The sequence below is a fragment of the Leucopleurus acutus genome, assembly GCF_964270905.1.
Source record: "Leucopleurus acutus genome assembly, chromosome: 3".
Classification (NCBI taxonomy): Eukaryota; Metazoa; Chordata; class Mammalia; order Artiodactyla; family Delphinidae; genus Leucopleurus; species Leucopleurus acutus.
Genome location: NC_139145.1, coordinates 148,886,394 through 148,958,482, shown reverse-complemented (window position 1 = coordinate 148,958,482; position 72,089 = coordinate 148,886,394). Strand labels below are relative to the sequence as shown.

The following is a 72,089-nucleotide window of genomic DNA, read 5'->3' as shown; positions in this document are numbered from 1 at the left end:
AAAAATCAATGGACAAAGGATTAATCCCCAAAATATATAAACAACTCATGTAGTTCAATATCAAAAAAACAACCCAATCAAAAAATGGTTGGAAGACCTCAATAGATAGTTCTCCAAAGAAGACATACAGATGGCCAAGAGGCACATGCAAAGCTGCTGACATCACTAATTATTAGGGAAATGCAAATCAAAACTAGAGTGAGGTAGCACCTCACACCAGTTAGAATAGGCATCATCAGAAAATCTACAAACTGTAAATGCTGGAGAGGGTGTGGAGAGAAGGGAACCTTCTTGCTCTGTGGGTGGGAATGTAAATTGCTACAGCCACTATGGAGAACAGTATGGAGGTTCCTTAAAAAACTAAAAATAGAATTACCATATGACCCAGTAATCCCACTACTGGGCATATATACAGAGAAAACCATAGTTCAAAAAGACACATGGGGGAGGAGATTCAAGATGGCGGAAGAGTGAGACGTGGAGATCACATTCCTCCCCACAAATACATCAGAAATACATCTACATGTGAAACAACTCCTACAGAACACCTACTGAATGCTGGCAGAAGACCTCAGACCTCCCAAAAGGCAAGAAACTCCCCACATACCTGGGTAGGGCAAAAGAAAAAAGAAAAAACAGAGACAAAAGAATAGGAATGGGACCTGCACCAGTGGGAGGGAGTTGTGAAAGAGGAAAGGTTTCCACACACTAAGAAGCCCCTTTGCAGGTGGAGACTGCGGGTGGTGGATGGGGGAAGCCTCGGAGCCATGGAGGAGAGCACAGCAACACGGGTGCGGAGGGCAAAGTGGAGAGATTCTCTCACAGAGGATCAGAGCCGACCAGCACTCACCAGCCCGAAAAGCTTCTCTGCTCACCTGCCGGGACTGGAGGGGGGCTGGGAACTGAGGCTCTGGATTCAGAGGTTGGATCCCAGGGAGAGGACTGGGGTTGGCTGCATGAACAGAGCCTGAAGGGGCTAGTGTGCCACAGTGAGCTGGGAGGGAGTCCAGGAAAAAGTCTGGAGCTGCCGAACAGACAAGAGACTTTTTCTTTGTTTCCTGGTGTGTGAGGAGAGGATTTAAGAGCGCTGCTTAAAGGAGCTCCAGAGATGGGCGTGAGCCGCAGCTATCAGCACAGACCCCAGACGCATGCATGAGATGCTAAGGCTGCTGCCGCCGCCACCAAGAAGCCCAAGTGCAAGCACAGGTCACTATCCACACCTCCCCTCCTGGAAGCCTGTGCAGCCCGCCACTGCCAGGGGCCCGGGATCCAGGGACAACCTCCCCAGGAGAACACACGGCGTGCCTCAGGCCGGTGCAATGTCACGCTGGCCTCTGCCGCCGCAGGCTTGCCTCGCATCCGTGCCCTGCACAACCCCCGTCCCCGCCTGAGTGAGCCAGAGCCCCCGAATCAGCTGCTCCTTTAAGCCCATCCTGTCTGAGCAAAGAACAGACGCCATCAGGTGACCTGCTCGCAGAGGCAGGGCCAAATCCAAAGCTAAACCCCAGGAGCTGTGCGGACAAAGAAGAGAAAGGAAATTTCTCCCAGCAGCCTCAGGAGCAGAGGATTAAATCTCTACAAACAACTTGATGTAACCTGCATCTGTGGAATACCTGAATAGACAATGAATCATCCCAAACTGAGGAGGTGGACTTTGGGAGAAAAGATATATATATTTTTTCCTCTTTTTCTCTTTTTGTGAGTGTGTATGTGTATGCTTCTGTGTGTGCTTTTGTCTGTACAGCTGTGCTTTTACAATTTGCCCTAGGGTTCTGTCTGTCCATTTTTTTTTGTTTTTGTTTTTTGTATAGTTTTTAGCACTTGTTATCATTGGTGGATTTGTTTTTGGTTTGGTTGTGCTCTTCTTTCTTTCCTTTTTTTTTTCTTTAATTACTTAAAAAAATTTTTAATAATTATTTTTTATTTTAATAACTTTATTTTACTTTATTATATTTTATCTTCTTCATTGTTTCTTTCTTTTTTTGCTCCCTTTTATTCTGAGCTGTGTGGAGGACAGGCTCTCGGTGCTCCATCCAGGCGTCAGGGTAGTGCCTCTCAGGTGGGAGAGCCATGCACGTTCAGGACACTGGTCCACAAGAGACATCCCAGCTCCATGTAATATCAAACAGCAAAAATCTCCCAGAGATCTCCATCTCAAAGCTAAGACCTAGCTCCACTCAACGACCAGCAAGCTACAGTGCTGGACACCCTATGCCAAACAACTAGCAAGACAGGAACACAACCGTATCCACTAGCAGACAGGCTGCCTAAAATCATAAAAGGTGAAAGACACCCCAAAACACAACACCACATGTGGACCTGACACCAGAAAGACAAGATCCAGCCTCAGCCACCAGAACAAAGGCACTAGTCCCCTCCACCAGGAAGCCTACACACCTACTGAATCAACCTTAGCCACCGGGGACAGACACCAAAAACAAAGGTAACTACGAACCTGCAGCCTGCAAAAAAGAGACTCCAAACACAGTAAGTTAACCAAAATGAGAAGACAGAGAAACACAGCAGATGAAGGAGCAAGGCAAAAACCCACTAGATCTAACAAATGAAGAGGAAATAGGTAGTCTACCTGAAAAAGAATTCAGAATAATGAGAGTAAAGATGATCCAAAACCTTGAAAATAGAATCGAGAAAATACAACAAACGTTTAACAAGGACTTAGAAGAACTAAAGAACAAGCAAACAGTGATGGTCAACACAATAAATGAAATTAAAAATTCTCTAGAAGGGAGCAAGAACAGAATAACTGAGGTAGAAGAACGGATAAGTGACCTGGGAGATAAAATAGTGGAAATAACTACTGCAGAGCAGAATAAAGAAAAAAGAATGAAAAGAATTGAGGACAGTATCAGAGACCTTTGGGACAACATTGCACAAAACAACATTCGAATTATAGGGTTCCCAAAAGAAAAAGAGAAAAAGAAAGGGACTGAGAAAATATTTGAAGAGATTATAGTTGAAAACTTCCTTAATAAGGGAAAGGAAATAGTTAATCAAATACAGGAAGCACAGAGAGTCCTATACAGGATAAATTTAAGGGGAAACATGCCAAGACACATATTAATTAAACTATCAAAAATTAAACACAAAGAAAAAACATTAAATGTAGCAAGGGAAAAACAACAAATAACATAAAAGTGAATCCCCATAAGGTAAACAGCTGATCTTTCAGCAGAAACTCTGCAAGCCAGAAGGGAGTGCCAGAATATATTTAAAGTAATGAAGGAAAAAACCTACAACCAAGATTACTCTAGCCAGCAAGGATCTCATTCATATTCGACAGAGAAATTAAAATCTTACAGACAAACAAAAGCTAAGATAACTCAGCACAACCAAACCAGCTTTACAACAAATGCTAAAGGAACTTCTCTAGGCAGGAAACACAACAGAAGGAAAAGACCTACAATAACAAACACAAAACAATTAAGAAAATGGTAATAGGAACATATATATCGATAATTACCTTAAATGTAAATGGATTAAATGCTCCCACGAAAAGACACAGACTGGCTGAATGGATACAAAAACAAGACCCATATATATACTGTCTACAAGAGACCCCCTTCAGACACATAGGGACACATAGAGACTGAAAATGAGAGGATGAAAAAAGATATTCCATGCAAATGGAAATCAAAAGAAAGCTGGAGTAGCAATTCTCATATCAGACAAAATAGACTTTAAATAAAGACTATTACAAGAGATAAAGAAGGACACTACAATGATCAAGGGATCAGTTCAAGAAGAAGATATAACAACTGTAAATATTTATGCACCCAACACAGGAGCACCTCAATACATAAGGCAAATACTAACTGCCATAAAAGGGGAAATTGAGAGCAACACATTCATAGTAGGGGAATTTAACACCCCACTTTCACCAATGGACAGATCATCCAAAATGAAAATAAATAAGGAAACACAAGCTTTAAATGATACATTAAAAAAGATGGACTTAATTAATATTTATAGGACATTCCATCCAAAAACAACAGAATACACATTCTTCTCAAGTGCTCATGGAACATTCTCCAGTATAGATCATATCTTGGGTTACAAATCAAGCCTTAGTAAATTTAAGAAAATTGAAATCGTATCAAGTATCTTTTCCAACCACAATGCTATGAGACTGGATATCAATTACAGGAAAAAACCTGTAAAAAATACAAACACATAGAGGCTAAACAATACACTACTTAATAACCAAGAGATCACTGAAGAAATCAAAGAGGAAATAATAAAACACCTAGAAATAAATGACAATGAAAACACAACAACCCAAAACATATGGGGTGCAGCAAAAGAAGTTCTAAGAGAGAAATTTATAGCAATAAAATCCTACCTTAAGAAACAAGAAACCTGTCAAATAAACAACCTAAATTTACACCTAAAGCAATTAGAGAAAGAAGAACAAAAAAACCCTCAAAGTTAACAGAAGGAAAGAAATCATAAAGAGCAGATCAGAAATAAATAAAAAAGAAATGAAGGAAATGATAGCAAAGATCAATAAAACTAAAAGCTGGTTCTTTGAGAAGATAAACAAAATTGATAAACCATTAGCCAGACTCATCAGGAAAAAAAAGGAGAAGACTCAAGTCAATAGAATTAGAATGAAAAAGGAGAAGTAACAACTGACACTACAGAAATACAAAAGATCATGAGAGATTACTACAAGCAACTCTATGCCAATAAAATGGACAACCTGGAAGAAATGGACAAATTCTTAGAAATGCACAATCTTCCGAGACTGAACCAGGAAGAAATAGAAAATATGAACAGACCAATCACAAGAACTGAAATTAAAACTGTGGTAAAAATCTTCCAACAAACAAAAGTCCAGGACCAGATGGCTTCACAGGTGAATTCTATCAAACATTTAGAGAAGAGCTAACACCTATCCTTCTCAAATTCTTCCAAAATATAGCAGAGGGAGGAAAACTCCCAAACTCATTCTAAAAGGCCACCATCACCCTGATACCAAAATCAGACAAAGATGTCAGAAAAACATAAAACTACAGGTCAATACCACTGATGAACATAGATGCAAAAATCCTCAACAAAATTCTAGCAAACACAATCCAACAGCACATTAAACGGATCATACACCATGATCAATTGGCGTTTATCCCAGAAATGCAAGGATTCTGCAATATACGTAAATCAGTCAATGTGATACACCATATTAACAAATTGAAGGAGAAAAACCATGTGATCAACTCAATAGATGCAGAGAAAGCTTTTGACAAAATTCAACACCCATTTATGATAAAAACCCTCCAGAAAGTAGGAATAGAGGGAACTTTCCTCAACATAATAAAGGCCACATATGACAAACCCACAGCCAACATCGTCCTCAATGGTGAAAAACTGAAATGATTTCCACTAAGATCAGGAAAAAGACAAGGTTGCCCAATCTCACCACTATTATTCAACAGAGTTATGCAAGTTTTAGCCACAGCAATAAGAGAAGAAAAAGAAATAAAAGGAACCCAAACCAGAAAAGAAGTAAAACTCTCACTGTTTGCAGATGACATGATACTATAGATAGAGAATCCTAAAGATGATACCAGAAAACTATTAGAGCTAATCAATGAATTTAGTAATGTAGCAAGATACAAAATTAATGTACAGAAATCTCTTGCATTGTTGTATACTAATGATGAAAAATCTGAAAGTGAAATTAAGAAAACACTACCATTTACAACTGCAACAAAAAGAATAAAATATCTAGGAATAAACCTACCTAAGGAGACAAAAGTCTTGTATGCAGAAATTATAAGACACTGATGAAAGAAATTAAAGATGATAACAAATAGGTGGAGAGATATACCATGTTCTTGGATTGGAAGAATCAACATTGTGAAAATGACTCTACCACCCAGAGCAATCTACAGATTCAATGCAATCCCTATCAAACTACCACTGGCATTTTTCAGAGAACTAGAATAAAAAATTTCACAATTTGTATGGAAACACAAAAGACCCCGAATACCCAAAGCAATCTTGAGAAAGAAAAACGGAGCTGGAGGAATCAGGATCCCTGACTTCAAACTATACTACGAAGCTACAGTAATCAAGACAGTATGGTACTGGCACAAAAACAGAAATATAGATCAATGGAGCAGGATAGAAAGCCCCGAGATAAACCCACGCACATATGGTCACCTTATCTTTGATAAAGGAGGCAAGAATATACAGTGGAGAAAGACGGCCTCTTCAATAAGTGGTGCTGGGAAAACTGGACATGTAAAAGAATGAAATTAGAACACTCCCTAACACCATACACAAAAATAAACCCAAAATGGATTAAAGACCTAAATGTAAGGGCTGACACTATCAAACTCTTAGAGGAGAACATAGGAAGAATACTCTATGACATAAATCACAGCAAGATCCTTTTTGACCCACCTCCTAGAGAAATGGAAACAAAAATAAACAAATTGGACCTAATGAAACTTCAAAGCTTTTGCACAGCAAAGGAAACCATAAACAAGATGAAAAGCAACCCTCCGAATGGGAGAAAATATTTGCAAATGAAGCAACTGACAAAGGATTAATCTCCAAAATTTATAAGCAGCTCATGCAGCTCAATATGAAAAAAACAAACAACCCAATCCAAAAATGAGCAGAAGACCTAAATAGACATTTCTCTAAAGAAGATATACAGATTGCCAGCAAACACATGAAAGAATGGTTAACATCATTAATCATCAAGGAAATGCAAATCAAAACTACAATGAGATATCATCTCATACTGGTCAGATTGGCTATCATCAAAAAATCTACAAACAGTAAATGCTGGAGAGGGTGTGGAGAAAGGGAACCCTCTTGGACTGTTGGTGGGAATGTAAATTCGTGCAGCCAGTATGGAGAACAGTATGGAGGTTCCTTAATAAACTAAAAATAGAACTACCATATGACCCAGCAATCCCACTACTGGGCATATACCCTGAGAAAACCGTAACTCAAAAAGAGTGATGTACCAAAATGTTCATTGCAGCTCTATTTACAACCGCCAGGACATGGAAGCAACCTAAGTGTCCATTGACAGCTGAATGGATAAAGAAGATGTGGCACATATATACAGTGGAATATTACTCACCATAAAAAAGAAATGAAACTGAGTTATCTGTAATCAGGTGGATGGACCCAGAGTCTGTCATACAGAGTGAAGTAAGTCAGAAAGAGAAAAAGAAATACCATATGTTAACGCATATATACGGAATCATTAAAAAAAAATGGTCATGAAGAACCTAGGGGCAAGACAGAAATAAAGACGCAGACCTACTAGAGAATGGACTTGAGGACACGGGGAGGGGGAACGGTAAGCTGGGACAAAGTGAGAGAGTAGTAGTGTATTTATGGATATATATATACTACCAAATGTAAAATTGATAGCTAGTGGGAAGCAGTCGCATAGCACAGGGATATCAGCTCTGTGCTTTGTGACCAGCTAGAAGGGTGGGATAGGGAGGGTGGGAGGGAGGGAGACGCAAGAGGCAAGAGGTATGGGGATATATGTATATGTATAACTGATTCACTTTGTTATAAAGCAGAAACTAACACACCATTGTAAAGCCATTATGCTCCAGTAAAAATGTAAATAAAAGAAAACAAAAAAGAAAAAATAATTCACTATAATATGTCATCAAAGAGAAAACTATGACCTCATCTTGGAAGGAGGCACAGAAGGTGAATTAAAAAAAAAAAGACCAATATCAGTATCAATTGGAAGCAATGCTTATTGTTAACAGTTTGGGTTTTTTAAAGTAACTTTACCAAACTTTCAACATATATTCTTAGACAACTGATCAGACACTTGTGGCTCTGCCCTTTAAAAGCCTTTTCTGAGAATGACTGATGTGGAATAAATTGCAGATATTTAAAGTAGACAATCTTGTGAGTTTCAATGTATGTGGACATCTATAAAACCATCATCATAATCAAGCTAAGAACATATCCTTCAGTCTCTAGGGCTTCCTCAAGTCCCTTTGTAATCCATACCTCTGTTCACCCCTAAACCCATATCCACAGGGAACAACTGATATGCTTTCTTATACCATAGATTAGTTTGTTTTTTTCTAGAATTTTATATAAATGAAATCACACACTGATTTCTTTTGGGGTTCTTTCAATCAGCAATATTTTTGAAATGCTTCTATGTTGCTCGGTAGTACTCTATTAAATAAATATATCCCCATTTGTTTATTCATTCACCTATTGATAGACACTCAGGTTGTTTCTAGGTTTTGGCTATTGTAAATAAAACCACTACAAACAAGTCTTTGTGTGGACAAATGCTTTCAGTTCTTTTGGGTAAATGCATAATATTGAAATGGCTAGATGGTATGGTAGGTGTATGTGTAACTTTTAAAAAAAATGCTGGGAAGGGCTTCCCTGGTGGCGTAGTGGTTGAGGGTCCGCCTGCCGATGCAGGGGACACGGGTTCACGCCCCGGTCCGGGAGGATCCCACATGCCGCGGAGAGGCTGGGCCCGTGAGCCATGACCGCTGTGCCTGCGCATCCGGAGCCTGTGCTCCGCAATGGGAGAGGCCACAACAGTGAGAGGCCTGCGTACCGCAAAAAAAAAAAAAAAAAAAAAAAAAAAAAAAAAAAAAAAAAAGCTGGGAAAACAAATCTAAACCACATCTTCATATTGTATATGAAGATGGCATTTCATAAGCAATAGGATAGCTATAATTTAAAAATGGAAAATAAGTTTTGATGAGGCTACAGAGAAACTGGAACACTAAAGCATTGTTGGGAATGTAAAGCACTACAGCCACTGTGGAAATAGTTTGGTGGCTCATCATAATGTTAAACATAAAATTATCATATGACTCAGCAAATCTACTTCTGGGTATATTATCTAAAAGAATTGAAAACAGGTTCTCAAACAAATACTGGTTTACACATGCTCATAGTAGGACTTAACTATAGCCAAAATGTGAACACAATCCAAATGTATATCAATGGATGAATGATAAACAAAATGCGAATACATAGAATGAAATGTTACTCTGTCATAAAAAGGTTCAAGTACTGATACATTCTACAATGCGAATGAACCTCAAAAACATTAAGTGAAGAAGTTAGACACAAAAATCACATATAGTATGATTCCATTTATGTGAAATATTCAGAATAGATAAATCTATAGAGGCAGAAATCAAATGAGTGCTAGTTCCAGCAATGGTGGGAAGGATAAATAGGAAATGATTATTTAATGGGGATGAGGATTTCTTTTGGAGTGATGAAAATGTTTTGGAACTAGATAGAAGTGATAGTTGCACAACATTATAACTGTACTAAATCCCACTAAAGTGTACTCTTTGAAAGCATTAATATTATGTTATGTGAATTTCACCTCAATTTGAAAAACCTTTTGAAATATTTTCCAAAGTGCCTTTACTATTTAAAATAGATGAGAGTTCCATAGCTCCACATCTTCATCAACACTTGGTATAGTCAGTCCCTTTCATCTTAGCCATTCAATGGGAATATAATGGTAGTTCATTGTGGCTTTATTTTATATTTCCTTAATAACTAATGATGTTCAGTATCTTCTCTTGCATTCATTTACTATCTGTATATCTTCCTTACTAAAGTGTGTGTTTCAGGGACTTCCATGGCGGTCCAGGGATTAAGATTCCGCACTCCCAATGCAGGTGGCCTCATTTTGATTCCTGGTCAGGGAACTAGATGCTGAAATTAAAAAGATCCCACATGCCACAACTAAGTCCTAGAGCAGCCAAATAAATAAATAATTTTAAGTGTCTCTCAAATAGTTTGCTCAACTTTTAGTTTTTTTTTTTGTCCTCTAATTAAGTTGTGAGAGTTCTTTACATATTCTAGATATAATTCCCTTGTTGGATAAATATTTTGAAAATATTTTATCCAGTTTGTGGGTTGACTTCTAATTTTTGTAACAGTGTTTAGAAGAACCAAAGTTTTTATATTAGATGAAGTCCAATTTCTCAATTTTTTCTTGTCTATTTGTCCTTTTTGTGTTCTAATTAATAAATCTTTGCCTAATCCATGGTAACTAAACTTTTCTCCTGTATTTTCTTTTAGAATTTTGATAGTTTTAACTCTTATGCTTAGGTCACTGATCCATTGAGTTAGTTTTTATATATGGTGTGAGCTATAGGTCAAGACTCTTTTTGTTTCTTTAATACCCAATTGACCTAGCACCATTTGTTTAAAATATCACCCATTTTCCACTGAATGAATACCTTGGCAACATTTTAAAAAATCAATTGACCATATATGTGTTGGCCTATTTCTTGAATCTCAGTTCTGTTCTAATGACCCATAATGTCTATATTTATGCTGATGTCACATTTTAATAAAATACAGATAATTTTAAAACTTTTATACTTTAATAACAAATTATAGTTTGTTAGTATTTTTATTTTAAATAATTTTAGATTAACAGAAAAGTTGACAGACAGTACAGAGAACTCCCACATACTCATCTCCTAGTTTCTCCCATTGTTAACACCTTATATTACCATGATACATTTGTCAAAACTAAGAAACTAATACTAATACATTACTAGTTACTGAATTCCAGACATTTAGATTTCACAAGTTTTTCCATTAATAATGTCTTCTGTTCCAAGATACAACTGAGGGTACCGCATTGACTTTAGTTGTCATTTCTCCTCTGGACTATTATAGTTTCTCAGTCTTTCCTTGTTTGTCATAACCTTGATAGTTTTGAGGAGTACTGGCCACATATTCTATAAAATGTCCCATCCACACCCCAATTTGGACTGTGTGTTCTTTTTCTCATGATTAGACTGAAATTAATGGAGCTCTGTAAAGAGTAACACAGAAGTGAAGAGCCCATCTCAACACTTCAGATCACTTCACAAACATGTAATATCACTGGTTACGTTCATCTTCATCACTTGTGTGATGTATGCCAGGTTTCTTCACTGTAAAAGTTACTATTTTATTCCTTTTCCTACTTTGTTCTTTGGAAGCAAGTTACCAAGTCTAGCCCACCCTCAAGAGAAAGAAGGGTGAGAAGCAAGTTGCACCTCATGGAAGAAGGTATTTCTACACATATTATCTGAAATTCTGTCAGATAGTTTTTCCTCTTCTATCCTATTTAATTACTTATTTAATCACTTATTTATATCAATACGGACTCATGTATATTATTTTATATTATAAGCTATGATCCAATACTGTTACTTAATTTGTTTGCCAAATTATTCCAGCTTTGGACATTGGTATCTCATCCAGGTGATCCCTATGTCCCTTTGGTATTCTGCCATCTTTCTGTTTACTGAACATTTCCTAACTTTCTGGTACTACGAAAATGTTCCATGGTAATCTTGTATTTTCTCTGCCCAGCCTAAAACCATCCATTTCTCCAAGAAGTGCTGGCTCCTTTAACTGAGTGGTATTTAGAGACCAAGATCTTGGTGCTTGGACTATACTTTTTTTATTTCCCCTTTAACATCATTATTGGAGTATAATTGCTTTACAATGTTGTGTTAACTTCTGCTGTAAAACAAAGTGAATCAGCTATATGCATACGTATATCCCCATATCCACTCCCTCTTGCGTCTCCTTCCCACACCCTTTACCTCACCCCTCTAGATGGTCTCAAAGCACCAAGCTGGTCTCCTTGTGCTATGTGGCTGCTTCCCACTAGCTATCTATTTTACATTTGGTAGTGTATATATGTCCATGCTAATCTCTCACTTCATCCCAGCACACCATTTCCCATCCCTGTGTCTTCAGGTCCATTCCCTAGTCTGTGTCTTTATTCCTGTCATGCCCCTAGGTCCATCAGAACCTTTTTTTTCTTTTTTTAGATTCCATATATATGTGTTAGCATATGGTATTTGTTTTTCTCTTTCTGACTTACTTCACTCTGTATGACAGACTCTAGGTCCATCCACCTCAATACAAATAACTCAGTTTAGTTTCTTTTTATGGATGAGTAAGATTCCATTGTACATATGTGCCACATCTTCTTTATAAAACCATCTGTTGATGGACATCCATGTCTGGCTATTGTAAATAGTGCTGCAATGAACATTGGGGTCCATGACTCCTTTTAAATTATGGTTTTCTCAGGGTATATGCCCAGTAGTGGGATTGCTGGGTCATATGGTAGTTCTATTTTTAGTTTTTTAAGGAAGCTCCATACTGTTCTCCATAGTGGCTGTGTCAATTTACATTCCCACCAACAGTGCAAGAGGGTTCTCTTCTCTCCACACCCTCTCCAGCATTTATTGTTTGTAGATATTTTGATGATGGCCATTCTGAGCAGTGTGAGGTGTTACCTCATTGTAGTTTTGATTTGCATTTCTCTAATGATTAGTGATGTTGAGCATGTTTTCATGTGTATGTTGGCAATCTGTATATCTTCTTGGGAGAAATGTCTATTTAGGTCCTCTGCCCATGTTTGGATTGGGCTGTTTTTTTGTATTGTTTTGTTTTTGATATTGAGCTGCATGAGCTGCTTGTATATTTTGGAAATTAATGCTTTGTCAGTTGCTTCATTTGCAAATATCATCTCTCATTCTGAGGGTTGTCTTTTCACCTTGTTTATGGTTTCCTTTGCTGTGCAAAGCTTTGAAGTTTCACTAGGCCCCATTTGTTTATTTTTGTTCTTATTTCCTTTTCTCTAGGAGATGAGTCAAAAAGGATCTTGCTGTAATTTATGTCATAGAGTGTTCTGACCATGTTTTCCACTAAGAGTTTTATACTGTCTGGCTGTACATTAAGTCTTTAATCCATTTTGAGTTTATTTTTGTGTATGGTGTTAAAGAGTGTTCTAATTTCATTCTTTTACATGTAGCTGTCGAGTTTTCCCAGCACCACTTACTGAAGAGGTGGCCTTTCCTCCACTGTATACTCTTGCCTCCTTTATCAAAGATAAGTTGACCATATGTGCGTGGGTTTATCTCTGGGCTTTCTATCCTGTTCCATTGATCTATATTTCTATTTTTGTGCCAGTACCATCATGCCTTGATAACTGTAGCTTTGTAGTATAGTCTGAAGTCTGAGAGCCTGATTCCTCCAGCTCCATTTTTCTTTCTCAGGACTGCTTTGGCTATTTGGGGTCTTTTGTGTTTCCATACAAATTGTGCAATTGTTTGTTCTAGTTCTGTGAAAAATGCGATTGGTAGTTTGATAGGGATTACACTGAATCTGTAGATTGCTTTGGGTAGTAGAGTCATTTTCACAATGTTGATTCTTCCAATCCAAGAACATGGTATATCTCTCCATCTGTGTGTGTCATCTTTGATTTCTTTCATCAGTGTCTTATAGTTTTCTGCATACACATTTTTTGTCTCCGTAAGTAGTTTTCTTGCTAGGTATTTTATTCTTTTTGTTGCAATGGTAAATGAGAGTGTTTCCTTAATTTCTCTTTCAGATTTTTCATCATTACTGCATAGGAATGCAAGAGATTTCTGTGCATTAATTTTGTATCCTACTACTCTACCGAATTAATTGATTGGCTCTAGTAGATAGCAACTTTAGGATTCTCTATGTATAGTATCATGTCATCTGCAAACAGTGACAGGTTTACTTCTTGTTTTCTGATTTGGATTCCTTTTTTTTCTTATTCTTCACTAATTGCTGTGGCTAAAACTTCCAAAACTGTTGAATAATAGTGGTGAGAGTGGGCAACCTTGTCTGTTTCCTGATCTTAGTGGAAATTGTTTCAGATTTTCACCATTGAGAATGATGTTGGCTGTGGGTGTGTCATATATGACCTTTATTATGTTGAGGTAGTTTCCCTCTATGCCTACTTTCTGGAGAGTTTTTTTCATAAATGGGTGTTGAATTTTGTCAAAAGCTTTTTCTGCATCTATTGAGATTATCATATGGTTTTATCCTTCATTTTATTAGTATGGTGTATCACATTAATTGATTTGCATATATTGAAGAATCCTTGCATTCCTGGGATAAAATTCACTTGATCATAGTGTATGATCCTTTTAATGGACTGTTGGATTCTGTTTGCTAGTATTTTGTTGAGGATTTTTGCATCTATATTCATCAGTGATATTGGTCTGTTGTTTTCTTTTTTTGTGACATCTTTGTCTGGTTTTGGTATCAGGGTGATGGTGGCCTCGTAGAATGAGTTTTGGGGTGTTCCCTCCTCTGCTCTATTTTGGAAAAGTTTGAGAAGGATAGGTGTTAGCTCTTCTCTAAATGTTTGATAGAATTTGCCTGTGAAGCAATCTGGTCCTGGACTTTTGTTTGTTGGAAGATTTTTAATCACAGTTTCGATTTCAGTGCTTGTGATTGGTCGGTTTATATTTTCTATTTTTTCATGGTACAGTCTCGGAAGGTTGTGCTTTTCTAAGAATTTGTCCATTTCTTCCAGGTTGTCCATTTAATTGGCATAGAGTTGCTTGTAGTAATCTCTCATGATCCTTTGTATTTCTGCAGTGTCAGTTGTTACTTCTCCTTTTTCATTTCTAATTCTGTTGATTTCAGTCTTCTCCTTTTTTTTCTTGATGAGTCTGGCTAATGGTTTATTAATTTTATTTATCGTCTCAAAGAACCAGCTTTTAGTTTTATTGATCTATGCTATCATTTCCTTCATTCTTTTTCTTTAATTTCTGATCTGATCTTTATAATTTCTTTCCTTCTGCTAACATTTTTTTTGTTGTTGTTCTTCTTTCTCTAATTTCATTAGGCATAAGGTTAGGTTGTTTATTTGAGATTTTTTTGTTTGTTGAGTTCGGATTTTGTTGCTATAAACTTCCCACGAGAACTGCTTTTGCTGCATCCCATAGGTTTTGGGTTGTTGTGTTTTCATTGTCATTTGTTTCTAGGTATTTTTTGATTTCCTCTTTGATTTCTTCAGTGATCTCTTGGTTATTTAGCAGCATATTGTTTAGCCTCCATGTGTTTGTATTTTTTACAGTTTTTTTTCCTGTAATTGATATCTAGTCTTGTACTGTTTTGGCTGGAAAAGATACTTGATACCATTTCAATTTTCTTAAATTTACCAAGGCTTGATTTGTGACCCAAAATATGGTCTATCCTGGAGAATGTTCCATGAACACTTGAGAAGAAAATGTATTGTGTTGTTTTTGGATGGAATGTCCTATAAATATCAATTAAGTTCATCATGTTTAATGTGTCATTTAAAGCTTGTGTTTCTCTATTTATTTTCATTTTGGATGATCTTTCCATTGCTGAAAGTGGGGTGTTAAAGTCCCCTACTATGAATGTGTTACTGTCGATTTCCCCTTTCATGGCTGCTAGCATTTGCCTTATGTATTTTGAGGTGCTCCTATGTTGGGTGCATAAATATTTACAGTTGTTATATCTTCTTCTTGGATTGATCCCCTGATCATTATGTAGCGTCCTTCTTTGTCTCTTGTAAGTCTTTATTTTAAAGTCTGTTTTGTCTGATATGAGTATTGCTATTCCAGCTTTCTTTTGATTTCCATTTACATGAAATATCTTTTTCCATCCCCTCACTTTCAGTCTGTATGTGTCCCTAGGTCTGAAGTGGGTCTCTTGTAGACAGCATATGTATGGGTCTTTTATTTCTATCCATTCAGCCAGTCTACGTCTTTTGGTTGGAGCATTTATTCCACTTACATTGAAGGTAATTATCAGTATGTATGTTCCTCTTACCATTTTCTTAATTGTTTTGGGTTTGTTTTTGTAGGTCTTTTCCTTCTCTTGTGTTTCCTGCCTAGAGAAGTTTTTTAGCATTTGTTGTAATGCTGGTTTGGTGGTGCTGAATTCTCTTAGCTTTTGCTTATCTCTAAAGGTTTTAGTTTCTCTGTCGAATCTGAATGAGATCCTTGCTGGGTAGAGTAATCTTGGTTCTAGGTTTTTCCCTTTCTTCACTTTAAATATGTCCTGCCACTCCCTTCTGGCTTGCAGAGTTTCTGTTGAAAAATCAGCTGTTAACCTTATGGGGATTCCCTTGTATGTTATTTGGTGCTTTTCCCTTGCTGCTTTTAATATTTTTTCCTTGTATTTAATTTTTGATAGTTTCAATAATATGTATCTCTGTGTGTTTCTCTTTGGGTTTATCCTGTATGGTACTCTCTGTGCTTCCTGGACTTGATTGACTATTTCCTTTCCCATGTTACGGAAGTTTTCAACTATCATCTCTTCAAATTTTTTCTCAGCCCCTTTCTTTTTCTCTTCTTCTTCTGGAACCTATATAATTCGAATGTTGGTGTGTTTAATGCTGTCCCAGAGGTCTCTGAGACTGTCCTCAAGGCTTTTCATTCTTTTTTCTTTATTCTGCTCTCTGGCAGTTATTTCCACCATTTAATCTTCCAGCTCACTTATCTGTTCTTCTGGCTCAGCTCTTCTGCTATTGATTCCTTCTAGAGTATTTTTATTTTCAGGAATTGTGTTGTTCATCACTCTTTGTTTGCTCTTTAGTTCTTCTCGATATTTGTTAAATGTTTCTTGTATTTTCTCCATTCTGTTTCTGAGATTTTGGATCATCTTTACTATCATTACACTGAATTCTTTTTCGGGTAGGTTGCCTATTTCATCTTCATTTATTTCTCTTGTAGGTTTTTACCTTTTCCTTCGTTCGTAACATATTTTTTTGTTATTTCATTTTTTTTTTTTTTCTCTTTTTGATGGGTGGTGCTGTATTCCTGTCTTACTGGTTGTTTGGCCTGAGACATCCAGCACTGGAATTTTCAGGCAGTTGGATAGAGCTGGGTCTCAGTGCTGAGATGAGGACCTCCGAGGGGCCTTACTCCAATTAATATTCCCTGGGGTCTGAGGTTCTGTGTTAGTCCAGCGGTTTGGACTCAGAGCTCCCACCACAGGAGCTCAGGCCCAACCTCCAGCCTGGGAGCCTAGATCTTGCAAGCTTTGTGGTGTGGTAAAAAAAAAAAAAAAAAAAAAAAAAAAAAAAAAAGAAAAAAAGGAGCAGTACAGTATCAAAGAATAAAGAATGAAATACAATTAGAAAGATAAAAAATATATTAGGAAAAAGAAAACTGTAATTGAAAGAACTGCAACAAAGTAAAATAAAATCACAAAAGAAAAAAGAAAAAAAAGGGGGGGCAAACAAGCCAAAAGGAAAGGAGAGAACAATAACAAAGTATAAATAATAAAATAAAATTAGAAAAATAAAAGATTTATTAGGAAAAATAAAAATATGTAAGTATCAACAACAATGGATCAACAAGGTAAAACAGAACCCCAATCTCAAAAAGGAAAAAAGAAAAGAAAAAAAAAGCCTTGGCTATGTGGGCGGAGTTTAGGCAGGGGTGGAACTTAGGCAAGGGCAGGGTTTATGGTGGGGCTGGACCTAGGCGGGTGGTGGGGGTGACGTTCGAGCATGGGGCAGGGCCTAGGTGGGGCGACACTCAAGTCTGGGGCAGGGCCTCTGCTTAGGACCTGTGCAGAAGGGGAGAAGCAGCACATGGAACAGAGGGCCTCTGGAGTGTGGAGTTCTGGAGTTTCGAGGTAGGGCCCGGAGTGAGGGTGAGGGGCAGGGCTTGGGCTCTGTGCGGCAGGAGGGTGGCTCTGAGGGCAGAGAATCACTGGCTGCGTTCCCTTTTGTTCCTTCATGCCCCTCCCCCACCGTCTCCCCCATCACCACTGGACCGCTAACCATACGTGGGTCCTTCTGTGTGTAGGAACTCCTCCCCTCCCCCAACCGCCCCTCAGGGGTGCCGGTCCCGTAGGTCCAGCCTTTACTTTTGCTCCCCCTTCCCTCCCTCCCACTCACTCAGGGCCCACGGGGCTGGAGGGGGCCTCGGTGGGCAGAGGGTCAGGCCCGGGATCTCAGCAGGTTCCTGGGAGTCCAAGTGGGCAGGGGAAGCCTGGCTACACTCCCTTTTGATCCTCTGCCCTTCCAATGGTTCCCCAATTTCCCCCTTCCGGTGTGGGATCCCTTCCCCTCCCCCAGCTGCCCCTCAGGGGCGCCAGTCCTGTCCCGCCTCCACTTCTCCTCCCCCTTCACTCCCCCCACGCCACATGTCCTACCTGTCACTGGGGGTTCCTCCCTTCCCCTTAGGTGTCTGTGATCCCCCACCAGTGTATGGTAGGTGCCCTAGTTGTGAGGAGATGCGAATTCCACGTCCTCCTAGTATGCCATCTTGACTCCATTGGACTATACTTTTTAAAAAATTATTGTAGTTTTATCATATATATTATAATCAGGGAATATAAATCCTTCATTTTGGGGTCTCTATAAAAATTACTTGGGCTATTCTAGGTCCTTTGCCTTTCTACATAAATTTTAGTCTCATCTTGTCAATTTCCAATTTCTGCTTATATTTTGTTTGGAGTTGCACAGAACCTATATATAAATTTGAAGAGAACTGATATCTAAATAATATTGGGTCTTTGGATATATGAATAAGGTGTATCTTTCCATTTACTTAGGTCTTTAATTTCTCTCTACAATGTTTCATAGTTTTTAGTATGTAGGTCTTGAATGTCTCTTGTCAAAATAATCAGAGTATTACATATTTTTGATGTTACTGTAAATAGTACTTTATTAATTTCATTTTCTATGTGGCCATTATTAGTATATGAAATATGCCACATTTCTAAATTCATTTACTAGTTGTAATAGGTTTTGACTAGATTACTTAAAATTTTCTACATAGATGATCATGGATCTACGAATAAAGTCAGCTTAAATTTTTTTCTTTCCATTATATATGTCTTTAATACTTTTTTTTGTTTTATTGCACTTGCTCATATTTCCAGTAAAGTGTTCAAAAGAAGTGATGACAGTGAATATCTTTGCCTCATTCCTGATCATAGAAGGAAAGCATTCAACTTTTCATCTTTAAATATGATGTCAGTCCTAGGTTTTTCATGTATGTCTTTTATTAGGTTCATAAACTTTTTCTATTTCTAGTCTGCTGAGAGTTTTATCAGAAATGGATGTTGAAATTTGTGAAATTCATTATCTGCATCTATTTAGATGATCATATGATTTTTATTTTTAAAATATTAACATGTTAAATTATACTGATTGATTTTCAAATGCTAAACCAGTCTTTCATTTCTGGGATAAACCTCTCCTGATTATTATTTATTGATATTAGCTTTTCAATATACTTTTGGATTCCATTTGCTAAAATTAAAAAAAAAAACTTTCTCTGTGTCAGTGAGAGATATCGACCTGAAGTTTTCTTTTCTTATAAAACCTTTGATATTGCTTCACTATCTTCTGGTTCACATTGTTGTTTCCCTTATGAAATCTGTTGTCATTCTCATCTTTTTTCCTTAGTATAAAAAGTGTCCTTTTACCTCTGGCTGTTTTTAAGATTTTCTCTTTAAGCAATTTGATTATGATGTCCTACAACTTTGTTTTTATTTGGGTTTTGTTTAGCTTGTTCCTGTGGCTTCATAGTTCTCATAAAATTTGGAAATTTTCATCCAATATTTCTTCAAATATTTTTTCTGTGATCCTTCCTACTCATCTTCTAGGATTCCAATTATACACACTCAGGAAGAAGGGAAAAATGAAATTTGGGTATGACCACAAATCTCTGTCACATGGATATTCTAAATCCAACAACAGATCCTGTTCCAATTTTTGCACTGGCTTTATCTTATTTAATTCTATAGTTCACAATAGCCAAGTTAGATCTTTTCATTTTCAAATATTATGAGGTGTAAGCAAATATTTCTAAATACCTCAGAACCACAGCTCTTTCAGTATAACAGAGTGTTCAATAACTACTGTTATCTAACTGCTTGGATCTCTAATTTCAGATGGATGTTTTCCTAAGCAAATAGAACTTCTCTCCACCTGGGCAGAGTGTACTGTCACCTTCTTAGGTATTTACGTGAAACACCTGTCCCATTCCCATGTGAAGTCACAATATAGTAGGTTATGTGAAATAATAGAATTATAACTGATAAATAGAAGAAACACAAAGCAAGAAGCAATTAGCTCAGTCACAGATGAAAGAAGCTTACAGAAGGCTATCAACAGAAGGAAATCCTGAGTAGGAGTCTGAAACATGCTCACCAGGAAACTAAGAAGGGAAAGAATATATTAGACAGTTATAGATGCATAAGAGAATCTGCTGTGATGGGATCACTGAGAACCTTTCAGTACCGTGGTAGAACAAAATGGGAAGAGTAGGTAGGAGATCGAGGTTGGAAAGGAGAATGCTTTGTATGCCATGATGGGGAGTCTGAATATAACCAGGGGAGTGACATGGTTGTATTTACATTTCAGAAAAATTACTCTGGTAGCTATGCAGGGAGGAGAAATAATAGCGGATAGGAGATTTGTGGAAGAAAACCATAACCCAGAAAAAATACAATGAAATCTTAGATTAAGGAAGCAAGAAGAAATAAGATGGAACAAATTCAGGAGATAATTTTTTAAATTACTTACAGTATGCTAGGCCTAAACGCCTAAAATGTTATTAACACATTTCTTTCTACACATCATCCTTATGAACTAGGTACAACTTTACACATAAAGGATCTGAGCTCACATAAATATGTAACCAGAATTCAAATGTAGGTATTCTGACACCATGGTCCATATTTTTGACCTTAGGAAAGCACAATCAACAGAATTTGGGAACTGTTCTGTTGGATAAAGGACCAATAGATATTCTTACCAGCACCTAATAGGTATGGAGCAAAAGGTAATAAATGATTAACAAAGAAAGAAATGACAAGATACTCCACCAGAGTGCCATTCCTTGCGTTGATTTTATGTATTCCAAATATGGAATTTTCTATAGGAAAATGTCAAGTCCTGTAGAAATTATGGGTTGTATTATTTCCTCAAAAAATTTTTGAGCAGAACACAGAGCTAGAATTCCATATGCTGAACTGTAAGCTTGTTTTGGATACCCTGGAGTAAAAACCCTCCTGTGCCTCAGAACACAAGTCTGAATCCCATCCCCAAACATACATATACTCATGAACATTCCCTGAAGAAAGGGGTGACAAAAATCACCCCTCGCTTACTCTCTACTTCTCACTGTTAGCTCTGACCAACATGTGGCTTCTCAATTATTAAATAGACCTAATAGTTGGGCTGATTATCCAGGGAAGTGTGGGCTCTTCATAGACAGGGCTGAAGTTGGCTGACACCACCATCTACTGGTCCTTTAGCACAAGGTATCGTATTCATTTCTAGCCTCTAGCAGCACATTCACAAGTTGGCCCCATAATTAACTAAATGGGCCCCTTCATTTAGGAGTGCCTCAGTCCTGAAGTCTCATTCCTGTCAGAGAGTCATCTCCTCTAGCCTATTTACTGAGGAGAGAAGGACTATTTATAAAATCAAACTTACATTGATGTGAATCAGCACATTAACATGCATTTCAAATTAGCATCAATGGATCACATTCTAGCCTCTTGGCCTCCACTGGCTCTGAAAAAACAGCCAGGCCCATATAGTTTCATTTACATCCTGTCAGGCACTCCATTACTTGCTATAGGCTGGGGAACCCAGCTGCTGAGGAGAGATTCCAGCTGGCTCGCAGACTTTTTCACCAAGCAATATGCTGAGTTAGCTCTAAGATACATATCTCAAGAAAAAAGCCTAAGTATACAAGATGAGAGTTTAATTAATACAAGAATGCCTCCTTTCCCTATGTGTATCATGTTATGTTAGTGTATATATGGCTGTGTGTGTGGGGTGAGTTATCTCCCAACAAAGGAGTAGAGAACATTCTTCCATATCTTAATGCTTGTGGATTTAATTCAGTCTAGTTAATTAAATATTTGTTGATTGTCTACCAGTTAGTTTCCAAGTATTGTGCTTTGCAGTGTTATGACCAAGAGAACTAACATAACATTTCTTCCCTTAAGATGCTCACCATCTATAATCCAGCAATTCTACTTCTGGGTATATATCTAAAGGAAACAAAATCTCTATCTCAAAAAGATCTGCACTCCCATGTTCACTGCAGCATTATTAAACTAGTCAAGACATGGAAACAACCTGGATGTCTATCAGTAGATGAATGGCTAAAGAAAATGTGGTATATATATACAATGGAATATTATTTGGCCATAAAAAAGGAAATCTTGCCATTTGCAGCAACATGGATGGACCTTGAGGGCATTATGTTAGGAAACAAGTCAGACATGGAAAGACAAATACTGTATGATCTTTTTTGGGAGTCTGAAAAAACTGAACTCACAGGAATGGAACAGAGAACAGATTCATGGTTGCCAGAGATGGGGCTTGGGGGTAGGGGAAACAGGTGAACATGATCAAAAGGCACAAACTTTCAGTTACAAGATACGTAAGTTCCGGGGATGTAATGTATAGCATGATGGCTATAGTTTACAATACTGTATTGTATATTTGAAAGTTGCTGAGAGAAGATAGAAGCAGGGACAAATCCACTACAACAGGAATTAAAGCAGAGAATATTGGCACAGATTTGAATAGGTTGGTACATTTTGCTGTTGGGAATATATAGGAATTCACATCTGATTTTTTTTTTCAGTTAATAAGATATAAAGTCATCAAGCAGTAGTGAAAGGGGAGGAGTGTTGTTAAAGTATGAATTACAGTTTGCATATTTTGTGAAACCCTTTGACCAGTTTCTTTTTCTTGGTGTCCTGGAAATACCCCCTTTTCCTTAGTATGGGGACTTTCCTTGTGGAACAGTGGTTAGGAATCTGCCTGCCAAGGCAGGGGACACAGGTTCGATCCCTGGTCTGGGAAGATTCCACATGCCACGGAGCAACTAAGCCCATGTGCCACAACTACTGTGCCTGCACCCTAGCGACTGCGAGCCACAACTACTAAGCCCACATGCCACAACTACTGAACCCCGCGTGCCTAGAGCCCGTTCTCAGCAACAAGAGAAGCCACCACAATGAGAAGCCTGTGCACCACAACGAAGAGTAGCCCCTGCTCACCGCAACTAGAGAAAGTCTGCATGCAGCAACGAAGACCCAATGCAGCCAAAAATAAATAAATTAATTAATTTAAAAAAAAAAAAAAAAGTATGGCCTAGTCCAGAGAGTGCTCATAGTTAATGGAAGACTGTAAAACATCACTTTTTCTTTACTATCAACTTGAATTTATCTATATGTATTTACATAATTCTACTGTAAAATTATAAATATTGACATTTAATAAGATTGTAAAATCTTAAATATTGAATGTGTAGGAGGCATTAGAGATTTTCTACTCATGGCCCTTTGTTACAGATAAATCTGAGTCGTAATTTCAGCAATTTGCATAATATAGATATATAGTGGTAAAAAAGAACAGATCCTATATATCCTAATTGTCATTCCAATGATATTCCATGCCTCTCATGTTTCAGTAACTTATGAAATAATTTTCTAGTTGGCATTGAGATATACATTATTTTTGCAGACCAAGTGGCTGCTAATACAGTGTCCACCTTTACATCTATCATAAATCCAAGGCATTCCTTTATGAAGTATTCTCTGAGCTCTTCAAGTATTGGCTGTTTCTCATTATTCAGGTGTCACTTCAAATGTCATTCTCTCAGAAAGGTCTTTCTTGACCACACATACCCTTCTGTGACTGCCATTAGCACACCATCTTATTTTATTTCCTTCATAACAATATACCTAATGTAAGTTATGGCACTTGTTTCCTTTTATATTGTCTCTGTCCCCCATAACACACTCTCCCTTTACAAATGTAAGCACCATGAGTGCTAGGCGACTTGTCCATCTCAACTATAACTATAAGCTCAGAGTCTTGTATTGAGCAAACTGACACTTAATTTAATCAGTGACTAATTTAACTAACTTAAATAATAAACAAATACTTGAACAAACCAGAGTTTTTAAACACCTAGAGATTATATAAAAATATTACATATATTTTTAACTTACACTCTAGCAAAATGTCAAATCTCTAAAGTAGCTATTTTAATAGTGATTTTGAAAGCAAATGGTACTATTTTATTTTTATATATTTGAAACTTTTTATTTAGAAATAATTTCAGACTTACAAAAATAGTACAAAGAATTCCCACATATCCTTCACCCAGATCCCCCAATTGTAAGAATTTTACCACATGTGTTTTGTCATTTTCTCCCCTCTCCCCATCCCTACAAATGTGTTCACTCTTTACCCCTAAATACATCAATGTGTGTATATCACAAAACCAAGGACACTTCAGACACAGCTTTAGTGCAGTGATCAAAATCCAGAAACTATCACTGACACATTATTATCTAACCTATAGGCCTTATTCAAACATTACCAATTGTCTCACTAATGTCCTTTATAGAAAAATGATTTTTTTTCCTGGTCCAGATTCCAATCTAAGATCATACACTGGATTTAGTAGTCATGTCTCCTTTATTCTAGATCAGTTTCTCAGTCTTTAATGACTTTAACATTTTGTAGAATATCCCTCAATTTAGCTTCACTTGATGTTTCCTCAAGGTTAGATTCACTTTTCCACTTTTGGGAGGAATAACACAGAAGAAATTCTGTGTCTTCCAGGTACACATTTTCAGGAAGCACATGATATTCATCCCATTACCAGCAATTTGGTTGTGGTAGTTTCTGTCAGGTTTGTCCACCATAAAGTTACTATTTTTCTTTTTATAATTAATTACTATTTTATGGAGAGATGCTTTGAGATTATGTAAAAATCTCATTTCTCATCCGGAAACTTTTGTCCATTAGTTTTGTTTTATTGTGCTTCACTTATTGCCCTTTGCAGATGTTGTGTTTTTTACAAATTGAAAGTTTGTGGCAACCCTGTGTTGAGCAAGTCTATTTGTGCCATTTTCCCAAAAGGATTTGTTCACTCTATGTGTCACATTTCGGTAATTCCTGCAATATTTCAAACTTTTTCATTATTATTATATTTGTTATGGTGATCATAATCTTTGATGTTACTGTTGTAATCATTTTGGGACACCACAAACTGTGCCTATATAAGACAGCGAAGTTAATAAATGTGTGTGTTCTGAGTGCTCCATCAACTGGCCCCTGTCTCTCTCACTCTTCTTGGGCATCCCTATTTCCTGAGACACAACAATATTGAAATTGGCCAATTAATAATTGTACAATGGCCTCTTAAGTCTTCAAGTGAAAGGAAGAGTCTCATGTCTCTCACTTTAAATCAAAAGTTAGAAATGGGCGTCCCTGGTGGCGCAGTGGTTGAGAGTTCACCTGCCGATGCAGGGGACACGGGTTCGTGCCCCGGTCTGGGAAGATCCCATATGCCGTGGAGCAGCCGGGCCTGTGAGCCATGGCCGCTGAGCCTGCGCGTCCGGAGCCTGTGCTCCGCAACGGGAGAGGCCACAACAGTGAGAGGCCCACGTACCGCAAAAAAAAAAAAAAAAAAAGTTAGGTCATATGGTAGTTCTATTTGTAGTTTTTTAAGGAACCTCCATACTGTTCTCCATAGTGGCTGTACCAATTCACTTTGTTATAAAGCAGAAACTAACACACCATTGTAAAGCAATTATACTCCAATAAGGATATAAAAAATAAATAAATAAAATACTCAGTATTCTGAGAAAAAAAAAAAGTTAGAAATGATTACGCTTAGAAATGATTAAGCCAAAAGAGGCCAAAAGCTAGGCCTCTTGATCCAGGTGGCCAAGTTGTGAATGCAAAGGAAAAGTTCCTGAAGAAAATTAAAAGTGCTATTCCAGTGAACACACAAATGTTAAACTGTGAAACAACTTTATTGCTGATATGGAGAAAGTTTTAGTGGTCTGGATAGAAGATCAAACCAGCTACAACATTCCCTTAAGCCAAAGCCTAATCCAGAGCAAGGCCCTGACTCTTTAATTCTGTGAAGGCTGAGAGAGGTGAGAAAGCTGCAGAAGAAAAGTCTGAAGCTAGCAGAGGTTGGGTTCATGAGGTTTAAGGAGAGAAGTCGTCTCCACAACATGAAAGTGCAAGGTGAAGCAGCAAGTGCTAATGTATAAACTGCTGCAGGTTATCCAAAAGATCGAGGTAAGATCATTAATGAAGGTGTCTACACTACACAACAGATTTTCAATGTAGATAAAACAGCCTTCTATTGGAAGAAGGTGCCATTTAGGACTTTCATAGCTGGAGAGGAGAAGTCAATGCCTGGCTTCAAAGCTTCAAAGGACAGGCTGACTGTCTAATTAGGGGCTAATGCAGCCAGTTACAGTGCTCATTTACCATTCCCAAAATCCTAGAACCCTTAAAAATTATGCTATATCTACTTTGCCTGTGCTCTATAAATGGAACAACAAAGCCTGGACAATAGCACATCTGTTTACAACATGCTTTACTGAATGTTTTAAGCCCACTGTTGAGACCTACTGCTCAGAAAAATATTCCTTTCAAAATATCACTGCTCATTGACAATGCATCTGGTCTCGCAATAGCTCTGATGGAGATGTACGAGATAAATGTTGCTTTCATGTCTGTTAACACAACATCCATTCTGTAGCCCATGGATCAAGGAGTAATTTCAACTTCCAAGTCTTAGTATTTAAGAAATACATTTTGTAAGGCTAAAGGTTCCATAGATAGTGATTCCTCTGATGAATATTGGCAAAGTTAATTGAAAACCTTATGGAAAGGACTTACCATTCTACATGCCATTAAGAACTTCTGTGATTTATGGGAAGAGGTCGAAATATCAAACTTAACAGGAGTTGGGGTGAAGGTGATTCCAAACCTCATGGATGACTTGGAGGGTTTCAAGACTTCAGTGGAAGATGTAACTGCATGTGGTGGAAACAGCAAGGGAACTTGAATTAGAAGTGGAGCCTGAAAATATGAATGAATTGCTGCAATCTCCTGATAAAACCTTAAAGGATGAGGTGTTACTTCTTATGGATGAACAAAGGAAATGGTTTCTTGAGATGGAATTTACTGCTGATGAAAATTCTGTGGAGACTGCTGAAATGACAATGAAGGATTTAGAATATTACATAAACTTAGTTGATAAAACAGCGGCAGAGTTTGAGAAGACTGACTCCAATTTTGAAAGAAATTCTGTGAGTAAAATGCTATCAAACGGCACTGCATGCTACAGAGAAATTATTTGTGAAAGGAAGAGTCAATCAATGTGGCAAATTTCATTGTTGTCTTCTTTTTCCTTCCAGTTTTATTAAGATATATTTGACATACAGCACTGTGTAAGTTTAAGGTGTAGAGCATAATGATTTGACTTACATACATCATGAAATGGTTACCACAGTAAGTTTAGTGAATATTCACTATCTCATATACATACAAAATTAAAGAAATAGAAAAATATTTTTCCTTATGATGAGAACTCAGGATTTACTCTCTTAACAACTTTTATATATAACAGTGTTAATTATATTTATCATGTTGTGCATTACATCCTTAGTTCTTACTTATAACTGAAGTTTGTACTTTTTTTACTACCTTCGCCCAATTCTCCCTCCTCCCCAACCCCTTCCTCTGGTAACCACAAATCTGATCTCTTTTTCTATGAGTTTGTTTTTGAAGTGTAATTGACCTACAACACTATGTTAGTTTCTGGTACATAACACAGTGATTCACTATTCTATACCTTTCAAGATGATCATCATAAGTCTAGTTACCATATGTCAACATACATAGATATTACATAATTATTGACTATATTCCCCACATTATACATTTCATACCCATGACTCACTGATTTTTGTAACTGGAAAGTTTGTAGTTTAATTTTTGTAACTGGAAGTTTCTAGCTCTTAATATCCCTCATCCCTCATGCCCCACCTCTTCCCCTCTGGCAACTACCTGTTTGTTCTCTGCATCTATGACTCTGTTTCTGTTGTGTCTATTCATTTGTTTTTGTTTTTATTTTTATGTTTTGATTCCACATATAAGTGAAATCATACAGTATTTGTCTTTCTCTGTCTGACTTGTTTCACCTAGTATAATACCCTGTTGTCCCAAATGGCAAGATTTCCTTCTTTTTTATGGCTCAGAAATATTCCATTGTACATATATACTACATCTTATTTATCCATTCATCTATTGATGGGAACTTAGGTAGCTTATCTTGGCTATTGCAAATAATGCTGCAGTGAACATAGGGGTGCATGTATCTTTTTGAATTAGTGTTTGCCTTTTCTTTAGATAAATACCCAGGAGTAGAATTGTTGGGTTATATGGTAGTTCTATTTTTAATCTTTGGAGGATTCTCCATACTGTTATCCACAGTGGATGCACCAGTTAGCATCCCCACCAATAGTACTCAAGGTTCCCTTTGCTTTACATCCTTGCCAATGCTTGTTATTTGTTGTATTTTTGATAATAGCTATTCTGACAGGTGTGAGGTGATACCTCATTGTGGTTTTGATTCATAGTGCCCTGATGATTAGTGATGTTGAGCATACATTTTTTAATGAGCCTGTTGGCCATCTGTATGACTTCCTTGAAAATTGTCTATTCAGGTCCTCTGCCCATTTTTTAATTGAGTTGTTTGGTTTTTCTTGATGTTGAGTTGTATGAGATCTTTGTATATTTTGGATATTAACCCCTTGTTGGATATATTGTTTGCAAATATCTTCTCTCATTCAGTAGGTAGCCTTTTCATTTTGTTGATAGTTTCCTTTGCTGTGCAAAAGCTTTTTAGTTTGATAGATTCCCATTTTTTAATATTTGCTTTTGTTGCTAATGCCTGAGAAGACATATCCAAAAATTATTGGATACATCAAAGAGCATACGGCCTATGTTTTCTTCTAGAAGATTTATGGTTTCAGGTCTTACATTTAAGTATTTAATCCATCTTGAGTGTATTTTTGTATATGGTGTGAGAAAATAATACAGTCTGATTCTTTTGCATGTAGTGGTCCAGTTTTCCCAACACCATTTATTGAAGAAGCTGTCTTTTCCACACTGTGTATTCTAGCCTCTTTTATCATAGATTAATTGCCCATATAAGTGTGGGTTCATTTCTGGGCTCTCTATTCTGTTCCACTGATCTATGTGGCTGTTTTTGTGCCAGTACCATACTGGGTTTTTTGGTTTGTTTGTTTTTTAAAATTTATTTCTTATACAGTGGGTTTTTATTAGTTATCTACTTTATACCTATTAGTGTATATCTGTCAACCCCAATCTCCAATTCATCCCACCACCACCACCCGCCAACCCCGATTTCCCCCTTTGGTGTCTATATGTTTTTTCTCTACAACTGTGCCTCTAGTTCGGCCTTGCAAACTTGTTCATCTGTACTATTTTTCTCAATTCCACATATATGCATTAATATATGATATTTGTTTTTCTCTTTCTGACATACTTCCTTCTGCATGACAGTCTCTAGATCCATCCACTTCTCTACAAATGACCTAATTTTGTTCCTTTTTATGGCTGAGTAATATTCCACTGTATATATGTACCACATCTTCTTTATCCATTCATCTGTCAATGGGCATTTAGGTTGCTTCCATGACTTGGTTGCAATGAACACTGGAGTAGATGTAGTGCTGCAATGAACATTGGGGTGCATGTGTCTTTTTGAATTATGGTTTTCTCTCGGTATATGCCCAGCAGTGGGATTGCTGGGTCACATGGTAGTTCTATTTTTAGTTTTTAAGGAACCTCCATACTGTTCTCCATAGTGGCTGTATCAATTTACATTCCCACCAATAGTGCAAGAGGGTTTCCTTTTCTCCACACCCTCTCCAGCATTTGTTGTTTGTAGACTTTCTGATGATGCCCATTCTGACCGGTGTGAGGTGATACCTCATTGCAGTTTTGATTTGCATTTCTCTAATAATTAGTGACGTTGAGCAGCTTTTCATGGGCCTCTTGGTCATCTGTATATCTTCTTTGGAGAAATGTCTATTTAGGTCTTCTGCCCATGTTTGTATTGGGTTGTTTGTTTTCTGGATATTGAGCTGCATGAACTGTTTATATATTTTGGAGATTAATCCTTTGTCCATTAATTCGTTTGCAAATATTTTCTCCCATTCTAAGGGTTGTCTTTTTGTCTTGTTTATAGTTGCCTTCGCTATGCAGAAGTTTTTAAGTTTCATTAGGTCCCACTTGTTTATTTTTGTTTTTATTTCCATTACTCCAGGAGGTGGATCAAAAAAGATCTTGCTGTGATTTATGTCAGAGTGTTCTTCCTATGTTTTCCTCTAAGAGTTTTATAGTGTCCGGTCTTATATTTAGGTCTTTAATCCATTTTGAGTTTATTTTTGTGTATGGTGTTAGGGAGTGTTCTAATTTCATTCTTTTATATGTAGCTGTCCTGTTTTCCCAGCACCACTTATTGAAGAGGCTGTCTTTTCTCCATTGTATATCCTTACCTCCTTTGTCATAGATTAGTTGACCATAGGTGTGTGGGTTTATCTCAGGGTTTTCTATCCTGTTCCATTGATCTATATTTCTGTTTTGTGCCAGTACCATATTGTCTTGACTACTGTAGCTTTGTAGTATAGTCTGAAGTCAGGGAGTCTGATTCCTCCAGCTCCATTTTTTTCTCTCAAGATTGCTTTGGCTATTTGGGGTCTTTTGTGTCTTCATACATATTTTAAGACTTTTTGTTCTATATCTGTAAAAAATGCCATGGGTAATTTGATATGGATTGCATTGAATCTGTAGATTGCTTGGGTAGTATAGTCATTTTCACAATATTGATTCTTCCAATCCAAGAACATGGTATATGACTCCATCTGTTTGTGTTATCTTTGATTTCTTTCATCGGTGTCTTATAGTTTTCTGAGTAGAGGTCTTTTACCTCCTTAGGTGGGTTTATTCCTAGGTATTTTATTCTTTTTGTTGCAATGGTGAATGGGATTGTTTCCTTAATTTCTCTTTCTGATCTTTCATTGTTAGTGTATAGGAATGCAAGAGATTTCTGTGCATTAATTTTGTATCCTGCAACTTTACCAAATTCATTGATTAGCTCTAGTAGTTTTCTGGTGGCATCTTTAGGATTATCTAAGTATTTATTATGTCATCTGCAAACAGTGACAGTTTTACTTCTTTTTCAATCTGTATTCCTTTTATTTCTTTTTCTTCTCTGATTGCTATGGCCAGGACTTCCAAAACTATGTTGAATAACAGTGGTGAGAGTCAGTACCATACTGTTTTGATTACTGTAGCTTTGTAGTATACTTTGAAATCAGGGAGCAAGATACCCTTAGCTTTGTTCTTCTTTCTTAAAATGTTTTGGCTATTCAGGGTCTTTTGTGTTTCCATACAATTTTAGTATTATTTGTTCTAATTCTGTGAAAAATGTCATTGGTATTTTGATAGAGATTGCATTGAATCTGTAGATTGCTTTGGGGAATACGGTCATTTTAAGAATATTATCTTCCAATCCATGAACACAGTATACCTTTCCATCTCTTTGAGTCATCTTCAATTTCTTTCATCAGTGTCTTACACTTTTCTGAGTACAAGTCTTTTACCTCCTCAGTTAGATTTATTCCCAGGTATTTTATTCTTTTGATGTGACTGTAAATGGGATTGTTTTCTTAACTTCTCTCTCTAATAGCTCACTGTTAGTGTATAAAAACGAATAGATTTCCATATATTAATTTTGTATCCTGCAAACTTTACCAAATTCATTGATGAGTTCCAGTAGGTTTTGGTGACATCTTTAGGATTTTTTATGTATAATACCATGTCATTTGCAAACAGTGACAGATTTACTTCTTCCTTTCCAGTTTGGATTCCTTTTATTTCTTTTCCTTGTCTGACTGCTGTGTTAAGGACTTCCAATACTATGTTGAATAAAAGTGGTAAGAGTGGGCATTCCTGATTTTAGAGGAAATGCTAATTTTAGCTTTTCCTCATTGAGTATGATGTTAGCTGTGGGCTTTTCACAAATGGCCTTTATTATGTTGAGGTATGTTTCCTCTCTACTCACTTTGTTGAGAGTTCTTTTTGTTTGTTTTTTTCATTTTTTAAAATATATTTATTTATTTATTTTTGGCTGTGTTGGGTCTTCGTTGCTGTGCGCAGGCTTTCTCTAGTTACAGAGAGCAGGGGCTACTCTTTTGCGGTGTGTGGGCTTCTCATTGTGGTGGCTTCTCTTGTTGTGGAGCATGGGCTCTAGGCACATGGGCTTCAGTAGTTGTGGCATGTGGACTCAGTAGTTGTGGCTTGCGGGCTCTAGAGCACAGGCTCAGTAGTTGTGGTGCACAGGCTTAGTTGCTTCATGGCATGTGGGATCTTCCCAGACCAGGGCTCGAACCCGTGTCCCCTGCATTGGCAGGCAGATTCTTAACCACTGCACTACCAGGGAAGTCCCAGAGAGTTTTTATCATAAATAGATGTTGATTATCTTAAGAAATTGCCACCCCAGTCCTCAGCAACCACCATCCTGATCTGTCAGCAGCCATCAACATCAAGACAAGAACTTCTGAGGGGCTTCCCTGGTGGCACAGTGGTTGAGAGTCTGCCTGCCGATGCAGATGACACGGGTTTGTGCCCCGGTCTGGGAAGATCCCACATGCCGCAGAGCGGCTAGGCCCGTGAGCCATGGCCGCTGAGTCTGCGCATCTGGAGCCTGTGCTCCGCAACAGGAGAGGCCACAACAGTGAGAGGCCCACGTACAGCAAAAAAAAAAAAAAAAAAAAAAGACAAGAACTTCCACCAGAAAAAAGATCATGACTCACTGAAGGCTCAGATGATGGTTAGTAACAAAGTATATTCTAATTAAGGTATGTATATTGGGTTCTTTTAGACATAATGCTACTGCACAGTTAATAGACTACCATATAGTGTAAACATAACTTTTATATGCACTGGGAAACCAAAAAATCCTTGTGACTCACTTTATTGCAGTGGTGTGAAACTGAACCCACAATACCTCTAAGGTATGCCTGTATTCATATATGTATGTATATAAGTAAAAACTCATGGATTTTAATACATCAGTATTTATTTTGATGCTCATTTGCCCAAGACTTGGACAGTGGGAGCCCTTAAACTAGTTCCTCCTCCCTTTTGATATGTTTTCATCACTATTTGAGCACTTCCTTCCTTACAGGCACACATGCAAAAAAAGTGTTCTAATCTCAACTTGAACTTTAGCTACACTAGCTCCAGAACTGGTCATTTTTCTAAGGATCCCTGGTTCTTTTTAGGGAAGAATTGTATTTAGAAACTACTATCTGGGTGCTAGGGATCTAGCACATCCGTATCTATCATTATATTTAAAACCATGAGTCCATACTGACATCTCCAATCCCAATGTAACATCAGAATTTTGTTCTAGTCGTCTTCCTGAACATCTCTGTAACTTGCTTCTCTGACAATCAGAAACCTTGCTCTCATAATCCAGTGTATTTACTTATTTGCTCAGAACTAGGATGCACTTCATATATTTCAGAATTGCTTAATCTATACCCTTGTGAAAAACAAACCCACTAACTAGAATCAATATTTGTTTAAAGTTCTTTTTGTATGTAACCTGAAAGTATGTAATCAAATTACAGTGCTGGAACTAGTTTAAATTTAAAATGTGTGTGTCTTAATATACTTATTCAGTTCCTATTGATGGAAACTGAATACATATTGGCAAATTAATCCCCATAGAAATCATACATTCCCACCATGTATGTATGAAAAGGCCTATTTCCTCACAGCCTTACCCACACAGTGTATTATCTAACATATTTAACACTAATTCTTAACAATTTCACAGTGAAAAAATGGCATTACAATGTAGTTTTATTTTATACTTATGAGTGAGTTGAGCATTTTCATATGTTTAGGAACCATCGGCGTTTCCTTTTCTGTGAACTGTATTTTCATAGCCTTTACCCTGATCTGGTATATTTCCAAATAATTATTTGAGCATTGGGTTAGGGTTCTGTAATGAATACAATGCTGGCCCTTGACTATAATTATTTCAGGGGTAGAATGATTAGATGAGACCAAACATCTGACCTAGAGGAATGAAATTCATAGACAGAACTGATCCAAGTAGATTTCTTCACCTCAAAACTTGAACTGGGGGCTTCCCTGGTGGCACAGTGATTAAGAATATGCCTGCCAATGCAGGGGACACAGGTTTGATCCCTGGTCCGGGAAGATCCCACATGCCGCAGAGCAACTAAGCCTGTGTGCCACAACTACTGAGCCTGTGCGCCTAGAGCCCGTGCTCCACAAGAGAAGCCACCACAATGAGAAGCCCGCACACCACAACCAAGAGTAGCCCCCGCTGACTGCAACTAAAGAAAGCCCGCACGCAGCAATGAAGACCCAACACAGCCAAAAATAAAAATAAATAAATTTATTAAAAAAAAAATTGAACTGGACCAAGACTGAGTCACTTAGATTTTCGTAAGCCCTTAAGATAAAGTATCTTGTAGATATAGGATGTCAGTTTCTGTTGGAGCTGGTACCATGATAAGCCAAAGTGATCTGCTGACTGAAGTTATAAGTGAAAGCAGAAATAGAGAAAAATGATGGTCAAGAAGAAAAAAATGGGAAAGATACTCAGTGAGAAATGGTATGAGTCTATGGAAGATGTGAGGAAGAGGCGTAGGTTGCCTCCGTGTGATGAGAATTTTCTTTTTGTCACTGTCTTTGGGATGGCCTGTTGTATCCTTTCAAAAAAAATTCCCTTTTTTTCTTTGAACTAGTTTTTGTAGGTTTCTTTTTCTTGATTAAGATACTTTTCCTATGACGAACATTAGTTTTGTTCTCTATTGCTTCAAGGGTACAAGAACAGCCAAAGGATGAAGATACAATGAATCAGAGTAGCTCAACTGTCTGGCTTATGGAATAGACTGTCTCAGGTAGATGAGTGTTCTCTTTTATTGAAACTATTCCGGTATAGCCTGGGCAACTCCTAGGCAGGGATGCCAGAGAGAGGATACCAGCATCAAACAAGTTATTGATTGATTTAAGCTTTCTTTCATAAGAAAGAAATCTAAGATTCTATAAATACAGTCTTATTATCTATTTAATGTTTGCTTATTGAAAAAAATTAAAGACTTTAAAATAAAAATATATTTTATTACAATAAAATATATTTTACTATTGGAAGGAATAATTCTTCCAAAACATCTAGAAGCCAACTTTCTAGTTAGTGAAAAAGAAGAAACTGGGAACCAGAATCAGGGAACTGATGTCTCACATAAGGCCGGGCTTCACTGTTTTTAAAAAGCTAGCCTTGTGCTCACAGCTGGGCCACGTGTTCCCCCATTATACATAAATAATCTCACGTGATACCAACCTCAGACAAAGTCACTCTGAGACCATGATAGTGTGAGATGAAACGAGGTCACTTTATAATTTATCTAAGCATAGACAAAATCAAGGTCACTGTGCCACCCACAAAATACCAAAATTCCCTCTCTCCTGGCTAATATGAGTGTTTGCTGCTTCTTTACCAATTACAGCTTTATCCAGGGTCTTGTCTGTTCCATCTACCTACTGACATACACAGTTATGGAACTGTGCCCACTTTCTGGCAGCACCCTATCTAGACTGAATCCCTGTTTTAGATCCTCCCTCAAATAACCCAAATGCTATAAAGCCCAAATGCTATAACAGATTCTTTCTAATAGCCTTGTATTATTCTTCTCTGGCTGCCATAACAAAGTACCATAGACTGGGTGGCTTAAACAACAGAAATTAATTTTCTTATGGTTCTGGAGGCTAGAAGTCTGAGATCAGGGTGCTAGCATGGCCAGTTTCTGGTGAAGACTCTCTTCCTAACTTGTAGATGGCTGCCTTCTCACTGTGGTCTAACATAGTGAAGAGAGAAAGATCTCTGGTGTCTCTTCTTAAAGGGGCACTAATCTCATCACACATACCCTACCCTTACAACCTTGTCTAATCCTAATTACATCTCAAAAGGTCCCCATCTTCAAATACCATCAAGTTTGGGAGTTAGGACTTCAACATATGAATTCTGGGGAGACTCAAACATTCAGTCCATAATATCTTCTTACTGAGATGCCCCATGATTCCATGATGATTCCATGGTGTGCATTTTCTCTTACTTTACCAAGTAATAAAAACAGCTTGTTTAGCTAAAGGTGTGTTCCTGGTGGTCTTTGGCTGGAGGGCATTTGCATTAGAAAATACTGCTTTTTTCAAAAATTACTGACACCTTGTTTCATCAAGTTTGGAGTATTAGGCAGGTGGAAAGATTTTAGCAGAAAGTAAATATTCTTTGGAAGAAAAAGAAACCAGAGTGTTGAGAAAATTGCTTAAATGGCACTACTAAGACCAACACCCTGATATTTGCATTGTATCTTCTTTTCTCCATTTGCATCACATGTACTACAAGTGAGATGGGATTTTGGAGGATGAAGCTGTCGTTTAATTAATCAAACCAATTACTTCACGTAACCACCACTTGCATCAATAGATTTCAATCTGTCAACTGCCTGGTTCACATTGACATAATTCAATCTGCTAATATTTGTCTAGGATACTTAGATTAATACATTCTCTGTGGTCCTACATTTAGTGACTATTACATCCTTTAAAAATATCAACAGTTCTTCAAATGTCCTCAGGCAATGATAATGAAATGTATAATTCTCAAACCTATAAAAGCATAATTTAAAAATTTTTCTTAAAACTTGTCTTTTCTATCATGGGTCTATTACAAAGTACTAGTAGAGTAACCTCAAGCAATCTGAATAAACAGTCATGCCACAAACATTCCTTACAGTCAAAGGTACCAGAATTTCAGAAGTATGCCCTCTCTCCCCAGGTATATAGAGTACTCATTCTTGGAAGACAAATATCTGTAAAAACTGACATCCCCCATAAGATGCATTCAAAATTGCATAATGACTTTTATGTCCAGAATGTTTAACAACAAGCTAAATCCAAAATTCAACAAATTTACTTTGTTCTATATGACTGATGAAACTGGCTACTTACATGTGGAATAGACTGCCTCTATGGTTCAACTTTAGAGGAAATAGAGGCCCTGGAGCTCCATACATCTTTCCCCCTTATTCATTAATGCCTTAAATTATACAGAAGTCTCATGTTTTTGTAGTTTAAAGCTTAAAGCCTTATAGCTAAATGCAAACATTGGGCTATTAAGCTTTAAGCCGGGTAGAATCCCCACCTAGCAGAACATCATGTAGAAAGTGCTTATGAATAATGTAGGAGAGGGGTACCTTAACCAGGGCTACTCAAACTTGATATGCATAAGAATTATGTGATCTTGTTAAAATGTACATTGTGATTAAGAGTGGGGTTCTGTCTTTCTAGCAAGCTCACAGATGATGCCACGCCATGTTGCTGGTTTGTCATTTATTCTTCTTTCTTTGATAGTAAAGCCATAAGTCTGTTATTTTGTTGTACAAATCAAAATACCATTTCCTCTTCCTCTTGCCTTCTCATCTATCTACTCCATCCTTTAGTTAAGCTCACTTATGTAGTATAAAGCACAATTTGGGAACTGAACTATTGTACTTCCTAGAATAGATCACAAATCAAAAACCAAACCAGGGACTTCCCTGGTGGCACAGTGGTTAAGAAACCGCCTGCCAATGCAGGGGACATGGGTTGGATCCCTGGTCCAGGAAGATCCCACATGCCGCGGAGCAACTAAGCCCATGAGCCACAACTATTGAGCCCACACGCCACAACTACTGAAGCCCACACACCTAGAGCCCGTGCTCCACAACAAGAGAAGCCACCGCAATGAGAAGCCCACACACCACAACGAAGAGTAGCCCCCAACTGCCGCAACTAGAGAAAGCCCGCACGCAGCAACAAAGACCCACTGCAGCCAAAAAAAACCCAAACCAATATGGTGTGCATGGGATACAAAGTCAAATGCTTCTCATTAATTTCTTCTGATCATCACTAAAATTAGAAATAATTTGTCTGACATTTGAAAACTAGATATATGCTTACCAGAAAATAAAGCAATTTTACAAATGTTGTATAACACAAACATGACTAAATAGTATCCAACCTAACTCTGCCACTATTCATATATACTACCTCCTATAACAACACTATTCTTTTTTTATTATGAATAAAAATTTTTTTTTAATTATGATCATTTGTAGAACACATTAAATTAAATAAAAAAAAACACATTAAAACCACAATACTTGTCATTCTTCCCAGGCTGGAACAATTAATATTTGTACTCATTCTTCAATCCAACTCAAGTTCTAAAATCAGTGATGAGTCCTCCTGAAGAAGAAGACAACAAACTGTCCATAGCTGCATGGAATTCAAAACCTAAATATATGAAGCCAATATATTGAACTGAAAATCAGTGAATAATCAATTTTGGTTTGATTAGTCCTTTTTCTCTTTGAATTGCCCGAATGAACTGAGGGCATTGCCATTATCCTAGGCTTGTTTCCCAAGTATTTTTAACTAAATTTTAAAGTTAAAGTTTAATGAAGACTTGACCAAAATGACATTTTTGTCTGCTGTTTTCCAATTCTAAGGATAATGGTGGGGAGAGTGTATTTTCTAAACTATTGTATCACAAAAACTGATATTACCTTTCGGTTTCAAATATTCTTCTTGTTATTTGACAACTAGCTGTAAAAGCCTTAGGGGTGCCTGTGTTTTTCCTTTCATTTATATTAATGTTTTCTCAAGGAAATCCAATTTTATATAACATGTTTTTCTAACTAAAAGAAAGGTATGAGTGATTCACAGAACAAATGTTTCTGTTGCAAATTCAATGCTTCCTACCACTACTGGAAGACTAATGGAAGAAACAAAGAAATATGGCCATTAGCTATTTATGGTCAGCCTTATGGTGCTCATCAGGCCTCTCTATCTAAAACCACCACCACCACTAAGATGAAATAGCATTGAATACACAACACCCAGGTTTAGCATTGGTGCTAGGCACCACAGTGTTGCCTTTTACATATTGCTTGATTTCTCCTCATCATTGGTAGCAATCTCTATTTTCCTTCTAGCTTCCATACTTCCTTAGCCCTGAGAAGTTAACTGAAAAGACATTATCATTATTATTAACAAGGGAAGCTACCCACATTTAATCCAGAACACTTATAATAAAACCAGTTTAACATGATTATATACTCTTTAAGAAGGCTTCTTGAGAGTTCCATATATATTAGAATACATATAAACAGTAGAGTATATATATATTCTATATTATACATATATTAGAAGTGGTCTGGAGATTCTTATGTACTGACTGAGTGATCCAAATTAACTTTGAATGAGTAGATTAATGACTAGATTAGTGAATAAATAAACTACATCTGCCAGGACATAATGAGAGAAAATAATAGACTCTCATTCAAATATATTTTCTTTCAAATGATGTTGCTTTTCATTCTCTTTATTTATTGTTTTTATTTATATCACTATATCCTCAACAGAAAAATCATACAAGCTTTAAAAAAATAAGAATGTTCAATTTTCAAGAAATTTATTTATATTAAATTAATTAATTCTTGGATGTTAAACCAACCGTGCATTCCTGGGACAAATCTCACTTGGTCATGATGTATAACTTTTTATATGTTGTTAGATTCAGTTTCTTAGTATTTTGTTGAGGATTTCCATGTCTATTTTCATAAGAGATATTGGTATAGTGTTTTCTTGTCATATATTTGACTGGTTTTGATTCTGAGCAAATAAAAGCCTCACAGAATGAGTTGAGAAGTGTTCTTTTTTACGGAAGAGATGACGAAGAATTGTCATCAATTCTTCTTTAAGTGTTTGGTAAAATTCAACAGTGAAGTCATTTAAACCTGAGTTTTTCTTTGTGGATAGTTTTCTTGATTACTAATTAGAAGTTTTTACTGGTTATAGGTCTGTCAGATTACCTATTTCTCCTTGAGTCAATCTCAGTAGTTGCTGTCTTTCTAGGACTTTGTCCACTACATCTATTAACTAATTTTTTTGACCTACAATTATTTGTAGTATTCATCTATAATCCTTTTATAAGGACAATCGTGAGCTTCTTTCCTAGTGAAGCACACTCCTAGAAGCTGAGACTGGAAATGAGGGGAGAGAAGGCAGCAGGAATCAAGGTCTTTTGGGCTTGGCTCCCTAAGTGAGAAACCCACAGCCCAGGAGGTGGGGTAAAGGTAATCAGGTCCCCATTATTCTCACCAGCACCACACCAAAGGTAGACAACTTTATCCCATGAGGGGGCTGAGTGGAAGAAGAGAACCCCAACCTCTCAGCTGCACTCACCTAGAACCTAGCCTCAGCAACAGGTGACAGAAGGAATAAGAAATGCTTAAATCCTGCCCTTCTCAGGAAGGTAGACCTCTTGTTGGGAGATGGAAGGAGAGAGAGAGAACCCCTTGTTCTTGGTTGTACCAGTCTAGAGTATAGTTTCTGTCCTACTGAGCTGGGCAAGTTAGGGGAAGATGTGGATTTTTGTTCAGATATCATAAAACCTTGCAGTTCTTACCTAATTTTAGCAGATTTTCATGAATAAATGTTTCTTCATTTGCATTATGCCCTTAGGGCCATTTCCAGAGACTTTAAAAAGTTCGTTCGAAAAAAGAGCTTTTTAACTACTATGTGGAAGGGGAACCTTGATATTTATTTTTATATATGTATGAGTTTTTTGAGGTATAGTTGATTTACAATAGTATATTAGTGTCAGTTGTACAACACAGTGATTCAGTATTTTTACAGATTATACTCAATTTAAAGTTGTTATAAAATAATGGCTATATTTCCCTGTACTGTACAATATATATTTGTAGCTTATTTATTTTACATAGTAGTTTGTATCTTTTAATCCCCTAGCCCTAACTTGCCCATTTCCCTTCCCTCTTCCCACTAGTAACCACTAGTTTGTTCTCTATTATTTGTGAGTCTGTTTCTGTTTTGTTAGATATATTCGTTTTATTTTTAAAATTTCACATAAAGTATTTGTTTTTCTCTACCTGACTTATTTCACTAATCATAGTATTCTCTAGGTCCATCCACATTGTTGCAAATGGCAGAATTCCATTCTTTTTAAATGGCTGAGTAATATTGCATTGTATGAACATTGGGGTGCATGTATCTTTTCAAATTAGTGTTTTCATTTTCTTTGTATACATACCAAGAGGTGGAATTCCTGGATCATATGGTAGTTCTATTTTTAGTTTTTTGAGGAACTTCCATATTGTTTTCTACAGTGGCTGCACTGATTTAAATTCCCACCAGCAGTGCACAAGGTTCCCTTTGCTTTACATCCTTGCCAACATTTGTTGTTTGTAGACACTGTGATGACAGCCATTCTGACAGGTGTCAGGTGGTATCTCAATGTGGTTTTGATTTGCATTTCCCTGATGATTAGTGATGTTAAGCATCTTTTCATGGTACCATTGGCCATCTGTATATATTCTCTGGAAAAATGTCTATCCAGGTCTTCTGCCCATTTTTTAATCAGGTTTTTTTTATATTGAGTTGTATGAACTATTTATATATTTTGGATATTAACCCCTTATTAGTCATACTATTTGCAAAATTTCCTCTCATACAGTAGGTTGTCTTTTCATTTTGTTGATGGATTTCCTTTGTTGTGCAAAAGCTTTTAAGTTTAATTAGGTTTGCTTTTGTTTCCTTTGCCTTAGGAGACAAATGCAAAAAAATATTGCTACAATTTATGTCAAAGAGTGTTCGGCTTATGCTTTTTTATAGTAGTAGTATGGTTTCCAGTCTTACAGTAAGATCGTTAATCAATTTTGAGTTTGTTTTTGTATAAACTTCCCTCTTAGAACAGTTTTTGCTGTGTCCCATGGATTTTGGAAAGTTGTGTTTTTATTCTCATTTGTCTCAAGGTATTTTCTGATTTCCACTTTTATTTCTTCATTGACCCACTGGTTTTCTTAGTAGCTTGTTGTTTATTCTCCACATGTATGTGTTTGTCCCATTTTCTTCCTGTAAATGATTTCTAGTTTTACACTGTTGTGGTTGGAAAAAATTCTTGATATAATCTCTATCTTCTTAAATTTGTTAAGACTTGTTTTATAGCCTAGCATGTCATCTGTCCTGGAGAATGTTCCATGTGGACTTGAACAGAATGTTCTGTTCAATTCTGCTGTTTTTGGATGGAATGTCCTATAGATATCTATTAAGTCCAATTGGTCTAAAGTGTCATTTAAGGCTGTTGTTTTCTTATTGATTTACAGTCTGGATGATCTATCCATTGATGTAAGTGGGGTGTTAAAATCTCCTTTGATTATTGTACTATTGCCTATTTCTCCCTATATGTATGTTAGCATTTGCTTTATATATTTAGTTGCTCCTATATTAAGTGCATGTATGTCAACAAATGTTATATCCTCTTCTTGTATTGATGCTTTTATCATATATAATGACCTTTGTCTTTTGTTTTAGACTTTGTCTTAAAGTCTACTTTGTTGGATATGAGTAGTGCTACCCAGCTTTCCTGTAGTTTCCATTTGCATGAAATATCTTTTTCCATCCCCTCACTTTCATTCTGTGTGTATCTTTAGCTCTGAAGTCAGTTTCTTGTAAGCAGCATTCAGATGGTTCTTATTTTGTATCCAATCAGCCACCCTACATCTTTTGATTGGTGCATTTAGTCCATTCATAATTAAACTGATTATTGATAGGTATGTACTTAATGGCTTTTTGTTACTTGTTTTCTGCTTGTATTTGTAGTTCTCTGCTCTTTTCTTCTTTTAGTTTCTTCCCTTCTTTCTTTAGTTTCTTCCTTTGTGGCTTTATGATTTGCTTTAATGACATGCTTATGTTCCTTTCTATATTTTGTGTATTTGTTGTAGGTTTTTGATATGTGGTTACCATGGGGTTCATATATGTTGATATATATATATGTATATATATATATTTATTTATACACACATATATATATATTTGGATGCCACTTCAAGACTGTGATAAGTAAATATTTCACCTAATTTCACAGAGACAGAGAAAGTTAAGCAAAATGAGAAGGCAGAGGAATTTGTTTCAAACAAAAGAACAAGAGAAAACCCTGGAAAAACAACTAATGAAGCAGAGAAAAATATCAATAATTTACCATATTCACAGTCTGTCTGCCCAGTGGATGTGGTGAGGAAGCTGGATATGAAGTGAGCACAAGTCACATCTTCCCCCAGGGTGTGCTGGCAGCTATCACCTTGTTAAGAGGTGGGGCTGGAGATGGAGGGGCTAAAGCCAGAGCTAGGTGTGAGCCAAGGCTTCTCCTCTGTTCAGTGGTCAACACCACCCTATTGGAGGTGGGGTCACGTACCAAGTTGCTGGAGCAGAAGCCCTGAGGGTCATGTCTGAGCTGGTTCTGTTCTTCCTAACTGTGTACTCTACCCCCTTGCAGCATTGGCACCTCTGTCCCAGAGGGAGCAAGGCTGGAGCAAAAGGGCCCTGCGAGGGCACTTGGTGTGGGCTGGGGTGCATGCTGGGGTGGTCTTAGCATGGCAGAGTTTCAGACCATTCTTGATCTGCTGCCTCCGTGAAAGCCAGTATGGCTGCCCTTACCCCCTTCAGATTCCATGTTGCGTGTGAACCACCTCTGTCCCCGACAATTGTGCACTCTCCTTGGCTTTGGCAGCCTTCACCTTAGTGGGGAGCTGTGCTAATGGAGTAAGAGGGGCCGGAGTGGGCACTCAGCTCAGGTTGGGGCCCAAGCTGGGGCAGTCACAGGAAACTGACCAGAGTCACCAGAGTCCCAAGCAGTTTCAATCTGGTTCCTCCACCTTGTTTGGGGAATAAGCAAATATGTGTGCACTCTTCACAAGCAGAGTCTAGGTTTCTTACAGCCCCTAGTTTCAAACGAGCTAAGAGAACTCATCCTCCCAGTGTCGGACCCCAGGGCTGGGGCACCCAATATGCTGTTCAAACCACTCACTCCCCACAGAGGATCTCCCAGCCCATGTAATCCTCCTCTTCTTCTGTATCCCCTCCTAGGGGTGTGGGTCCTGACCTGATTGCTTCTCTTCCCTTCCTACCCAACTCCATGTGGATGTTTGTTAAAGCCTTGGTTGTATAAGAGGTTTTCTGCCAGTCTCTAGTTTGTTTTCAATGAGAATTGCTGCACATGTAGATGTATTTTTGATGTGCCCATGGGGAGAGGTGAGCTCTATGTCCTCTTACTCTGCCATCTTGATCTCTCCCCTTCTCTTTGTATTTTTCACTGTAGTTTGAGATACTTCACCCTTTTTGTATTCTAAGCCACATTATTCTAAATATTATTCTAAATTATTATTTAGAGATGTCAATAATGTCAATAATGTCAATAATGTCAATTATTATTATTGAGATGCTTCACCCTTTTTGTATGCTAAGCCACATTATTCTAAATATTCTAAATAAGTATTCTAAACTTATTCTAATTAAGTTTTCAGTATTCAGCTCTTCTCCTTCAACTTAATTGCTCAAAATTTTAAAGTAAAAAAATTGTGCATTTAGTTTTTTTTTTTGCACATGCTATTTACTATATTGACCAGTGTTCTTCAGAGAAACAGAAACAATAGGATTTACACACACACACACACACACACACACACACACACACACACACACACACACAACTAGGAGAGCTGATGGTATGGTCCCAGTCTGAAGGCCTACAGGCTTGAGACCCAGGAAGAGCTAATGTTACAGTTTTAGTCAGAAGGCATTAAAAAGTTGATATCCCAGTTTGAAGGCATTCAGCCAGGAGGAAATATCTCTTACTCAAGGAAGGGTCAGCCTCTTTAGTCTATTCAGGCATTCAACTGATCGGTTGAGGTCCACCCACATAATGGAGGGCAACGCTCTTTACTCATTCTACTGATTTAAATGTTAATCTCATCCAAAAACAACTTCACAGGCATACTCAGAATAATATTTGACCAAATATCTGGCACCCCACAGCCCAGTCAAGTTGATACATAAAATTAACCATCAGAGATATTATTCAAACTTGCCTATCTCTTCTTGCAGTTCTGTTAAAAAGAAGTTGCCTTTTCTGGCAAAACTTGACAATACATGGGTGTAAATATTCAGATGTGCTATATTGATCTTAATTAGTATCTACTTGTGGTTGATTCTTAGTTTTTTTATTAATTCCAAGAATCATAAAATCATCCAGATACCAAGAAGAAATCTGGTTTTAGTTTAATATCCATCAGTTTTCATAATAACTTTGACTCCTCCACTTCATAGTTTCATTTATTCTTTCTCAGGAGCATGGCTATTCTCAATGTTGACATTCAGTCCTACACACTAAAATGGCCAAACCAGTTGTTAAAATATTTGAAAACTTTTGTATAAGTAAGCAAAGAATTACTACCTAAAATCTCCCAAGTGACATACCACCACTCTGGCCTCCCAGGCCCCTCCCCCAGGATCCTAGTGATTTCTACTTTCCAACAAATAAAGGCATACTGCCTGTCATAGCATGGGATCTTCAGGACGCTGTTTCAGTGCTATGGCTGTGTCCTTTTTGATTGGTCAGTGTCCATGCTCTACAGGTTTTTAAATATCTCAAATCTCACTTCTGATTATATTCTACAGAATCAGAATGTATAATTTAGAAGTGGAGAAACTGAGATGCAGTCTTATAAATCCTTTTCCTTTCTCATAACTGGTAGGCAAAACTGACCCTTGTAAGCACAGGATAGAAGAAGTCCTGACGGGGTATTTTCTGACCACCTGTTAATTTCCAGACACTGTATTGTTCCTCTGTTTCCCCTTTCTATGCCCACCATTAATTCAATAAGATTCCCTTCATTGGGCAACAACAATTGTCCTTTTTGTGAAAGGACACTTCACAAAAGCCACTTCACAGGCTTTAGGAGCACTTGTACTGTATGACAGTTATTTGTTTACTTGTCTGTCTTGCCTATTAGACTGTGAGTCCTTGAAGTCAGAAGCAATGTTTAGTTACCTGTGCATAATCAGATTCTAACATAGTGGCAGGCACACAGTTGATGCTTCATAGGTATTTCTGAATGAATTGACTAAGCATCAATTATTCAATGGATTAATATATCTGAAATGTTTAGCATGCATGTTTATTGTCTTATTCTATCTCTTCTAAAAATGATGTTCTTCTAATAAGTCTTTTAATAATCGATGTTACTATCTCTCCTGTGATCCTCTACATTTTAAGGGAGACTCCTAGAGATGCAAAGCCTCAAACTCAAAGACTCAATTTCAAGCAATAAGACAGGCCAGTGGTGGAAAAGGAGGCCTTTGCATAAACCATCAAAATTAACCATATCCTCCACAAAAAGAATTACTGGTGATTTGAATCTAATTCCAAAACTCTACGTTCTCAAACGGCATAATCTTTCTCATTCCTGACTTCATGGGAAAAGGACTTTCTATTATTACCCAAAATATGTATGGCCTTGGAATTAATGTTCCATTGAAACTCTCAATATCCATCACAGTTTCAAGGACTGAAGCTTGTCCATTTGCTCATGAAACTTCAATTAAAAGAATAAAATAGCACGCTTCCTTCCTTAAAACCAAGCAATCAATCCAAATACACAAGATCTGCTCACTTTGAAGCCAATCTTATCTACATAGCAAATACTAAAAAAGGTGGAGGAAAGAAAAAAGTTAGTCATAGAATCACAAGAATCATCTGATATTTTTCTTAAAAACAAATATTTTAAAAATGATGTGCCTATCTCTGCCCTTACCACTATTCCACCTCTATAATTTAAAAGCAAGTACAATGGGAAAGAGAAACAAAAAGATAAATCAGAACAGATGAATAGAGAAAACTGCTGATTCCCAAGAAGCAAGGAAGGGTACAGTGTAAACCCAAAGCTTCTCTTAATATGGAAGTAAATGTTTAAACCCTGCTTCCTTGGATTAATGACTAAGAAAATCAGGTCTGTCCTGATGTATGACAGGACATGGTCTTGGGGACAATTTCTGTCATGGGTCTTAACTCACAGCTCATTGACAACAGGGTACTGAAGGCTATTTAGAGTCAATACTTATTTAGTCATGCCAGGGAGAGTAGAGCGATTTTGATAAAGAGCATTTCACAGATTGACAATATTAAAACTCTTTTTAAACTCTCTTAAATATTTCTGTCCTTTCTCTTTTTCATAGGATGCATATGTCATTCATAAATACCTGCTGTAGATATAAGAACAAATATGATAAAAATCAAGTATTCTGGAATACCCAACCACAGCCAGGTAGTGAGGGCTTGAACAACTGCAGGTTAGGTTTTAAAAACCAATTTTCCTAGAGTTGTTTCTCTTAAATCTGTTGTTAAGTTGCTTTCCCCCTTAAAGAATCTTTAAACATGGACTCACATATTGAATAAAATTATGTATTGTCCTAAAGTGATACATTTACTATGTGAAATCTTCTCAAAATATGTCATGTGGAACTGCATTTCAATTGAGAAAAAGATTATCAGTCTACTTCTAATTTCCCCTTAGATACTAAGTGAGAGTTCAATTAGCAAAAGATTGAATCTATGTTTATATTTATTCACATATATATGAATAATATATTTTGTTTGGACATTTGCAACAAAACTGGAGGGCAAGCCTAGGGTATTTAGGTGGCCTACCTAAAATTCACTCTCAGACAGAGAGAGCTGGTACTCACCATAATCCACATTGTTCTCTTACTCCTGGGCACACAGCTAGAATACATTTTGCAGTCTCCAATGCAGCTACATGTAATGATGTGACTGACTTCAGATCAACAGAATGTGAACAAAAGAGATGTGCACACTTCTAGTCCTTGTTTATAAAATCCTACCTCATGTGATTCTCTCTCTATTCTCCCATGGACTGCCTGAATGGATAAGAGTCCAAGGAATGAGGAAAGATACAGCCACAAGATGGAAGGAGCCCAGCTTCTGGAAGGTATGGCACAAGCACTTAGCAAACTGCAAGAATTTATAGAAGCAAGAAATAAGATTTTATTATTATATGTCCCTGATATTTTGGAGATTGTCAGAGCAACCCAAATTATCACAACTAAAATATTTAAGTTTGGCTACTTTTTTTCTTTCATAAAGAGTAGAGTGCAGATGGCCAAGAGGCACATGAAAAGATGCTCAACATCACTAATTATTAGAGAAATGCAAATCAAAACTACAATGAGGTATCACCTCACACTGGTCAGAATGGCCATCATCAAAAAATCTACAAACAGTAAATGCTGGAGAGTGTGGAGAGAAGGGAACCCTCTTGTGCTGTTAGTGGGAATGTAAATTGATACAACCACTATGGAGAACAGTATGGAGGTTCCTTAAAAAACTAAAAACAGAACTACCACATGACCCAGCAATCCCACTACTGGGCATATACCCTGAGAAAACCATAATTCAAAAAGACACATGTACTTCAATGTTCATTGCAGCACTCCTTACAATAGCCAGGACATGGAAGCAACCTAAATGTCCATCAACAGAGGAATGGATAAAGAAAATGTGGTACATATATACAATGGAATATTACTCAGCCATAAAAAGAAATGAAATTGGGTCATTTGTAGGGATGTGGATGGACCTCGAGTCTGTCATACAGAGTGAAGTAAGTCAGAAGGAGAAAAATATCGTATATCAACACATATATGTGGAATCTAGAAAAATGGTATAGATGATCTTATTGGCAAAGCAGAAATACAGACACAGACACAGAGAACAAACGTATGGACACCAAGGGGCGGTGGGGATGAATTGGGAGATGGGGATTGACATATATACACTATTGATACTATGTATAAAATAGATAACTAATGAGAACCTACTATAAAGCACAGGGAACTGTACTCAGTGCTCTGCAGTGACCTAAATGGGAAGGAGATCCAAAAAAGAGGGGATATATGTATATGTATAGCTGATTCCCTTTGCTGTACAGTAGAAACTAACACAACATTGTAAAGCAACTATACTCCAATAAAAATTTTTTAAAAAAGAGTGGTACATCATTTTAAAGAATTCAATGAGTTATTTTCAGAAACTTCTATTTTTTGAATTCTGCTCCAGTTTTTATAAATCTGAGTTCCAAATTTTCATTAGTTCATCACAATCTGACTGCCATCCAAGAATATACAAATCTTAGTTTTATATGAGTAAGGGCTAAATGGTAAGGGAAGAGAGAAGTGGAAAGAGTCTAAAAATCTCTCTAAAGGAGATAATTATTTGAAAGCCAGTCCAAAGAGACAGGTTCTTTCAGGAGCCAGTTGTAATGATGTCCTTTGTGAAGAACATTTGGGGGCCCATTGACAGAGGTACACTCTCATAAGGGCAAAGAAGATTAAGAACCAATGTGAAACATATTAGAGCAAACAAAGAGACAAACGGTAATTTTTGAAAACAGTTATATTCAAGATATAATATGCTGTGACTGCTTTTGCAGAGGCAATTGAAGCCAAAGTCCAGCTCAAGGGACATTAGATTGCTGATTCAAAGAAGCATGCTGTGGGCTTCCCTGGTGGCGCAGTGGTTGAGAGTCCGCCTGCCGATGCAGGGGACACGGGTTTGTGCCACGGTCCGGGAGGATCCCACATGCCGCGGAGCAGCTGGGCCCGTGAGCCATGGCCGCTGGGCCTGCGCGTCCGGAGCCTGTGCTCCGCAACAGGAGAGGCCACAACAGTGAGAGGCCCACGTACCGCAAAGAAGCATGCTGTAAAGAATTAAAATGCTCTTGGTTAACCTCCCCTAACTGACTTTCTCCACCCTCAGAATCCTCTTTTGTCCTTAGCTGAAGATGGTATTTGAGGCCTTTGGCCATTTTGCTGAGTTACTCAGTTTTCCTGGGTCTCTCCTATGTATACATGTTATTAAACTTTTGTTTGAGTTTCTTTTGTCAAAAAAAAATTAAAGTGCTATGGACAAAGCAATAAATTGGAACAATAATGGCTCCAAATTAAGTATGCTGAGGAAATTAAAAGTCTGTTGAATGTCTGGAATTTTTTTGGTCAATCCCTAAATCAGAATGCAGAACCTCAGACTATATGCAATTCCATTGTTTAATCATGTTAGATGCAGTGAAATTTAAAATAATGTGACAAAATCCAGAATTTAGAGATTTAAAAATAACAGAAAAACCTGGGAGTACCCTAGTGTCTAGTGGTTAGGATTTGGTGCTTTCACTGCCATGGCCCAGGTTTAATCCCTGGCTGGGGAACTGAGATCCCACAAGGTGCATGGCCAAAAAAAAACAAAAACAAAAAAAACCCAGAAAAACCTATAATTGTGTTCTTCAATGGAGTGTAATAAAGGAAAAACTCTTACTTATTCCTAATGTCTCTGAATCCTTAGAACTACCCCCTACCTCTTTGCTTTCATAGGTCAGTAGTTACCAGTGAGTGAGCATATGTGCCATGACCCTTAATAAGTTACAACATGAAACTCTGAAATGCAGGTTGTTTTGCAATTGAGCTGTTTCTTGCATGGGCATTTTTTAATGTTTAATGGCAGCGACTTAGTCATAGGAGCCCCAGATAGCATGGAGACAAATGAGGCATGCAGAGAAGATTTGCTACAAATGTTCAAATTATTGCAATTATAGAAAGTTTTAGCAATATTAATACCATATTTCATTCATTCTAAAACATTTTCCCATATTATTAACATTTCTGAAATCAGGATCTTTTACAGTAGATGGCATCTTATAATTTCTGTCAAACAGGGACTGGTTGTTATCTAAAAACCTTTTACTGAAATCTTGCCAACTTCAAAATTGGCAAAATGAGTGTCCATGACTTGGAAGAAAATACTTGTGGTGATACTGGAACACCGTTTTAAGCAACGCTATAATACCAACGTTCTTGATGACAGAAAAGATATGTATGGAAAAAAAGATAGTGATAATTCTGAATTTAAAAGTGACTCAGATGGATTGGACTTTGAATAAAAAGACTTTGAGGAGTATAATAAATGTATTTTGTTCATATTTTCTTTCTACATGAATGCCCAAAAGCAATTTAAAAAATGTGTAAATGAGTTTATAATAGCTTTTTTAATAAGTATAAAATCAAAATTCTAAGCAGAAAGAGAGTACTATGTCACAACTTAGAAATTTTTCTTTCTTGGTAGTATATAAGGTGTATCTTCCAACAGAAAGAATCTTTGAATCATTGAAATCTGAAAAGAGAGCTACTTTTTCAGTATAATAAACCAAGTTAGCTCATTGGCTAGTATATTTTTGATTAAAGTTTTTTAGGAAGTTTTAAATTCACATTGAATTTATATATACATGATGTTACTAGAACATAATGAGACCGAACAACACTAAAACTAGTCGAATTACTTAATAGTATTAATAAATCTCTATCTGTATTGATTCATTTTATTTAATTTTATGCATAAAGGTTAATTACCAATTTTTTGTGATTATGTCATGTGTGTATAATCATAAAGCAATCAAATTTCAACATGTTCTGCTTGACTGGTGGGCACTGAAACATCAACAGTTTTAACCTTACAAATTCATTTGCAAAATGACACTCATTTCCCTAGCTGCAGTTAAAACAGCAAAATTTAACATTTGTCCAAATCTCTGAGCAAACTGAACTCAGCACAGGATCATTTTTTTCCTTGAATATCCACAATAGAGGTTTGATGAGCTATATTATTACCATATGTAATAAATAGTTGAGAAAGCACTTCTTGAAAAAATAATATAAAAGATAACATTTGAGTTTTAGTGGCAAGAATTTGAGATTTTTCAATACCAGAAATGGTCAGTATATGGAATAAGTAGTTCATGCAAAAACATTTTAATAAGTTTAGGATATTCATAAAATAATCCCATAAATGGGGTGCATGTGTTAGAGTCACTATTGGACAAATTAAAAATCGTCTGGCTGTTTTACAAAACCAACTAAAATGAGGTGGAAAGTTATGTTTATAACCAAGGGGAAGAATTATCTAAGATTAGAACTCATGTTCAACTTGGAAAAAATGTCAAGCTGACTTTAAACACTGACTAAAATTAAATATTTTTCTACATGCTATTTTTCTATGATCTGTATGGAAATAAGCACAGCAGCTCTGAAGAACAACTGCACATTATTCTACAGTCTTCAATCTATACTAAGAATTTAATAACACTAGTCTTCAAATGTCCTTTCTGTCAGTGGTGTATTTCCCTAAATGGAACCTCTCTGATAGGTGCTTTATGTTACTCCTCCGTCCATTTCAAGATGTTATCACTGTTCTCAGAAAAGGGTCCTCAGACTGAGCTCTTCTCTACTATCCATAAATGCAATAGAGCTGGGCACCTGATTGACCAAATAAAAACATTCAATATGGCTGACATTCTGAACACAGTCAGAGGTGAAGCCACACGCTATTACACTTTTGTTGTTGTTGTCCATGTTTCCATACCTTTCATCGTGGGAGATAATGCATCTAAATACTGCCGAGAAAGTGTTTCCTTCTATACTCTATAACATGACACATTTAAACACAGAGACACATTTAAAACTATTTTTAAGAAGTATTTTAGTAAACAGATCTGTAATTGGTACCTTTGCATTGGCCAGTAATCAGATAAACACAGACTAATATTGCTTTATAATTATGTATATGCCCCAATCTTATTTTTTCTACTTTCCAAATATGAATTCTTTCCTACCTGTCATTTTATTTACAATGGTATGTTAAAAAAAAAAAAGAGGGTGCAGGATTGGAGAAAGCTCAAATGGCTTCAGTTATAGCATGAGAACAAAAATAAAATAAAGCTATTATTGAAAAACATCTATGGAAAACAAGGCTTCTCTTGAACTGAGTCTAAAAAAAGCCATGAAGAGAAAATTGTCTATTGCATTCCCATGGTAATAATAAGTAATTTGCTAAATATAGAATGTCCCTTCACAGATACTTTTAAGGGTTCTAAGGAACTCAAAAAGAAAATTGTTACTCTAATTAATTTGTTTAGGACACATTCCTTCTTAATATAACTTAGCTATTTCTGCCTTACCATGTTTATGACATATGGCATCACACAAAGCAAAGCACAGAGTAAACTCAGGGTCACTGCATAACTAACCACATTGCTGGATGCCCTTTCAATGAAATGGTTTAAAGGAGAAAATGGCCATGTTTTTAAATGGTACACTTCAAGATGACAACTCAAATTTCAACAAATGAAATATTTATGTGAGCTCAGATCTTAAATTTCAAATGAAGAAAGATGAATTCATCCTAAAAACATGCCATCCCAGGGGAAAAAAATTTTTTCATTATGCTTCCAAATAAGCCACATCAAGAATCATAGCAAAGCTTACAAACCTAAAAAAAGAAAAAGAAAAAAAAAAGCCTGACAGAGCCAAGTCAAGAGTCACTGATCTACAGGGATTTTCTCCTGAGATTTCTTTTCAGGATAATAAATTCATAAGAACTTGTTTTCTTCTATTAAGACAGTGTCACATCTTTGGAAAGCTTTCACATCTCCCTCAATAGTGATTCTAAGAAAATTTATTGAATAGAATTCTTTTTTATTCCATAATGCCACCACATCTATTTTCATTTCTAAGATGGTGGTGGATGCCAATGGTTTTACATTCAACTCTCATACAGGAGGGTAAACTTCTATAGATGGTAAATTTATCACAAGAGAGTACCTCTAATGGTAGCTATCTCAGGCCAGGCTGCTTATCCATGGAGAAGACAGTTTTAAGCGAAGAAGCTTCTCAGCACCTTTCAATTTGTACATTTTAGATGGTGTCTGCATGATCAGGCAGTTCTTTGCAGAAGTACCTCAAAAACACATGTACACACAATCTTGCTTTGCATTTGTATGACCTGGACTATACACATAAGGCCTATGTAAATTGGAGTATGATAGCAGGGAAAGAAAATGGCCCAAAGTGCTTTTCTTTACTTTCTAATTGTGCTCAATATCAAAGTCTGTAATAGAAGAGAGATCTTCTGCATTTTTTTCTGCATGAGGTTTTTATTCTTGAATGTAAAAGCTATCAGTGGAACACAGAGAGAAAGTTCAAAAATAGACTGAAGTATATATGAGAATTTAGTATATGACTAAGGTCTCCAAACAGAGAGAAAAAGATTGATTATTTAACAAAGGATGTTAGCATAAATGGCTATCCAATTAAAAGAAAACAAAGGCAGATCCCTACTTCATATCACTGACAAAAATAAATCTCATATAAATTGAAGTTTTTGAAGGAAAATTAAAATAAGTAATAGAAGAAAAATTAGGGCAGTCATTCTAACCTTGGGATAGGGGAGACCCTTCTAAACAACATAAGAAATCAGGATCATATGAAGAAGAAGAATTTACTTAAAGATTAAAAATATTGAGGCATAACAAAGATGTGACTAACACAGGGCTTTCTGTGGTACCGTGATATCTTAGTGGTAGGAGGGAAGAAGACACGAAATGCATTGTCTTCTACCCTCATCTTTCCATGCTGACATCTGCTGAGAAGCAGATCATCAAACCTCACTATAGCCCCATGCTCTGTGGGGTTGCACTGCTACTCACAGAGGACAGCAAGGTCATGTCAGGTCTGACTGACTCAGTTTCAAGTACTTCCATAAAATCTAAATGTGATAGGCAGAATAATGGCCCCCACAAACAAAATTAGGATGTCTATATCCTAATCCCTGGAACCTGTGAATATGTTATCTTACATAGCAAAAAGAACTTTGCAAATATGATTATGTCCTGAATTTTAAAAACTGAGATATAATTTACAATCCATCAAAATTTACCACTTTAAAGTATACAATTCAGTGTTTTTACTATATTCACAGACTTGTGCATCCATCACCACAATCAATTTTGGAGCATTTTCATTATCCTCCCCCAAATTTCATATCCAGCAGCAGTCGCTATCCATTTCCCTCCAACTCTCTGAGTCCTTGGAAACCATTAATCTACTTTCTGTATCTATGGATTTACCTATACTAGACTTACATATAAGTGGAATAATACATTATGTAGTCTTTTTTGACTGACATTTTCATGTAGCATAGAGTTTTCAGTGTTCATCCATATTGTAGCATGTATCACTTCATTCCTTTTTATTGCCAAATAATATTCCATTGTTTGGTTATGCTATACTTTATTTAACCATTTATCAGTTGATGGACATTTGGGCTGTCTCCAGTTTATGGCTATAATGACTAATGCTGTTATGAACATTCATGAACAAATTTTTTGTGTGTGTTTTGTGGTTTTTTTTTTTTTTTTTTGCGGTATGCGGGCCTCTCACTGTTGTGGCCTCTCCCATTGTGGAGCACAGGCTCCGGACGCGCAGGCCCAGTGGCCATGGCTCACGGGCCCAGCCGCTCCACAGCATGTGGGATCTTCCCGGACCGGGGCACGAACCCGCATCCCCTGCATCGGCAGGCCGACTCCCAACCACTGTGCCACCAGGGAAGCCTCATGAACAAATTTTTGTATGACATGTTCTCATTTCTCTGAGGTCTGGCCTAGGTGTAGATTTTCTGGGTCAGATGGTAACTCTATGTTTATGCCAACTGTTTTCCAAAGAGGCTACACCATTTTATATTACCACCAGCGATGCATGAGGATTCCAAATTCTCCACATACTCACCAACACTTGCTATTACCTGTCTTCTAGGTTATAGCCAACCTACTGGGTGTGAAATGGTATCTCATTGTGATTTTGATATGCAATCTCCAAATGGTTAATGATGTTGAGCATCTTTCCATGTGCTTATTGGCCATTTATATATTTTCTCTAGAGTAATATCTATTCAGATTCTGTGCCCATTTTTAAGTGGTCGTTTGTCATTTTATTGTTGAGTGGCAAGCATTTTTTATATATTCTGGATGTAAGTCCCTTGTCAGGTATATGATATGCAAATATTTTCTCCCATTCTGGGTTGTCTTTTCACATTACTGATGGGTCCTTTGAGGCACAAAAGTCTTATATTTTGGTGAAGTGCATTTTACCTGTTTTTCTTTTGTCACTTGTGATTTTGATTGCATCTAAGAAGGCTTTAACTAACCCCATGTCATGAAGATTTACTCCCATGTTTTCTTCAAATAGCTATATAATTTTAGCTCTTACACTTAGGTCCATGATCCACTAGGAATAATTTTTTTTGTATAAGAAAGACGTTCAAATTCATTCTTTTGCATATGTGTGTATATATATATATGTGTGTGTGTATATATATATACATATATATACATATATATATATATATCCAGTTGTCCATTTGTTGAAAAGACTACTCTTTCCCTATTGAATTGTCTTGGCACCCTTGTTGAAAGTCCAATGAGTTACATCTATATATTAAGAAAGTGCTTTCAATGATACATTGCTAAATGAGGAAAACAAGTTACAGAGTAATGTGCATAGTGTGGTCTTATTTTAAAAAAAATCCAACATAACTTTATATGTGTGGTATATATTTATACTTGTATTTATATGTATGCCTGGGTATGCCTTATTTGTAGTTTCTTGGAGATGCATTTTGCAGTCCTGCTTCCTGGCTGTTGTTTCATTCTCTTCAGAGGTCCTAAAGTCCCATGATGCACTGATCATAGTCAGTGCAGCTCCTGTTTGCACAATTGATAGTTACTTCTTCCCAGCTGTAGCAATGTTTATATTGCCCTTTGCAATGTCAAAGGGCTTCCACCCATGTCTAAAATCCTGCTGAATTTACAATCTGGCCTCTCATACATTTCCTTTTGTGTACTCTCTTGCCTCCAGCCAATGAAAATCTTCATTTTCACAAATTATAAGATATTCTTCTTTAGTACTCTTGCTGTACTTCTGGCCAAATCACTTGCATGCTTTTTATCAGGCACTGTGGGTCTAAACTTTTCACCTTGACATAAATTAACAGCAGAAAGAAAGATCATGTTGGGATAAATAAACAGGTTAAAAAACTTAAAAAGGAAAAGAATTGGCTCAGTGGCCATGATACAAGCCAGAAAAAGCATGGGATGGAACACTGATATTTATAGGCCTAAAGCTACAGAGCAATATGGAACAGTTACTCTGATGGCTATAATCCTTTGATCATGCTCTCTGGATTTCGCTGGATGATGAACCGTAAGAAAAATATATTTATCGTGCTTTTTTTGGTACTGCAATGGATCTATTTATCTGGGTGCTAAACTATTTTGGGAAACGGCCAACTTAATAAACCATTCAAAGGGGAACATATTAGTCTGGAAATTGCAAACTTCTTAACGATTAACTAACTCATATTAGCCCTTCAGTAAACCATTTAACTCTTTGTAAATGGCCCTTATAATACCCACATAGCTAAGTAATCATCTTTTGGTAAGTCACACACATAATACCCAACCCGTGTGTGCATAAACTAAGATTATATATATTGATTAGCTCTCCCTTACACCAAAACATACTCTTTCCACATTAAATATTTCCTATTAGAAATAAACCAACTTATAACCTATTGATGATTTTGTAATACCTATCCTCCATCGCTGAGTATTTCACAGGAATTTAGTTATATTTACAAAGTAATATTCTGCTACCGTTCAGTCATGTTTCCTCAAAATAACATTGTGAGGTGGTTGTCTAAAAGAAAAAAAAAATGTTCAAGTAAATTTCCCATTGTCTCTCTCTCTCTCACACACACACACACATGCACACACACACACACACACAATTCTGCATTAGAACTTAGTATCTAGGGTACAAATTATTCATTATAAAAATCACCAAGTGTCAGACTTCCCTGGTGGCGCAGTGGTTAAGAATCCACCTGCCAATGCAGGGGACATGGGTTTGAGCCCTGGTCCGGGAAGATCCCACATGCCGTGGAGCAGCTAAGCCTGTGTGCCACAACTTCTGAGCCTGCGCTCTGGAGCCCGCGTGCCACAACTACTGAAGCTCGCGTGCCTAGAGCCCATGCTCTGTAACAAGAGAAGCCACCGCAATGAGAAGCCTGCATGCTGCAGGAAAGAGTAGCCCTGCTCGCCACAACTAGAGAAACCCCACAAGCAGCAACGAAGAAACAACGCAGCCATAAATTAATTAATTAATTTAAAAAAAATTTTTTAAAAACTCACCAAGTATCCCCATTTATAACATATCAAATTAAAAGAACAAAAGTCAGATCTATAAAGAAGATAGTTTCACCTGCTTAACATTCACTAAATATTGTTTGCTTGTCATCAACAAGTCTCCTAAGCGGATTTCAACAAAACTGCTCGGTCTGATTCAACCCCCAAATTTACTTAACATGTATTAGGTGACAGGAAACACAAAAGCAAAGATATGATCTCTACTGTCAAGTTTATTTGGGAGACAGACATGCACACACCGAGAACTGGGTCAGAGGGGTGATCAGGGCGATATGGAACCAAAAGGTAGGAGGTGATTTATTCAATCTAGGTAAGGACAAGGTACAGGGGGGAGGGGAGAGAGCCATGAAAGACTACTAGAATAGATAGCATTTAAGCTAGATCTTACCTCTCCAGATGAGTATGATTTCACCAGGAAGAAAATAAAGGAAAGGACATTTCAAGCAAAGAGGACTATAAGGGAAAAAAATAAAAATTAATATAGGTATTTATAATAAATATAAAATTAGATAGTATATTCATAGAATCCTACGTAGAGAGCCAGTACGTATTTATAAAAAAGTTATGCTGAAAGAGATGGCAAAGCTCTTCTGGGAAGCGTTCAATTCATCGTTAGAAAAAAAATCAGTGTGTTCCTGTGTGATGTATTTCTGACCTGTCCTTATGTACCAATGGAATTGGCAAAGGGCAGAAATGAGGCAGGGAGCAAAACTAAAGCAGGAGGCAACCTCGGGATACACTGAGTGCACTGAGTGATGGGATCAAGACAACCCAGTGAGTGACTCTGGTAGAAGGCCTGTAGAAGAAATGGTGGGCAGGGTGGGGGGAACATATAAATTAGAGAAAGCAAAATAGAACTTAGAGGTTCATGGAGGATAACATAAGCAGTCCTTTGGCCACTTGCTCTCCTAAAAATAGAAGCATCACCAGAGACATTTGGCAAGATGCCAATGACCCTGGAGCTCAGAACTCAGGAAAGAATTCTTCAGTTAGAAATGCTTGAAGTCAAAGGTGAATGACTCTGTTTTAATGAGAAGCAACATGATTTAGTGTTCAAGAGTTTAGGCTCAGGCCACCACTTTCTGTTGGACTTTCAACAAGCCATTTAATCTCTATTTACCTTGGTTTATTCATTTCTAAAATTGGGAAATAATAGTGTCTACCTCATAGAACTGTTATATAGATTAGAAAGGTAATATATGTAAAGTACTCAGAACAACCAGGATCCAGGCAGAGAAGCCAAACCCTGGGAATCTGTTTTCAAGTATGTTGGATGTGCTGAAAGATTAAACAGGGGAACATGAAGCAATCCAGAAATTAACAAGTACAGGAAGTCTCTCTACCCCATAGGACTGGAAAGCAAAGGGAGGAGGTAGTTTTAACAGTGCCTAAGAGCTGGAAGAAGCCGGAACCATGAGAAAGACATAGCCATTTCCGGAGATCCTACTGGAAACATAAAGATGAGGATATACCCTGTTTCCAGTCCTCCAACCTTCCGCCAGTGCTTATTTTCTGAAATGTGCTAGAAGCCAGTTGGTAAGGGAGTCCAGAAAATATAGTTATCTGGGAAAGGGGAAGGGCTGGAAATACGTCTGATGCCAAGTAGGCAAATGATTGGAAGGCCTCTCAATAAATGTTAGCAGCTATTACTATATTTTATGTTTGATCTGGGATACAGCAATCACTTTGCTTCCCTCTACCCAGGAAATGGTGATTCTGGGCTGATTCTAAATTCTTCTGTGAGAAGATTGCAGTTATAGCTATAAATAAAATCTGAAATTCAGAATAAAAGTCAACTCCAGAGGAATCAGACAGTAGCTGACATCATGAGATCAGCCATAGAGTACATAGAGAGGGTAAAGATCTGAAGATGGAGCATTAGGAAACACTGACATTTAAAAGGGTACAAATCAGTAATGGAGTATAATCTGTAAAAATACTGAATCACTATGCTATACATCTGAAACTAATATAATATTATAAATCAACTGTACTTCAATTTTTTAAAAAGCATCCAAATTGAAAAAGAAGTAAAATTGTATCCATTTGCAGATGACATGGTATTATATATGTAGAAAACCCTAAAGACTCCACACACACACAAAAAACCTGCTAGAACTAATAAACAAATACAGTAAATTTGCAGGACTCAAAAGCAGTATACAAAAAAGCAGTTGTGTTTCTATGAACTATCAGAAAAAGAAATTAAGAAAACAATCCCATTTACAAATACCATCAAAAAGAATAAATACTTAAGAATAAATTTCAACAAGGAGGTGAAAAATCTGTGCACTGAAGATTATAAGACATTGCTGAAAGAAACTGAAGAAGGCACAAATAAATGGAAAGATATTCCATATTCATGGACTGGAAGAATAAGGTCTGGAGATCTAATGTACAACATGGTGATTATAGTTAGTAATACTGTATTATATACTTGAAGTTGCTAACAGGGTAGATTTTAAATTGTTCTCACCACAAAAAAGAAGTGGTAATTATGTGATGTGATGCAGGTGTTAGCTAATGGTAATCATTCTGCAATATATGAGTGTATCAAATCAAAACACTGTATACCTTAAACATACAGAATGTTATATGTCAATTATATCTCAATAAAGCTGGAAAAAAATAAATAAAAGGAGGATCTTTTTCTGTCATCCCTTCCTGAACTCCTATTACACTTATAGTTGAACCTGAACAGTTTTACTGTCTCTAATATTTTCAGATATACTAATTTTTGTGTTCCCAGATTTCAGCCTTGATTACTGGGATTGGCTCTTATATTTATTTTACAGTCGTCACCTCCCCAATGTGCCCAACACACATTTAGCAGTCAGTGAATAATTTAGGAGTGATTTTAGGAACCTCTAAAGAAGGAAATAACAGTTTCTCTTGGCAACTCAACAACAGACCTAGAAATCCCTGAGTTATCCAACTACTCTCCCCTTTCCCTCCAACTCTGAAGTTAAAACAATCTCTGCTTTCTTCTTCCTAAGCCATTGGACTGACTTAGCTCTCGTTACTCCCCTGTGCAGGTAATCAGACTGAGGATTAGGGCTAGGTGGGATGAAGCAGAACTAGGCAAGACTGAACAACTATACGCCTTAACTTCATCCTTACTTGCTCAAATTTAGCCAGCCCCACTTCCAACCTGACTGTATCTACTCCTGTGATTACCAGACACTGCCTATATACTTCAACTGTCAGGAAAGCCATATTTACAGAAATTCAGCCTAACATTCCAATGTCTCCATCTAGAAATGGCCATGGGATATGGATTATAGACTAGGTTTCAAATTCTATTTCTGTCACTTACTAGCTGAGTGACTGTATATTAATTCCTAGGGATGCTATAATAAAATACCATAAACTTGGAGGTTTAAAACAACAGAAATTCATTATCTCACAGTTCTGGAGGCTAGAAGTCTAAAATCAGAATGTCAGCAGGCCCATGCTCCCTTTGAAGTCTGTAGGGGAATCATTCCTTGCCTCTGCCTAGCTTCTGGTGCTCTAACTGGTCTACCTGCTAAACTGTCTTCTGTACATGTGGATATGCCTGTCTCCACCACACACACACACATACCGTGCTATCCTGCTCCCTCCTCTACCACTGTCAGGACTAACATGCTGCTCCAATCTCTTTTCTCTCGGCAGATGTTCAGATAAACACAGGACAGAATGCATCAGATCATCCCAATGCACTGAGCCTTGCCCGAGCCCTCAGTGCTGTGACTCAAGTCCATTTCCTTAGTATTAAATAGATTACAAGGTAATATTTAAATTTGACTGAGCTCACTACCATTTTTTTTTTCCTTTGAAGAATATACTGAAAGCAACGGCCTTCCCTCCAGATGGAAAATAATTCGGTGGGCAGCACCACTGTGTCCAGCCTCTTTTTCACACCCTCATTTCTCACTCATTCCTCTAATTCACTGAAGCTCAAGGCTAAGGAGAGGAAGCATTCTTTCCTCTAGACAGGCAAGTGTATAGTTCAGCTCACTTTCTGTTTCTATGTTAAAACAAGATCAAGGGTTACTGGAGGCGAGGATTTTCTGTTCATGTGCAGCAATAGCACCTTCCAGTTTTTAATAAATCTAAAACAATCTTGTTTTCTTTCTATAATTAGGATGTAAGCCAGTCCCTGTCAGTTTGACTCATTCAGCTCCCCATGCACTGTGACTAGAGTGTCACTGTTCCAGAATTGCGGTACGGAGTGCTTTTGTCTGGGTCTGTGGCATAAATAGAACAAAGGAAAAGACTTTCCTGAGAGAAAACCTTGAAAGCCAAGAAATGATAACCTTTTCTCACACTGAGGGCTGGGGGTAGGGGTGAGGGAATAGTAAAACAAACCCATGTCCTTCCTCTGGCTTTCCTGTCTTCAAAGGGAGTCAGGGCCCACATGACTTCCTTCCCAGGCACTGGCTGACAATGTTAAAATTGCCCAGCAAGCTCCCCATACCATAAGACAGTTAGCCAGGTTGTTAGTTTACTTCTCTAGAAGACAAATATCCTAACCTAGTACCTCTTTCCTCCAGTATTCATGTACAAGGAAACTTGTAAAGGGTTTAGAGAACTTAAAGAGCCATTTGCGTGTCCTCTAGGGTTACTCCTCATTTGACAAGAGGCAGCCTTAGAAAGAGAAGCATCTTTCTGTCAGGAAGTAGGGCACACAGGAAATAGTCACTCTCCCCTATGTATTAAGTGGGTGCCGCACTTTCCTCCTTTCTCCTCTGAAGCCTTCCCTAATGAAACTTAAATGCTCTTGTGATTTAACTATTGGCATCTCTTAGCTAATAAGTGACATAGTCATATAGTCACCTCTATTAGTTTGTACTTAAGTCTCTATTCTGCTTCCTCTGTGAGCAATTTGCTTTCCTGTTGCAGGTCTTAGTTAGTACCCTCAGTCTTGTAGCATAGCTCAGGGTATATAAGCCTGTATCTCTCACTATACTGTTAATCCTTTAACATAAGGGATTCTGTGCACCACTCACCCCCCTGCTAAGGCCTTGCATTCTTGCTCAAAAATGCTTATTGAATGAAAAATTAACAGGTGCTTTTATAGGCCTTTTTCATTTATATGTCCATAAATTCTTGATCGACACTGCAATTTCTTTAGAAACACCTATTCCCAGTACGCTGCTCTCTTCTTCCCATCTGCCAACACACCCATAAACACACACACACACATTCACACTTTGTAGTTTAAGCAAAACTAGCAACCAGTTAATAAATATTTCAGTTAATAAATATTTCGATGTGTATTGGGTTGGCCAGAAAGTTCATTCGGTTTTAAGTAAAAATAAAAGACACATGTTTCATTTTCACCAAGAACTTTGGGTATTCATTAACCAAAGGAACTTTTTGGCCAACCCAATATTATCTTTCTGATCTATGTGCATATATGCATTTAAAGAATGAAGAAAGCAAGAACAACAACGACAACAAAAATCAAGCAGCCAAGAAGACAAAACCTACTATCTTATTCCTGGGATTCCAGGAAGCGATCTTAATATTACCGTCATATAAAAATAAATGAGTACAAATAAATACTCTGGTCAGGTCCTTAATTAAATCCAGCCTGCATAGATATTCTTTAAAAAATATTTATTGAATGCCTACTATGAACCACACACTATTCTAGGAGCTGGGGATAAAGACCTTGTGCGGAGTCCTTTCCCTGGGATCTGACCTCTGAAGCCCGAGCCTCAGCTCCCAGCCCCCACCCTCCCCGGGGGGTGAGCAGACAAGCCTCTCAGGTTATCCTGTCATACCAAAGTACTACTCTGTGCCAGCTGATTTTGTAGAATATGAAAAAAGAAACCCTGGTAGTCAGAAGCGATTTCCTAGCAACTGTGGCCGTGATGGAAAACTGTTTCTCTGGGGACAAGCCCTTTATGTCATCGCAAAACTCCTGGCTGATGAATTAATTAGTCCTGAAGACATTGATCCTGTTCAGCGTTATGTCCCACTACAGAATCAACGTAATGTGAGCATGAGGTTTTCCAATCAGGGCCCACTGGAAAATGATTTGGTTGTTTATGTAGCGCTCATAGCAGACAGCCAACGCCTTCAAGTTTTCCTCAACACATATGGTATTCACACTCAAACTCCTCAACAGGTAGAACCCATTCAGATCTGGGCCCAGCAGGAGCTTGTGAAAGCTTATTTCCATCTGGGGATCAATGAAAAATCAGGACCCTGCGGAAGCAGATAGGCCCATTGGCTGCCTCAGTACGTCAAAGATTTATCGCATTCTAGGAAAGACTGTGGTTTGTTACCCTATCATCTTTGACCTAAGTGATTTCTACATGTCTCAAGATGTTTTACTGCCGATAGATGACATAAAGAATGCACTACAGTTTATTAAGCAATACTGGAAAATGCATGGACATCCACCTTTCCTTGTTCTCATCTGGAAAGACAATATAAGAGGTAGCCGATTCAATCCCTTATTAGATATGCTGGCAGTTTTTAAGAAAGGAGTGGTTGGAGGAGTGAAAGTTCATGTTGATCGTCTACAGACACTAATATCTGGAGCTGTGGTAGAACAACTTGACTTCTTACGAATCAGTGACACCAGAAGAGCTTCCAGAATTTAAGAGTTTTGAGGAACTAGAAGTTCCCAAACATTCAAAAGTCAAACGACAAAGCATCACCTCCAATGCTCCTGAACAAGAACAGCAGCCAGATGTCGCCATTACTGAATGGAAAAACAAACCCACCCATGAAATTCTTCAAAAACTGAATGACTGTAGTTGTCTGGCTAGCCAAGCCATCCTGCTGGGTATACTGCTCAAAAGAGAACGGCCCAACTTCATCACAAAGGAAGGTACCGTTTCTGATCACATTGAGAGAGTCTATAGAAGAGCTGGCAGCAAAAAATGTTGGTCGCTGGTGTGCCATACAGCAAGTCTTTTAAGTAAACTAGTGGACAGCCTGGCCCCATCCATTACTAATGTTTTAGTGCAGGGCAAACAGGTAACTCCGGGCGCCTTTGGACATGAAGAAGAGGCTATCTCAATCCTTTGTCTCCAAGAGTGATTAAGAACATCATCTATTACAAGTATAATACCCATGATGAGAGGGAGTCGGTCATTCAGCAAGAACTGGTCATTCACATTGGCTGGATCATCTCCAATAACCCGGAGTTATCCCGTGGCATGCTGAAAATACGAATCGGGTGGATAATCCATGCTATGGGGTATGAACTACAGATCCGTGGCGGAAACAAGCCAGCCAGAGACTTACATCAGATGTCACCTATGAAGTGAAACAGCTTCTCCTGGGTATTCTGCAGCCTCAACGGAATGGAAGGTGTTGGCTGAACACGTGTCAGATCGATGGGTCTTTGAATAGAACTCCCCCTGAGTTCTATGACTGCGTGTGGCAGATCCTGGAGCACACACCCAATGGAATCATTGTAGCCGGAAGGCATTTGCCCCAGCAACCAACCCTGTCAGATATGACCATGTATGAGATGAATTTCTCTTTCCTTGTTGAAGACATGTTGGGAAATATTGACCAGCCAAAATACAGACAGATAGTTGTGGAGTTACTAATGGTTGTATCCATTGTACTGGAAAGAAACCCTGAGCTAGAATTTCAAGACAAAGTAGATCTAGACAAACCGGCAAAAGAAGCATTTCATGAATTTCAAAAAGATGAGAGTCTACTAAAAGAAGCTGAAAAACAAGATGACATGACTTCCTTTTACAGTACTCGCCCCCTGGGAAAAAGAGGAACATGCAGCTATTTGACAAAGGTCGTGATGAATTTGCTGCTGGAAGGAGAAGTCAAGCCAAGCAATGATGACCCATGTCTGGTTAGCTAGTGAGGAAGGTGTTAGAGACTCTGTTGAGGCAGGTTTTCCAGAAGTGTGTTAAGTTTGTGTTGAAGCTTAATCAAGGCAGCCATTAATGTGTGGGCTGATCATGCTGGTGAGTAGTTGCCACACCCTTGGCAGAGTTATTGGACCTCTTGCATGCCATAAGCAATCTGATGGTAAGAACTGCTTATAATCAAGTGAAAGTAAGTTCTCATGATTATGCCCACTACAATAATAATCTTTACTGAACAATAGTAATTGTTTATGAATTGAAAGTTCACCACTGCATGTTTTATGATTACACAGCTCGTCAAAATGAGTCTTTGCACTTTGGACTAAATTCCCACCTTACTGCCAATTAAATGAATTTTCCAACTAATTATGCGTACTAGGAATGAAAATATATTGAAAGAATGGTACATTTTTTTAAGTGGCATTATAATGCTAGAAAAAGATACCAGTATGCATCATAAAAGCAAAATCAGCCAGTTGATATTTTGATTCTCAAACTGCATTATTGATAATATTTTAGTATACAGAGCTATTGTACAATTTTTGCCTTGTAAACATGATTGTGGTTTTGTATTTGTGCTAACTGTAGTGGTTGAACTAAAATAATAAATCTATGCCTGATCAAAAAAAAAAGACCTTGTATCTTGGAAGCTCATATTCTATAATGGGTGGGAACAGACAATAAACAATATATACATACAAGAGGTCAGGTAAAGTCAGTGTATAATGGGAAACACAACAGTTCAGGGGATAGAAGGAGGAGCATAGAGGGAAAGCTTTGATTTTTCATAGAAACTTGTTATTAAATTTAATTTTCGATAAATACACACCTTTCTCTCACCCTTATCCACTCTGGAGAGGAACAGAAACCCTCCCATCCCCTACATGTGGGGACTTCCATGTATAACGCCTGAGATGTGAGGATGGCATACAAAAATAGTGTTTCCAGAGGGGAAGAAGAAGCTATCTATTGCTACCTTCACCTTCAGACACCCACCCCAGGCCCCTTTTGCTCCTTTAGAAAAAGCCCCTGGGAATCCATTTGAGTGTAGAAAAGCCTTTCCTCTAGAGAGGCATTCAAACCCCAACGTAGAATAAAAGGCTCTGAGATGAATTGAGGAAGAGCAAGAATGGCTAGCCAGGCAGATCCTAGCGGGGGAGGGGATTTACACCTCCATTACCCTGAGGTCAGCTTGAATAAAGTGAAAGCTGAGCCATGTAGATATATGGCGGAAGGGCATTTTAGGAAGAAGAAGGAACAAATGTAGAGTCCCTTAGAGGGGGAGTGTTTAGCACATTTGAGCAAGAGCAATGGAGCCAGCATGGTTGAAGAGGAGTGAGAAATAGAAAGAGATAAAGGGGAACCAGATGGCACAGGGCCTTGCGTAGTGAATGATCCTTTAGAAACTGGCATTAATTTTATCTCTCTGAAAAAGGGAAAGGCTTGAAATAAAGTAAAACCGAAGGAGGACGGGAGGTGAGAAGAAAGAGAAAGGAAAAAATCCTAAGACTATATGCACGTAGCTTTGCTTCTTTGTTGTTAATGGATGTGCTAAATTAATTTCAGGAAGGAACTTGTTAAAGTCTCTCTGCTCATCTCTTACAGCCGCCTTCCTCTCTAACCCTGATGTCAATGTCTAACTTCTGATGTCTTCATCTACAGCCATAACTATTTACAAGCCCCAATGACTGGTTTCCCTCTCCATTCTATCCCATTTCAACACAACCACATTGCTGTCGCAGCAATCTTCCTAAAATTGGTAACTTATCATGTTTTTCTCATCTGAGTCTTCCTTTTAAGTTTCCTTCTCTAACCCAAGTACCCCACACTCTATACCAAACTGCAGTTCCCACTCTAGATTTAGTAGTTATTCCCAGAACACACCAGGCACTTTCACACTTTTATCCATACTTCACCTGGAGTACTCCTCCCAATACCTCTCATTCTATACATCCACTCCAATCACCCTATCTCTGTAAACCTTTGACAACATCCCCATGTGTATTCCATCGCCATGGAAGAATTCATCATTTCCTCCCATATGCTTGCATGATACTTTACGTATGTCACCACTGCAGCTCTTATCACATTTTATCAGAATGTGGTTATTAGATGGCTCTCTTCCTTGCAGAATGTGAGTTCTTTTAAGGTCAGGAACACCATACTCTTCATTTTTATATCCCAGATACTCAGCAGAGTAACACATTTTAATACTTTTTTTTTTTTTTTTTTGTAGTACACGGGCCTCTCACTGCTGTGGCCTCTCCCGTTGCGGAGCACAGGCTCCGGACGCGCAGGCTCAGCGGCCATGGCTCACGGGCCCAGCCGCTCCACGGCATGTGGGATCTTCCTGGACCGGGGCACGAACCCGTGGTCCCCTGCATTGGCAGGTGGACTCTCAACCACTGTGCCACCAGGGAAGCCCATATTTTAAAAGATGTTTAATAACTATTTCTTGGATTAAAAACTAGAAATAATAGGAAATGACAGGAAAATGGGGAAAGTCTCAAAGCAGAATTAGAAAACATGAGAAATCAAGACGGTAAAGAGATTTGCAAAGTCAGCAGAAAGAAAAAACATCACCAAAGATTAAAGCCAGAACAAAACTTTTATCTTCTTTAATCACTTCATTTGATAAGGGGTAGAATTGGGATTCAGAGTGCTCAGGCAGCAAATAAGCAGAAGACCTTGAACTCAAGTCTCATTGTTTGGTCCACAGTTCCTAGAGAACAACACAAACCACAGACACAAAGCACCTGTAGACTGTCCTGCTCACCTGCAGACTATGCCTCTCTAACTGAGATGGAAAAAGTTTGAAGCACTTTTAATGCACCATCAAGTTCTTTTAAAGCATTTTAATTTTACTTTTATTTACTTAAAAACTTTTTTCATATGACAGTTTTACTCCCCTGCATATACTCTGTATATGTATATCGGTATACCACTTCATGGTTTATGAAGCAGTAACCTATCATTTCACCAGGTTCTCACAACAGTCCTTTGCGTTTTTGGTTTCAATTAGTTATTTTTCCCTTCACTATTCCACTGCTTCCTATAACTATAAAAGGTCACTTAAGATATCAAATAGGCAGCTGAAAATACCGTCTGCACTTCTATAGTTTAATATAGATGCACTGAAGACGGGACATCAGGAGCACTGGGTTCTGATGCTGCCAACCTTGAGCTGTCACTTAACCTTCTGTGCCTCAGTTTATGCATCCAGAATTCAGGGAGGCTTGACCAGATCACTGGTTTCCAAATCTGGCTAGGCATCAAAACTATCTGGAGGCCTTAATCTTTTAGATCCCCTTCCCAGAACATCTCAGGGGATGAGGACCAGAAATCTGTAGTTTAAAAGCTCTCCAGGTGATTCTGATGAGCGGTCACGTCGGGAAATCTCTAAACAAGATGATGTCTCAAGTCCCTGATTGCTCTAAAACTATGAATAAACCATTTTTCTCTTTTGCATCCATTGCTTTTTGTGCAAATCAGTCTTTAGACCCAGACACTGGGTTCCTCTCTGTGGCCTGGAGAAAACAGACTTAAGATGGTAAGACTAGCAAGACCTCAGAATTAATGGCTTTGACTATATCCTGGCCAACAGGACCACATGAGAGCATAGTTTTCTTTATTTTCCAACAGTAGGCTTCTTAAGTGAAAGAACTCACATATTTTCCAGAAGGGTCTGACTGTTCTCAACAATGTAAGGGTTTATTATTATTATTTTCATCTGTTAACATTTCCCGTTGGACTCTAAAAGCCATCTAAAATACTGAAGAAACTCAATGTCTTGTGTCTTATTTAACAAAATACACTAAAATGATAAAATTAAGATGGAGTTTTCAACAAATTACTGATGCACAGATGGTGTTAAGGAGAAAACAACAAAGACAAGGAAAGAGACACCTCACCGTTACAAATTTTAAAACTTTAGTTTTATTTTATTTTTTTCTTTTTAGTTCAAATAAGAATTTTTCTGCGTCTGGAAAATCAACCTAATAACCCAACTGAAAAAAAGAGTAATACATAAACCACAAAACTAACTTATTGGTTGGTACAGCAAAGGGCAGAGCGTAAATTAGGAAGTCTAAAACTTGAAAGACTACCAGGAGTTGAATACATGTAATTAACTAATCTTAATCTTCTTTTGTTTCTCTCTTTAACTCACTGATTACACAGTATAAGATTAACTTTAAGACAAAGACTTAAAGTCTTTCACTGGAGACTCCCCTCCAAATTCATACTGCCCAATCACCTTCTGGGCTAATGAGTGATTTCACCAACGGTAAATCCACTGTTACTAGATCCAGACTGTAGTTCTTTATCTTATTCACAATTATGTCATGAAAACAGTCACATCTTTCTAAAATCATGATACTCAACATTCATTTATTTGTTTAAAAAGAATTTATGAATTAGGCACATAAAATGATGACTAAGTCTCTACCTGTTTTGAACATTCTGGAAGAGAAAGTACATAAGTAAATAACCTGACAGTTCAATTAGTGCAATAAAAAGTAAAATTTTGTAGGGTATCAAGGATAGTTTCATAGCAAAAGAGATATTTGAACTAAGTCTTGAGAAATAAGTAGAGTTTGCCCTGTAGTCAAGGAGGAAAGCACTTCCAAGCAGAGAAAGCATGGAGTAAGAAGCTCTTGAAGGAGTGGTGGGGGGCACACTTGGGGAGATAATATGAGCCAGGTGATGGCTAAGAATAGCTGGGCAGCATTTCCACTATAGCTTTTTCTGTGTTACACTTACGATATCTTCTTCTTATATCGGTCTTCCTTTCAAGAATTAGTTTAAAACCTCTAAAACATTAACAAATTCTTTGAAAATGTTTTCTTCTTGGTTGTCCAGAAATACGTTACCATTTGCCATTCCCTAGTATTCTGGTCAAACACCACAGTCCAGAAAATCAAATCTTTTTTATTAATCCCTCTACGTAATCAGTGTCCACTTCCCATATCCTACTTTTTTCTGATTCTACCTACCTCCCCCACTTCTCTGCACAAGTTCTTTATTTTTCTACAAAGAATTTCAAAGTCAATTAAAATACATTTTAGGCTTCCTAATGACTACATTAATATTCTGAAGAATATCAAATAGGTAGTCCTTAATAGATTTCATAAAAGTCAAGTTTTAGACATATATTTAGTAATAGTTGTGCTTTAGTGTGTGACTAAAGTTCAGACTTTGATAGAAAAGAAATTGAGTAAAAAAAAAAAAATCCTTTAATTCAGTTGATTATTCCTCTTAGAAGCCTGGCTGTTCAAACCTCAAGCCCCTCATGTAAGTACTACCAGCCTTTGATTGTAGTTTATATAAATGATATCTATCACTTTAGAAAGAAATAGATAGCATTGGAAATGCTAGAATTTTATAAAACCAAAAATTACACTGTTAACACTAATTTTCCACTCAAAATTTCAAAACACACACACACACACGCACGCACACACACCACATACACACCCCACACACACATACCCCACACCCCAGTTTGGTCCTGAACGAATGTGCCAGCTTTGTTGCCAGTGGCAGGACTCAAAAGCTGGCAGGCCCAAAGCATGAAAGCATGTTCACCTCCTCACCTATACATGCTCAACTAAAAATGACTGAGGCTCTTCTGTTCCAAATTTAAAACACGAAAAAGCATTGAGGTGGAATACTTGCCCCACCTAGCATGGCCTTGATCAGTTTTCCTGATCTTTGTCTTGAAAAGTTGCACGAGCAGACCTGGAGGGTTTTAGAAACTTAGGACTTGCTCAAGCCATGCTCGACCTTGGTTTTATCTGACCTGGTGCCTTCTTTGTGATCATCTATTTGTATGTTTTTCAATAATCCTCCTTTGATGTGGGCAGCTAGAAGATTTTAGTCCAGAACATCTCCAAAATTCAAATGTACCATTTTAATAATTTTAATTTAAAAATAATCACTCTGGATACAGGAGTTCTGTAATTTTTTATTTGAAATATCTTGTTTGTTTCCTAGCACCCTTTGTCTCATAACAGCTCCTTACTGCCAACAGAAAATGACCACATCAGAACCAAATCCGTCTATCCTCAAGTAACAGACATTGGTAGAGACACTACATTCTGAGACTGTTCGTCAGCCTTTGGCTGGTAGGGTTTAAATTCTGATTTACATTGGTTGCTCCAGAGATAAGACTTACAACTTCACAATCACTGAGATGGGCTCTGATCCTTTTCATATAGACAGAGAAATGGGAGAGAATGGTAGGGCAAAGAGTGGGGAAAACAGTTCAAAATTCAGCGGTAAAAAGAAAGACACATGCAGAGGGTATGTGTATATATGTCGTCTTCATTTACTCTATTTCCTTTAATTTACCTTAACTTACCCAGGTTTTACTTGCTCAGAATGAGGTCACAGTGTAATGTAGATTCTATAGGCCCAGCAGGA

At 37.5% G+C, this 72,089-nt stretch overlaps 1 protein-coding gene across 1 annotated transcript; it reads left to right on the top strand.

Moving 5' to 3' along the window:
• Positions 1-17,338: 17,338 nt before the first annotated feature.
• LOC309959933 (phosphorylase b kinase regulatory subunit beta-like) lies at positions 17,339-65,712 on the top strand (the record flags this gene model as incomplete). Its single annotated transcript, XM_082836480.1, is given in 6 exon segments — positions 17,339-17,466; positions 63,526-64,032; positions 64,034-64,406; positions 64,408-64,843; positions 64,846-65,088; positions 65,091-65,712. Coding segments are annotated over 6 exon segments (2,256 nt in total). The 3' UTR covers positions 65,660-65,712.
• Positions 65,713-72,089: the final 6,377 nt, after the last annotated feature.